General features: G+C 37.6%; 4 protein-coding genes across 5 annotated transcripts; 3 read left to right on the top strand and 1 right to left on the bottom strand.

Annotated features, from left to right (window-relative positions):
- The first annotated feature begins 22,960 nt into the window (after positions 1 to 22,960).
- Positions 22,961 to 26,171, top strand: LOC131148880 (DNA-binding protein LIV4). Of its 2 annotated transcripts, none has more exons than XM_058098831.1 (2): positions 22,961 to 23,333; positions 24,072 to 26,171. In XM_058098831.1, exon 2 carries the CDS (start codon positions 24,126 to 24,128, stop codon positions 26,034 to 26,036), a length of 1,911 nt encoding a protein of 636 aa, XP_057954814.1. In that variant the 5' UTR covers positions 22,961 to 23,333; positions 24,072 to 24,125; the 3' UTR covers positions 26,037 to 26,171. The 2 variants fall into 2 exon arrangements, with proteins under 2 accessions (XP_057954814.1, XP_057954813.1); XM_058098830.1 differs by having other exon boundaries at positions 22,966 to 23,337.
- Positions 26,172 to 28,076: 1,905 nt separating this feature from the next.
- On the top strand, positions 28,077 to 29,730 carry LOC131148881 (phosphatidylinositol N-acetylglucosaminyltransferase subunit A-like). The gene is given in 9 exon segments (XM_058098833.1): positions 28,077 to 28,583; positions 28,585 to 28,617; positions 28,619 to 28,663; positions 28,983 to 29,024; positions 29,026 to 29,090; positions 29,092 to 29,285; positions 29,288 to 29,328; positions 29,331 to 29,374; positions 29,376 to 29,730. Coding segments are annotated over 9 exon segments (753 nt in total). The 5' UTR covers positions 28,077 to 28,541; the 3' UTR covers positions 29,623 to 29,730.
- An 11,054-nt stretch (positions 29,731 to 40,784) lies between these two features.
- Positions 40,785 to 41,829, top strand: LOC131148787 (transcription factor TCP20-like). Its single transcript, XM_058098705.1, has one exon. It carries the CDS (start codon positions 41,019 to 41,021, stop codon positions 41,577 to 41,579), a length of 561 nt encoding a protein of 186 aa, XP_057954688.1. The 5' UTR covers positions 40,785 to 41,018; the 3' UTR covers positions 41,580 to 41,829.
- A 1,484-nt stretch (positions 41,830 to 43,313) lies between these two features.
- Positions 43,314 to 47,384, bottom strand: LOC131149599 (L10-interacting MYB domain-containing protein-like). Its single transcript, XM_058100199.1, has 3 exons — positions 47,351 to 47,384; positions 44,206 to 44,550; positions 43,314 to 44,105 (listed from the first exon to the last, which is right to left on the bottom strand). The coding sequence occupies exons 2-3, from the start codon at positions 44,548 to 44,550 to the stop codon at positions 43,554 to 43,556; spliced, it is 897 nt and encodes a 298-aa protein (XP_057956182.1). The 5' UTR covers positions 47,351 to 47,384; the 3' UTR covers positions 43,314 to 43,553.
- Between the last annotated feature and the right edge of the window lie 24,705 nt (positions 47,385 to 72,089).

Below are 72,089 nucleotides of genomic sequence, written 5' to 3'. Positions count from 1 at the left end.
GAATGATGTAGTTGAAAGAAAGAATAGGTCTATACAAGAAATGACCAGCACTATGCTTAACAAACATAAACTACCTAAGTACTTCTGGGTTAAGGCAATAAACACCGCCTGTTATGTTCTAAATAGAGTTTTGATTAGACCATCTCTAAATAAGACTCCTTATGAATTATGGAATGGCCATAGACCAAACATCTCATATTTCCGTGTCTTTGGTTGCAAATGCTTTGTGCTTAGAGACAATGAACATTTAGGAAAGTTTGATGTGAAATCTAATGAAGGTATTTTTCTAGGATATGTCTTAGATAGTAAAGCCTATAGGGTATATAATAAATGTATTTTAACCATTGTAGAATCCATTCACATAGTATTCTATGAGTCCAATCAATTTGCTTAAAAGACTGATGAGGATGAAATTGAGATAAATAAGGAATTTGAAAATTTGTCTATTGAAAATAATTCAGATAAGAGAAAAAAATTAAGGAAACATCTTCTAAAGATAATCAAGTAGAAAGAGAGGTAAATGAGCTACCTAGAAAATAGAAGTACATAAAGAATCATCTTATAGATCAAATTATAGGAGAACCATCACGTGGAGTAGCTACACGATCCTCACTTAGAAATATGATTAGTCATTTTGCATTCTTATCTCAAGAAGAACTTAAGAATGTGAGTGAAACAATTGAGGATGAATCATGGGTAATATCTATCCAAGAAGAATTAAATCAATTTGAGAGAAATAAAGTGTGGATATTAGTTCCTAGACCCGAGGATCATATAGTTATTGGAACAAAATGGGTATATAAAAACAAGAAAGATGAAAAAGGAATTGTTGTTAGAAATAAAGCAAGACTAGTAGCTCAGGAATATAACCAGGAGGAAGGCATAGATTTTGAGGAAACCTTCGCACCTGTAGCTAGAATGGAAGCCATTCGAATGCTGTTAACTTGTGCTGCTTTTAAGGATTTCAAACTGTATCAAATGAATGTTAAAAGCGCATTTTTAAATGACTACATAAGTGAAGAAGTGTATGTAGAACAACCCCCAGGTTTTGAAAACGATAAGCATCCAAATCATGTTTATAGACTAACTAAAGCCTTGTATGGTTTAAACAAGCTTCTAGAGCTTGGTATGAAAGGCTAAGTGGTTTTCTGTTGGATAATGGATTTATCAGAGGGAAGATAGATACAACACTCTTCATAAAATTTAAGAATGACAACATGCTCCTAGTACAAGTACACGTAGATGATATCATCTTTGGAGCAACAAATGAAGAGTTGTGCAATGAATTTGCAAGTTGTATGCCAAACAAATTTGAGATGAGCATGATGGGAGAACTAAATTTATTCTTAGGATTTCAGATTAAACAAGCAAAACATGAAATTTTTATAAATCAATCGAACTAAATTAGAGACTTGCTCAAAAGGTTCAATATGGAGAATGGTAAAATTCTAGGGACACCTATGAGCTCTTCTTTAAAATTAGAAAAAGACAAGCAAGACATACCAGTAGATGTTAAGCGTTATCATGGGATGATTAGTAGCTTATTATATCTGACTGCCAGCAGGCCTGCCATAATTTTTAGTGTATGTTTGTGCGCAGGATTTTAGGCTGCACCTAAAGAGTCCCATTTATTAGCTGTCAAAAGAATACTTAGATACCTGATTGGAACCATTGAACTTGGATTATGGTATCCTAAGTATACATCCTTTAAGATTGTTAGCTATTCGGATGCTGATTTTGCCGGTAGTAAAGTAAATAGAAAAAGTACGAGCGGCACATGTCATTTCTTAGGACATTCGTTAGTATCTTGGTTTTCAAAGAAACAAAATTTAGTTGCTCTTTCCACAACCGAAGCTGAATACATAGCGGCTGGAAGTTATTGTGCTCAAATGCTATATATGTGTTGACCTTATAGGTCACACTTGGTTGTGATAATGACAAATACTTGTTGTATTTGATGGATATTTAAGGATATGTGTAGGTCTACAATTGGAAAATCAAAATGATGGCACAAGAAGTAGAAGTTGGAGACCCTGAAGACCTTATTTATATTGTATTTAAATTCATTAATCATTATGGGTCTGTAATAGTAAATAGTGTTGACCATATAGGTCACGCCCGATTTTGATAATGACAAATACTTATGTATTTAATGAATATCTAGTTCATGTGTAGGTCTATATTAATAGATACATTGATGGCACATGAAAGCTTAAAGTTTGAAGACCAATTCATGTTTCTCAGTTATAATATATATATTCAGTAGGGAAATTGATCTGTAATAGTAATTAGGATATTTGGTTTGTAATAAGCACACACAACACATGCATAGTTTATTATGTAAGTTCAAACCAAATAGGAACTAAAAGTGATCATAGAAAGACCTTAGGTCGACCGACACCGAACTTTTTTGGTGTATTCAAAATTGGACCCCAAGTGACCTTAAGACACACACCATTGCACCTATGATTGTTAGACACTTAAATAGAGTTTGTATGTTTCGAGACTGGACCAAAATGCACACATTGTGCACTTTTGGTTGACCGGCCTTAACAGTTCATTCTGTCCCGGTCGACCGAAACAGGCCTAGGTCAACAGTTGACCAAGGCCCTGGTCGACCAAACCAGTATAGTTCAAAATCTCCCGGTCGACCGAAACCCCATGTGGTCAACAAATTGACTATCTGGTTGACCGAGCAAAAAATGTACACCAACTACCTGGTAAACCAAGGGTCCTTGGGAAAAATCCCAACCGTCTGGTCGACCAAACCAGCCAGTTCAAAATGGCCCGATCGACCGAACCTCGAAAAAATGGGAAATCGCCCACTTTCGGTTGACCGAGCCTTCAGTTCAAAACCTCCTGGTCGACCGAATTGTATGAACTCTAGTCGACTGAAACTGTTCAGGTTGACTGGACCTCTTGGGTTGCCTTGATTTTTATCGCGATTAAATATTTTTTAAACAGGGTTAAAATATTTAAATGTCATTAAACTTTTCTAATAATTCCTAATAAGTCTCCAACGGTCATAATTCATAGGGTGTATATATAAACCCCTTTATTTGGGAAAATTAGCAAATTGATTAGCAAATATATTCAAAAATTCTCTCTCAAGCAAAATACCCTATACTACTCATATTCTTTCTACAAACACTCTAGCTTACTTTTCTCAAGTTCCAAAAATCCTTTGTAAGTGTGTTGAGTGTTTATACAAAAGGTTTACTCTCATTGTTTGATTGATTGAATCGATTTTCTTACAAGAGCATAACCTAAGTATTCTTAGGAGGCTTTGCTAATAAGCCTACCCTAAGAAGACTTGTGTTGAACTTCTGAGTGTTGCATTCTCGTTGCAACATCTTAGGAAGTTTGTATTTATTTTTAGCTTGCAAAAATATTTTCAAACTTACTCAAATATCTTGTGGTATTCATATTGACATTTTTGTGGAAAGATATTTGTATTTTTTATACTAATCTTTGTGGCAATATTTATTCAAGCTTATATCATTTTCTGAATACAAAGATTGCATATCCTTTGCAAACCAAGCACATACACTATTTGAAGTGATTGACATAATCTGCTATTTGGAATATTTGAATCTGGCACGATATCTTTGTTTGAGCATCTTGATTAAGAACATCTTGAAATACAAAGATTACTTGTTGACACTCTCACGTACGCATTACACTGATAGAAAATATATTTAAGAGTTGGAATATTTAGACCACACTGAGCTTACATATTAAATCATTTGTGGTATATGTGATTGAACGCATTTGGGTACAAATCTGCTTTACGTGAAAGCACTTTCATATTGTACCATTTGATTGTAATATCTGAGTGATTCCAAGCGTGGCCTGAGGGGGCGGTAATCCAGACCGATAAAGATTGGCGTAAAGGTTGAGGTCAGTACTGTGCTAATTGACTTGGTTTGTATAGGTGCCGCTACACCCGTTTAAGTGAGCAAAGTATTGTGGTAATCCTTGTGCTAGTTAGCCAAGGCGGGGACGTAGGCTGTTGGCCGATCCTCGATAACATATCTGCATGTCATCCTCTCTTTACTGCTTTCTGGTGCTTGTGTGATTGATTAAACTGCTTTATTTACTTTCTAGTATACATCTACTTTGCTTGCATTAGATTGACCATAGGGTTGTGAATATACTGGTGTTAGGAGATTGATCTAGGGATTAAATTTTAAAAATACCAATTCACCCCCCCCCCCTCTTAGGATCATGATAAAGCTAAAAAATAGTCCTAGGCTGTAATAATTATATGCATCACCTGCATGATATGATAGATAAGCTTAAAACAAAAAAGACCTAGAATGACCCTAGGACACTCATACATGCACAAATATATATGGTTATATGGAAAGGGTGATCACATAAGTAAATAGAACCGAAATGCACTTAAAATGCATGTTTGGTCGACCATACTTTACAAGTACAAATATGTCAGTCGACCGAATTGGTGACCGGGTCAACTATTTGACCACTGCCCGGTCGACCGAGCCATGCCAAGTTCATTCTATCCGGTCGACCAAACCCTCTCCGAGTTAACCATTTAACCAAATGGTCGACCAAGCCCAAATCTTAAGCCAACCACCTGGTCAACCAAGTTCCCATGTATGTCTGGCCAATGGTCTGGTTGACCAAACTACTTAGTTCAAATTCACTTGGTCGAACGAACCGCAGGGAAAGGAAAAATTGCCTTGGAACCTTGTTAACCGATCGATCGAACTTCTAGTTCAAATCTTACCCGGTTGACTGAACTTGAAACACTCGGTCAACCGAACCTCGCTTTTAGTCGACTAGTGCTCTCAGGCTACCATAATATTTTTACTGAGGTTAAAATATTTAAATAGGGTTAATTTGGTTAAAATGTTTTAAAACAATTATAATAATTCCCTATACGTCCTATACGCCTTTAATCAAGGGGATGTCTATATATACCCCCTAATTTGGAATAATTAGCATTATATTAGCAAACTTGATTAGTGAAAATTCTCTCAATTCCAAAATCTTTCTTACTCACTTCTAAGCTTCCTACACTCACACTTACCTTGCCATATTGCCAAAAATTCGTTTGTAAGTGAAAATTGAGTGTTCTTGTCTTATAGGTTTGCTCTCTCAAATTTGTGATTGATTGAAATTATTTTGTTTGAGAGCAAAACCTCAAGTTCTCTTAGGAGACTTTAACAATAAGTCTTTCCTAAGAAGACTTTGTTTGAGCTTTTGAGTATTGCATAATCATTGCAATATCTTAAGAGGTTCTCATTTGATTTTGGTTGCTTAAATTATTTTTAAATCATTTTCAAATATCTCTTGTATTTTATTTTGAGAAAATTCTTGAAAAAATATTTGCTTATGTTCTAAAGATCTTTGTTGCAATATTCTTTGAATAGTATTATCTTTTATACACAAAGATCAAACCCATTTTTGCAAACAAAATCTATACATCTCGTGAGGCTTATAGTTTGAGAAAAATCATTTGTTAAGTTATCTAAAGTGTGTCTAGTATCTTTGCTTGAGCATTGTGATTGAATATATTGTGTGATACAAAGATCATATTATTTACACTCTCACGCACTGATTGCAACACTTGCATAAATATTTGAGAGTAGACATCTTAGACCACATTGAGCTTACTTCATTATATCATTTGGTGGTGTTTGTGATTGGCCGTATTGGGTACATATTTGCTTTACATGAAAGCATAGCCACTGTACCATTTGATTAAGAGAATACTGTTGTATTTCCAGGCGTGGCCTGAGGGAGCGGTAATCCAGCTCGGTAAGGATTGAGTGTAAAGGTTGAGGTCAGCTTTGTGCTAATTGACCTGGTTTGTTTAGGTGCCGCTCCACCTGTTCAAGTGAGCATTATAGTGGTAATCCTTATGCTTGTTAGCCAAGGTGGGGACGTAGGAAATTTGCTGAACCTCGATAACACTTCTACAGGTCACTTCTCTTTGCTGCTTTTTGGTGCATGCGTAGTTAATTAAATTGCGTTATTTAATTTCTGGTATATAGCATAATTGATTTGCTTTACTTGCACTAGATTGACCTTAGGGTTGTGAATATACTGCTGTCAGAATATTGACTTAGAGCATAAATTTTAAAAATACTAATTCACCTCCCCTCTTGGGATCATGGTAAAGCTAACAATATGAAGCAACAACTTATAGATTTTGGATTACACTATGACGCAGTTCCTATAAAATGGGACAATAAAAGTGCAATAAATATCTCAAAGAATCCTATATTACATTCACAAACTAAACACATAGAAATTAGACATCATTTTCTTCGTGACCATGTGCAAAAAGGAGATGTGACACTTGAATTTGTATGCACAGATGAACAATGTGCAGACATATTCACGAAACCACTTCCGGAGGATAGGTTTATCCAAATTAGACGTGAATTAGGTCTGATGCATAGTTGAGAAGTTGCCTAGAGTTACATTAGACTACATAATTAAGGGGGAGCAACTTACATTAAAATTAACATTCGATTAAAATTCTCATATTTGGCTAAATTCTTTTCTTCTCATTTGGTATTAAAATTAATAAATGGTTATTACATGTTAGATTTTTTTATGGATACATGATACATGTTGATGCTTACATAAATTTTTGGACTTTAATGGACTGATTTGCTTATCCATGTCTATGTAAATTGAAATACTGTGTATGTTCACATTGAAATTTGATTTAACAACACAGATATACCTTAGAAAGGGGGAGAAGTAAGTTGAGTAGCACAGGAAGAGATATAATCTCACAGTACAAGTTTGACACATAAAGAAATTTTTTAAGATGCAATATATTTGTGAACATGATCATGATTTAGAATGCATGGATGTTAAGCTTGATATGGAACCCACGAGGAACCTAAAGTACCTATCACTTGGCTTAATCCATGGAATTAGAAGAATAAAAAGGATGAAGAAGCAAGCTTCAAGTTCAAGATCTTCGTTTGGAATGGTTATTTAGAATTGAATGTATTTACATATGTCTTATGATATAATTCGAAACTCAAATATACCCTAAACAGACCTTAGGAATAATGCATTTCATGAAAGATTCATTTACATTAGTTTTAGGTTAAATGAATTTTAGAGGTAAATTTTAGAGGCCTCATCGACAAACCACTGACGAACTTAGGTTCTCGTTGATGAACAGGTGTTGTACACTCATCGACAAATGCATGCTCTTGTCAACGAATGTCGCTACATAGAACAATGTCTTAGCGCAGACACAGATGTAAATAACTTACTTAAAATGATCCAACGGCCAGGAATTGATCTAATGCCAAGAATACATGCTAAAACACTCCAAAAACCCTAGGAGAACATATTGAGAGATAGAGAGATCAATTTCAACATACTTCGCGAGCTTTGAATCCTTTTGCTAAGAACTTTTGCCTGCACTCCAACGAATCCATATTTGTCTAGGCATTCTCACCATCAAGATCCAAGCGCATACACGCACAACTTCTGCTAATCTAGGGAAAAATCTTTCATTGAGTATTCAATCTATTATTAAACATCATTCGTCTCCATTAGTTGTTTATATAAAAATATTCTTGGGAGTAAGACACCTATTTTCCCATAGTTATTTATTTGAAAAACCTTTTGGGAATAACACTCTAAAGATTGAATCCTTGTGATATTCAAAGTTACATCTTTATACAAAGAGTTTTACATTATTGGTGCAAAAAGTACTTGAAAAACTATTGTCTTTAAATATTTGTAATATTAAAAAAAACATTTCTTTATTCAAAGATTTAATCTTACAAGTTATTTGATAGCAAGAACTTAGATTTGCATATTATTCAAGACTATTTTTAAAGATCTTATGTGTTATTCTTGTATAAAGTAAGTTGAAATCAAACACTAAGATCTCCAAGGTTTTTATTTTTAAGAAATTATTTTTGGGGGATATTGGTTAAAAAATAAATTCGGGAAGCATCACATTACTCATATAACGATCTTATCGTTACATACATATTGAGTTTCATGTTTTATCATATGATTATATGTTAGGAATTCTATTGTACTCACTAATTTGGTTAGAAACATTTTGAGTTTTGCAGAAATTATAATCTTTATATTGTATTCACGGTTTGGGTTGTGAATCGGGGTTAAGGAGGAAGCTACGCCTCTTGTAAGTAGCGGACTATAAGGGAAGCTCCATCCTAGTTAAAAGGAGCAGGGATTAGTAGAATCCTTGAGTTGGTTGCTTAAGACGAGGACGTATGTTGGGTTGGCTGAATCTCGTAAAAATCGTGTTTGCCTTCTCTCTTCCCTTAACTCTTTTAAATTTCCACTTGCATTTAAATTATCTGCTTATTGTGTATGTGTTGTACATTTGGTATGTTTGTGAGTAATTGGGTAAAATTGTATACTTGATAAAGACACACAATAAATTGATTAATTGTGAAACATTGAGTTAGTTGTTAAGTGGCTTGCAAGTTTGTAATTGATCGTTTTAAAAATTAGAACTTGAAGGATTTAATTTTAAAAATACCCAATTCACCCCCCTCTCTTAGGGTAACACAGAATTCACATAGAGGGTGTTTAGACCCATAAGCATCATAAAAAACTAGAAAAATTTCAAAGAAAATAGTCAATTTTAGGGCTTTTAGATAGTTTGGTCAACTGTTTGCAAAGTCTAGTCGACTGTTTTATGTACCCCAACAACTACTTTTTTGAAGTTTCAAGGGACAGCTGGTTGAGCCTACACGCAAGTTGACCATCTCCATGCCTCCTTCTTGGAAAATGCAAATTCAACACAAATTATTGTGTTTCATTTGCAAATTAATCTTATGATTTCCCTCCAGATAGATCCCAAATAACATCTTTCAACAAATATTTCATGATTTCACGAAAAGTAAACAACAAAACATATCATACGATATCATAGATTCTTTCATACAAAAATCAAAATTATACTTGAAAACAACAAAGAAAAAGACAGTGGACTTACCTTATGGTGATATCATAGAAGTATGTTGGTGGGAATACACTCCCAATGCACGTGCCCCAAACAACCCAAAAATTAGAAGAGCATTTAGATGCAAACTCTTCCAAGTTCCAAAGAGAAATGAAATGAACTTTCTTTCCAACCCAAAGACACTCAATTTCTTTGTATTCTCCTCTATAAGTCTCTTCCTTACCTCCACTTGATTGTGCCGCAAAAAAAATCTCCTAAATGGTGTATTTTTAAACCACTTAGAGATGGAAGGAAACAACACTTATAATTTGAACTTCAAAAATTTAAATTTAAATTCAAATTAACAACGATCAACTAATAACTACCAATTGCTCTATTCGTTGCCTGATATGTGAAAACTTTTGGAATATTTGGCATGTCCAATCCATCAACCAATCAAATGCAAATAACTAAAAAATTTTAAAAATCTTTAGGGCGGTCAACCACCCTATGCTACAATCTTTCCTATTTGATTTTTTGTTTAGTGTTATATATATTTAGATTTTGAGATGAATTAATTTTTTAATCTAAATTAAATTTGACTTACTAGTATATTAAACTAGTCAACGGAATATCCAAGGATCCGTTTTAAACAACTGAAGCCCCAAATCATAATTCTACGGAGTATGGACCATAGAGTTTTTTCCCGGATTATCTTTTTTTTTTTAAAATATATTAAATAATACCTCTTTTTGGGAAATATTTCCCAGATGACGCTGACATAATCTCACTATTCGAAGTAGCAAGATTTACTTTTGACTGAAGGGCTCGTGTCGACGCATGACAAATCTTGCTACTTGGAGTAGCGAGATTTTCTTCGGATACTTAATGCTCGGCCACCCACCGTTTGACGCGTGGCAAATCTCGCTACTCCAAGTAGCGAGATTTGCTTCAGACTAACCTCGATCATTCTTCCTCCTTCCTTGCGTGAACAGACAGTACCTTTGCATAGGAGGAGCGCAAGTTACCGTTAAAGGACTCCGGAGCGCAGGTGACCGTTGCGGGCTTCAAACCGTTGCGGGTTTCTAACCATTGAGGGCTATATAAACTCGAGATGGGGTAAGTTACATTTTCAATGTTTGGTTCATGAATTTTTAAATTAATTTTATTTGATCCAAAACCTTTGATAATCGGAGAGTCTGAGTTTAGAGTGCTAAAAGATTTGTGGATAAGCACTTTTCTTAAGGTTAATATTTCTTTTTTTGCATTTGAATTTGATTTTTTTTCCGAGAATATGTTATTTTTTTCATTCAAACTATTGTTTAATATTTAATTTTTTTTTGGGATTGTTTTTTCCATTGTATAATGCATTGAATTTCTTGTTTTTCATCTTTCCTATTGGCAAATATTAAATTGTTTTTCTTGGTTTGCAATGTATTGATTCTCGTATCATAAATTAAAAAAATTTCTACTTTAGGTTTTGTTATTTAAAAAAAAAAAAAAAAAAAGTACCCATGATTCCTCAATTTATGATTTACATTAATTTTTTTTGTTAGTGTTTTACAGTGTGATCATCTTTATTGATGGAATAGCTAAGTAGATTTTTGCCAATTACTTTTGGGCTATGAATATTTGGTTAACATTTTTGAATTATGTTGGATCTCTAGATTGTAGCTTTGGAATGTTTTGATCATGAAATATAATGGAAATAAGATGGTACCTTGATGTTTGTGATTTGTGCAAAAATTGGTAATTATGAACTTTAATTGATGGATGTGTTATGGAAGTAGTTCTACAATTATAGTGCTTTATTTTGGATTGATTTGTATTAGGATATATGATTAGAAGCTATACTGAATTGTTGATATGGAATTTTGAGTGCAACCTGATGAATGTATATGGATTATTGAGATTTTTAAGCTAAAATTTTGCCAAAGTTTCTATAAATTGGACTCCATTGGTTTAAGGGGAGTATATAAAACATTCCTTTGCCATTCTCATGGAAATTTTCAATTTGAGAACTTATTTGAGGAAAATTGCATTTTTCTTTTTAATCTATTGAGCATAATGAAAAGCATTTTGAGTTGGTCATTTAAATACCCTTGTGAATGAATCATGAACATATTGATAATATATATATATATATATATATATATATATATATATATATATATTGTGATAGTTGGTGTGAAATTAGAGCACAGGGCATAATTGCACATGTTTTGTGGAGTTGATCTTGTCCCTTTTCTTTTCTTTTTTTTATAAAAAAAAGTAAATTAAATATTTTGAGACACTGAGATATTAAGGATATTGAAGAGTTAAGCATCTTGATGCTTAAGATTATTTCATATATTTAAAATCTTTGTAGAAATATGAGCATATTTTTAAAAATATAGTGGAAATTATCACTAAGAATGAACACCACATTTATTATGTTTGTGAAAATTGAAGATCCTCCCCGAATTTATGTGTTTTTCACCAATATATCGATATAAATGTACCCCTAGTGTTCACATTTTAAAGCATTTTCCATAACACGATCCCATTCCCATTTCATGAATCGAAATGTTATGCGTCCTAGGTAACATTTTTCCAAAAGATCCCTTCAACTCCTTTGAGGATGGATGTTCGGATCAGCAATGAATTTCCAAAAGGCTACTGAACAAAATTGAACTTCAAATTAAGTGGCAACCCAACCTATAATGAGGCAGAGTATGAGGTACTCATCATAGAGCTAGAAATATCAAAGAAAGAATGGGAAACTTTTCTTTTAATATTCTCTATATTTTTACTTTTTATCCTATGTATCAAGCAACTTGGATATTTTATTTGGATTTGTATATATTTAAATAAAATATATTTAAAAGTTTTATTCAATTTCTTTCAAAACCATACCAGCCCAGACCCAATCCCAAGCCTTAAGTTCCTAGATACTATTTTATATATTCTTGTAAAAAAATTGACAAACAAGTTTTCCTCATCGTAATTTTTTTTTAAATTAACAGAAATATTATTTTACATAAATAGACAACTCTTTAAAATTTCTAATAAAAAAATTCGAAAAAAAAGAAGAAGCAAGCTAGAGTTTTTATTAGTTTATAAAACTAAAAAATGAAAAATAGAAATAGTTTTTGCTTCTTGCATTGGATGTTGCAATGGTCTTGTTTGAGTTGCTCCTTATCATTGCATCTTCACTCTTATGTTGTACGTAGAAATGTTATTGATAGTCATAGTGTGTTTGATAGTAGGGGTAATTAAGCAATCATATAAAGCTTTCTCTCTTCTCATTCTGCATAGGAATAGTATGCCGCACTCCAAGTCATTCCTTTACACACAGATCATAAAAATTTTCATAGCATCTACGTCATTGATTGTTCTAATTTTTTCTAGGCCATTTATCCCAGCCACTGTAACTCTCACTTTTCCATTTATGCAAGAATCCTAAGTATATGTCATATGGGGAAAAGCTACAATTAATCTTTCTTTGGTAAAATTGCTTAAGAGCACCATTTCATAGTTATTTGGATTCTAAGTTGAAGTACCATTTTGAAAAAATCCTAAGTATATGTCATATGGGGAAAATCAATACACATTAATGATTTAACAGTTTATTCATTACACTTTTCAATTAATCTACTTGCTTTCTTGGTGGAAATTGAAGTTAGCTCCAAACTCTAGAGTTTGTTTATTCATAGACTTTTAATTTATCTATTTATTTTCTTGATGGGAAAGTTAGGTCCAAACTCTAAGTTCATTGATTTAGAATTTGTATACGTCTATTTGGTTTATAGTTATTTCGTTAAGCTATAAGTGACACATATCACTTATACATACAATTTTGTCTTGCGTAGGGTTTTTTTATTTCCCGATCGCCGATCTAAATGGCAGGAAGCTCAAGAAGTTCTCCGTTGACGGTATTATTATATATAGAGGGAACATCATAACCGGATTAGATGGTGTTAGGTATAGTAGTCTGCTAGTTCAACCTATTCGAATTGGCTATAGGTGTAAATTAAATAAATTATATACAAAGATATATAAATATTTGCATATTGATCCACATCAATATGCATTGCGGGTGACCGCAAGATACCCTGTGCAAGGGTTAAATAATATAGCATTCTATGAGGCTGTTCCCATATCAGATGATTATGGGCTGCGCATTGTATTGAACGCACACTGCGTCAGTGAAACATATTTAACGGTGCAATTGTATGTCTAGACAATTCCTCAAATGGGTGTAATCACGGTTAGGCAACCAAACGCGCCCGCAGAGCAATTGGATGAAGTCGGTGAAGAACCCGAACAAACACATCACCTCGATGTTGGTGCGGATGTTCGTGCTATGTCTACGGTCAATTTTAACGAATATCCGAGATCGTCATTTGAGCTGTCGGCATACAAAGCACCTATTCCTTACACGTTTACACAGGGAGGTTGCGAAGACGTCCCGAGTGCGGGACCAGCATCGTTGTTTGCCATTGCGAACGATGCATTGGACGAGGGCATGAACATTACGAACGATGTTCATCTTGAAGACGAACACATACACGAGCAGGAAATGGGTGAAGGGTTAAATGATGTCCCCGATGATGTGAACTTACCCTACCATGACATGGACGACGCAACGTTTGATGCCCAATTCATGGGCGAGCTTCCGATGTACGGTCATATTGACCTAGATGCTGCAAATTTAACTGTGGTCGATGAGCTTCCTATACGCGTGACTCGTTGGGAAGAATCCTCTGAGTTGAGTAAGGGGATGCTCTTCGGATCGAAGGATCAGCTGATCGCCGCAGTTCCAATATATCACGCTCGCACCAGCCATGACTTCCACGTCGTGCGATTTACTCCTGAGTTGTGGGTTGCTAGGTGTAAGGACCACGATTGCACGTGGAGATTCTGTGTCATGTATCGGATGATACACCGTTTATTCGAAATCACCCAATATGGTGGTCCGTACACGTGTCTGAATAAACTTCTATCGCAGGACCATAACCAAATCACGTCGTCCCTTATTGCTGGGGAGATAGTGAATATGATCAAGGGACATGCGTTGACGTCGATCGCTACATTGAAGGAGTTCAGAGATCGTCGATTCGGGTATTCAATCTCTTATACGAAGGTTTGGTTGGGCAAATAGAAGGCAATAGCCCAAGTATTCTGTGATTGGGAGAAATCCTATGAAATGTTACTGAAGTGGATGGAAGCGATGCGCGCATACAATCCTGGGACTATAGTCAGGTGGAGGAGCACTCCTGTTCCAAGTAACGAGAACAACGCAACCTTCGTATCTGTATTTTGGTCATTCGCAGCATCTATTCAGGTTTTTTGTCACTGTCCTACCGTTATATGTGTGGACGGGACACACTTGTACGGTAAGTACAAGGGCAAACTCCTTATTGCGACGTGCCCAAATGCAAATAGGAAAATATTTCCCCTTGCATTTGCTATTGTGCAAGAGGAAAGCCTCAACACATGAAATTGGTTTTTGTGTTGTTTGCGTTCCATTACTGATAGGGACGACATTTGCCTCATATCAGATCGGCATCCAGGGATTATCATTGCAGTGCAGAGCAATCCTGATTGGCAACCACCACGTGCGCACCACCGATTCTACCTTCGACATGTGGTGAGCAACTTTAATACGAAAGTGCGGAGTGTCAATCTGAAGCGAATGGCTGAGCGAGCGGGAAGGGAGCATCAGGTGAGAAAATTTGACAAGTGGATGGAGAGGATATTCGATGAGGGTGGAGAGCCAGCCAAGTTGTTCTTCGATCAGATCCCTCCTCATATCTGGACTTAGTGTCACGACGGTGGAAAGAAGTATGGGAACATGACCACTAACCTAGTCGAATGTTTCAACGCCGTCCTAAAAGGCACTCGTAGCCTTCCCATAACGGCCCTTGTGGAACTAACATTTTATCGCGTTGCACATTATTTTAATAGCCGACAAGAGGATGCTCGAACGCAATATCTGGAGTAAATACGTTGACTATGCATATATTGCTAGAGATGGAAAGAAGGAAACTGAAGGCGATTGGACATCGAGTCACGACATTCAACCATTCTACGGGTACTTTTAGCATCACGACCGCGCAGCTGGGACCCTATAAAGGAAACAATGTCCAAACTTTGAGCATCCAGAGGTGCGAATGCTCCTGCGGGAAGTGGCAATCTTTACACTATCCTTGCTCTCACCTTCTCGCAACCTGTGCCGAGACAGGGCTAAATGCAAGTCAGTATGTTAAGCTATATTGGAGCACTGTCGAGCACTATGCTATGCTGTGGAATTTCATCCGATTATGCATGAGGCATATTGGCCAGCTTCCTCGTTGCCGAATTTGCAGGCAAATCCTGCATACGCTCGACATAAAGGTCGGCCTAGGAGCTCACGTATACACAACGAGATGGATGCCCAGGAAGGTAGGAAAAATATCACGTGTAGCATATGTCGTCAAGAAGGACATAACCGCATGAGATGTTTGAGAAGGACACAACCTAGGGATGCAGCTGGACCTTCGCACTGACCTATCACTTATAGGTTGAATGACGTGTCCTACACATATAATTGTCGTAAGAGGGGCGAAAGAATGAGTATAGGTGCTGCCATACTACTTCTATCTCTTTGTTTCGCACACGTTCCATATGCAATATATAAAGAAATTTTCCTACTTGTAGTCCTCGAGTCACGACAAGTTTTCAGCTGCCATGCTACTTCCTCCTTCTAAACAAGACGATTATAAATAAGTCAGCCGCATCCATTTACACGAAGATTCATGAACTTGGGCTTGGGTAAGGAGAGCCTTATTCCTAGGTTCCAAATCTAAGATCCCTAGGCCGCCTTCCTTTTTCGATGAACACATCTCCTTCCATGCTCAATTTGCCTTTGAGCAATTGAGTCACTGTGTTCATCAATGGGGAATAGTGCATCTTGAGATAAAAACTAGGTGGGATATTTTCAGTTGTACACATTTAAGATAAAACCTGAGATTTTCGTTCAGTTCCACTGTACAAAGCAGCCGTGACAGATACTCAATTCTGATGATTTTTATGTTTATGCTTTAAATATGTTGTCTTGTTTGCAGGATTGATCCAGGGCCGTCCGATCCGAGTGTACTGACTATGGGCGATCGTCACCGCTCCAGTCAGGCATGGACCGATTCACATGCTAATGTGTTATATTGTCGAGGGGGCAGTCAGAGCGTACACGAGAGGATAGGCGCGGACCCCCGCATTGTTGATTGGATACGGGATGCGGGCTTTTATGGGATATATCAGATTGGCCATATCTAGTTAGATTGGCATCTTGTGACTGCGTTGGTGGAGCGATGGAGGCCAGAGACACACACGTTCCACTTGCCGCACGAGGAGGCGACTATCACCCTACAGGATGTCGCAGTGTTGTTTGGGCTTCCGATTGATGGGTTGCCCGTCACTGGTCGTACTGCTGGACCAGTACAGGAGCGAGGCGCCAATCAGGGGGGAGCACTTCGCCGCATGTGCGAGAGATTGTTAGGAGTGGTGCCTCTATATGGTGAGCTTGTTGATGCCCGCATTCGCATACGGTTTCTCGAGGGCGAGTTGTTTCGCCAGCTCCCGGCAGATGCTGATGATCACACAGTAGCATGTCATGCACGTGCCCACATGCTGCGATTGATTTGTGGGATGCTATTCTGCGACCTCTCGGGGAGTTATGCACACTTGATGGTCCTTCCACTCCTCGCGGAGCGAGCAAAGATACGCCATTATAGTTAGGGCTCTGCGATGTTAGCGTGGCTGTACCGGGAGATGTGCCGCGCTGCTGACGTTTCCCACTCACAGATCAGAGGAGCACTCTGCTTATTGCAGGTTTGGGTGTGGGAGAGATTCATGTCGTTAGCTCCTACACGCCGCAGTCTCCGGCGTCTTATTCAGAGAGACGAGGACGGACGCTCGATTGACCCAGCTCCACTCGCATGGAGGTTAGTAACTCCACTTACAATCCTTTCCTTGTATAAGTGGTATGAATATTGAGTCGTACTACGTACTAGTCGTTATACCTTCTTAACTTACGTTTTATTTTGTACAAGTGGAGGGATCAATTGTTGGCGCCTAATGTTGCGTAACACACGTTGCCCTGGTACAGATTTGAGCTGGACATGCACTGGAAGCACGAGATAGTCTCGGTTATGTGTATTGACAGTATTTTGCATTCTTTGTAGATATCCCTACCCACCTCTTACATTTATCATATGCTTACGCGCAGTTCATATGGGCGCCATACATTAATGACATTGTAGCCGACCTACCAACTGGCTATGCAATTGGGTCGGACCTCTGGGTTGCCGGAGTGCCACTCATATGTTTTCATATTGTCGAGTGGCATCTCCCAGACCGAGTGATGTGCCAGTTTGACTTTCGACAAGGCATCCTAAACCGCTTCTGTACTTCTAGGGTCGATGTACATGGGGACAACCTACACAAGATTGATGGTTGCGGTCGGGGGAACACAAATTGGGCTACCGAGCACGCGATGTACGTGAGTATGTGGGGACATAGGCGGGAGTACATCGTAGAGGGAGTGCGGGCGAACGACCCAATGGGTCTGGAGGATCCGTATTACACGTGGTACAAGTTGATCACACGTCCCTTCGTAGATAGGACCGCGGCGGTCTACATGAGCCTCGTACACTCACTCAAAGGCATACCTAATTTGTTACCATTTACATTAACAATTCAATGTTGTAACCACTATTTTCATATGCTGCAGGTTGACGTATTACACCAGGTCGACGTACTATCATCAGACCCCGATGTGAGAGATTTAGCGAGAGTTGGTTTGGACATTGTTTACGAGGACGGGCGATGGATCCCTACCCCACGCTGGCCCCCGGGACCACAAAGTGGTTGAGCAGCTCCAATACGAGGTGGTTGAGCAGCTACCTCCAGCCGTCCATCGAGTTCGGCCTTCTCACCGCCCATTGTACATAAGGAGTACGTATTCGGGTCGTCCGCACCGTATGCCCCATTGAGAGCCGCTGATATTACGGGACCCACCAGTAGACCGGCGGATTATCGATCTGACTCTGCAACGACCCCGTCGATGTCGTACCTACTAGATGACCCTCTCGATGCAAAGGAGGTGGACGCACCCAGGTTGCCATCTCGGATTCGTCCAGAGACTACCTACGACATAGCTCCCCGTCCGCTTCACCTAGAGATATATTATCCAGTACCTATAGGTGGAGACAACAGACATGTAGCCCATCGACGTGATCGGACACCAGACGCGGACAAGCAACCAAGTGAGGGCAGACGCAGATGGTAGCCACCCCGACACCGAAGACAACCTCCCTACGGCACCGAGTAGGGGATATGTGTATTTGTTCATTACTTCATTTGAACATAATGTATTTATTCATTACTTCATTTGTACATAATGTATTTATTCATTACTTCATTTGTACATCATGTATTTGTTTAGAATATATCATTTGTACATAATGTATTTGTTCTCAATTTTGAATCTATGGAGCACCCCTATGTAAAGTGCCAAGTAGGTATCATTTAGAATAGTATTTTGATATGTTCAATGTATACGAATCTTGTGAATGTAACATTGTGAACATACTGGTTCCATTAAATTTGAAAAATGTTTTCTTTGCACGGGTGCAATGTGAATCTCGTAAATGTAACGTTGTGAACATACTAGTATCAATTGTATTTGAAGAATGTTTTCTTTGCATAGGTGCGTGGATGGATATGCTCAATTTGTAAACAGGACTCTGCCAAAATTAGTATAGTGTTTTGATAGGTTGAATGTATACAAATATAATGAATGTAACGTTGTGAACATAATGGTTCCATTAAATTTGAAGAATATTTTCTTTGCACAGGTGCGTGGATGTGTATGCTCAATTTGTAAACAGGACTCTGCCGAAATTAGTATACATTTTTTATAGGTTGAATGTATACGAATCTCGTAAATGTAACATTGTGAACATACTGGTATCAATTGTATTTGAAGAATGTTTTCTTTGCACAAGTGTGTGGATGGATATACTCAATTTGTAAACAGGACTCTGTCGAAATTAGTATAGTATTATGATAGGTTGAATGTATACAAATATCATGAATGTAACGTTGTGAAATATAATTTAGTCTCTCTATTTATGCTTTTTATGTTTTATTTCTACTTTTTATTTTCACAGTTTTGAAAGTAACACCAAACGGGTCCTGAGGAAAAAGCAAAGAATTCTATTAGGTGCAATTCAACTTGAATAGGGTGGAAATGTATACTCAGTAAAAGAGGTGTATGATATGATGATTTATCTTTAGAACTACCCAAAAAAAAAATCCTAAAAAGTGCATACCGAGCCATTTGTATTTCTACAACATTTGGTTCGTGGCATCATTGTGTCCTTCCACTTTGTGATGCTTGAGAATTGTGTTACTCAAGATACAAAATTTTCATGAATATAAGAATTTTAATGTTTTGATCACAAACATATTGCTAATAGACTCTTTGGCATGGAGCATTAATCTTTTCTTGATAATAAGATTGATATGGAAAGGAGGGTATTTCTTATTTTTTGAAATATAATTTAAGATTTTTTGTCACTTCATAATTTTTGTTAATTATTACCAAGTTGCGAATCTAGATATGAATGAACAGCTTTAATGAAAAATCTTTATTCTCGAGAATGGAATTCGAACCGAACGAGGGCAAACATTGGAATACTTCGGAATCATTGAATGTACAAACCAAGTGCCAAGCAAAGTCACAATAGAACCAATCATAAAATCAGAAATCTAAAGACAATCCAAAATGTAGAAAGTTAAACTTGAGTAGGAAGGAAATAATATCCTATGATCTGTAAAGGAGGAAGTTCTATGAACTCCTATCGATAATGGAGGCATATATGATGAAGAAATCAAAGTTAAAAAACATAAAATGCATGACAGTGTTGTCCCAACTCTATATGCTAGAACATGTTAATAGCATAGAAGAAGGAAATAATTTACAAATCTCTAAATTTTGTAGGATTCATTTGCTGAAAGGGTTTTAACAGTCGGAAATGTAAAGACAATCCAAGGGGGGAGGAGAAACAAGCCTTCAATTTCCCATCTCAAATTTTTAATTTCAAATTTCAAATTCGAATGCAGCCTTCTTCTGAAGATAGGTGTGCAAGCCTAGTCTTCTTATTCTTCATCTTGTCCGAAATCAGAATCATCAGAGGCCTCATCGCTCTCAGAATCACTGAGAACATACCTGGCCTGCGTGCGGTTACCACCAATCCTGATTGGTAATGTTGTCTGAAGGAGAAGTAGAATCAGAATCCAGCTTCTCTCCGCTACTCGTTGCCTTCTCTTCATTACCACCTACCCTGCTGAACACTGAACTACTCTTCTTGTTAAATGGGGATGCTCTCATCTTCCTTACCTTCTTCTCTAGTAAAATCCCTGGATTCTCTGCAGGCTTCAAAATGTCAGTCAGCAGCTTCTGGCCTACTTGCTGAGGCTGTTACTTATTATCTTGTTCTCTCTTCTTTGATGATGCTTCCGCAGCCGACTTGGCATTTGTTGCTGCTTGTTTTCTTCTACCCCCATTCTTTCCGACTTCTGGGGTAGCAGCTACCACCTCCACCTTAAAATCTTCATCGCTGAAATCATCGTTCTCATCTTCCCCATCAGATATCTCTGTTACAGTTAACGACTTTTTCTGTGCTGCAGCCTTTGATACTTTCTTCCTTGCTGGCACTTGGGGAATTTCATGTTAATTCCCAACATCAAGAGCAATAAGTTTTGAAATGAGCAGAAGACTCGATAAGTATAATTGCAGTAGTCATTGGAGGAGTAATAAAGAAAATGTTAAGATTTGAAGGTGATGGTCAAAATTCAAAATAAATGTCACAGAGATGGTACGATTTGGAGCAAATTGGATAGGGTGATTGCCAATCAGAGATGGATTCTGGAGGATCAAAGGGCTAAGGTTGAATTCCTTTTCCTTGGGATTCTCTCTGCTCACTTGGTGTGCCTCATTTCCCTATTTGAAGAGGGGTGTCTGGGAAGGCAATCTTTAAAATTTTTCAACATGTGGACTCTAAACCATAATTTTCTGAACATTATCAAACAAGGTTGGGATGTGCAGGTCCAGGGCTTTGAGCAATTCAAATTGGTGAGGAGACTTCAGGGCCTGAAAAAACCTCTAAAGGCTCTTAATGCATCCCATTTCTCCCACATTTTGGCTATAGCGGAGAAGGTTGGCAATGATGTGATCGAGCTACAACAGAAACTCCATGACAATCCCTCGGATGGTGACCTGCAACTTCTTCTGAATGAAAAAAAATCAGAAGTTGTTAGACTTGCATTAGGTAATAGATTTTATGTCACTCAAATCGCCAAATGTAGATACTTAAAGGAAAGTGACAAAGGCACTGCTTTCTTCCATGGCCTGATGAGAAGTCGAACGAATATGAATTACATCTCAGCAGTTACAAAATTAAATGGGGACCAGACCAGTTCCCAAGCTCAAGTAGCTGAGGAGTTCTTGAATTTTTACAAGCAATTGCTGGAAAAGGAGAGGGACTGTGAAATGATAGATGGGAAAGAAGAGGGACAGTGAAATGATAGGTGGTCTGGGGTACTGGATCTGAAAGCCTGGAACCTTTCCTTGCTCACAAAAACCCTCTAGAATATCGACTCTAAAAAAGACTCTCTCTGGTCCAAATGGGTCAATCAAATCAACCTGAAAGGTTCAAGTCTTTGGGAGGCCAGGATAAAAAATGATGACTCCCCACTATACAAAAAGCTCATTGGAATTAAGAACCAGATTATGTTAAGATATGCCAACCACCTGGATGCAGTGCTTCAGCTTTTTGAGGAATTGGATCTCGACCATTTTAGCTCTTCCATTTGCTATAACTTCTGGAGAACTAAAGGAACTACGGTTCCTTGGTCCATGGTGGTTTGGAAGAGTGGAAGTACCACTATACATGCTTTCACTCTTTGGCTGGGAATTATAAGGAAACTACCTACTTGTGATAGGCTTATTGGTTTTGAAGGAGACCTGTATTGTTCCTTTTGGTTGGTAAGAGAGTTGGCCTGACCTCTACTGTTTATCTTATATGGAATGCCAGAAATAGGAAAATGTTTGATGGAAAATCCATATCCCCAATAAAGCTGATTGTGACCATTCAGAAACATATATACACAGTGGTATATGACAAATTTGGGCTACACATAGATGGTGGAGTTTAATCTCATTTTGGATCTTATTGTATGAGTTTTGGATTGTAGTAATAGGCCAAAAGGCCCCTAGATTGCTCAGGCTCTCTTAAGAGTGTTGACTTATTGCTTGTAATTTTGATGTGGCTCATTTCCCCCCTATATTTGGGTATGCCTAGTGTTCCATGTAAATACTCATTTTGATCAATACATTTACTCTTCGATAAAAAAAACAGTACGATAAATTGATGAATCATCGACTCTCTTTGTACTAGAGATAGCGGCAATAAATGGAACATGTTAATATTTAAATATTTCCTACTCAATAATAAAATATATAAAAATTTTCCTATTTAATTAAATATAATTAGTGTATATTTATAGTGTATGATTGTTATATTACATTTTTAACTAAATTACAAACTGTAAATTAAGCAAATCTCTCTACTCCTAGTAGTGAGATTTAAACGTCAGACATTTCTCGTAGAGACGCGTGGTAGCTAAATCTCGCTACTCCAAGTAGCGAGATTTGTTTAATGTTAACACGTGGCAAAACTCGTTATTTGAAGTAGTGAGATTACGTCTGAGACATTCTGGAAAATATTTCCTATAAAGAGATATTATTTAATATATTAAAAAAAAAAAAAGAAGATAATCTGGGAAAAAACTCATGGAGCGTAACCCGCGGTACGTGCGTCCCTACTTGTCATCTTTTGATGATCCAACGGCCCTTGTTGAGTTAATGAGTGCCTTGATTGTCCACCACACCATAGATCATGGTCATGAAAAACATGTATGTATATATATCAGCAATGAATTTATCTCGAGGGTGTGATACTCCACCTAAAGCTTACTTATATTCTAAATAAATAATAAGATACCCAGAGCATTAGCTGCCTTAGCGCAATTGGCCCGAGGCCCAGTCCCAGTTCCGGCCCCCCACTCATACCCAAATTAGAACTCAAATTTCAAAGCCCAAGATCCATTATAGCATTATCTGAATTTCTGAAAGAAACCCTAGATTTAGTGAGAGATCTCGTTCACGGCGTTCTCACCTTCACTGAAATTGCCATTTGCCAGGTCTATTTTCGATCCTTCTCGAAACACTTACCTTGAAGAATGTAAAGAACAATACTGGGGGAGGCATTAGGTCATTTAGAGTATCTGGAAGAGACGGTTACGACACAGACCAGCTGTAGGTGAAATTAAATTCTAACTCTGTTCTTCTTCTTTTTATTCTTTCTTCTATTTTTTGTTTTTTTGGGTTTGGTTTAACCCTCCCTCCCCGCTGCCTGTCTGATTTGTTTATTTTTCCTAAAGTGGATTGTCGCCTTGCTGAATTTTGTTTTAGTTTTAGCAGTACACCTCAGCAGTAAAATTTGATGGAACTTTGATTCTGAAAACTGAATGTAGCAGTGACTTTTCACTTATTTTGATTTTTATTAGGCATCTGATTTTAATTTCTATGTGATTTTGTTGTAAACCTATAAATCTGAATTTTTTTTAATGGTTTTGATGCTGTTGTGATTTTATTTTGAATATATTGATAATTTTTATTTTATTATTAGAACGATCTCTGTCGATATTTGATGGGTTTGTTGTACTTGTGTTGCGTGGCTTAGTTAGCTCTCTCATAAATTGTTTTGGTTCTTGGAAGAATGGAAGCTAGATTTGGAAATTGTTACTGCTCTAAGAAGATTTCTCTATGAGCATATGAATTAACTGTAAATAATAATAATAATAATAATAATAATTATTATTATTATTATTATTATCTTCATTCCCATGTGCCAGTCCTCTGGCATCCTATTTTCTTGGTTTGGTGCTGGTGTGTTCATGTCATGTCCTGTCCCATGTTCTGCATCCATGTCAATGCTTCATAGTACTCTGTAGATTTCCCATATAGCTCTAAAATATTGTTTTTTATTTTCAGCTTTGTGCAAGGAGTGACATAATCAGCGAGAAAGTCTCTGGTAGGGCTACTTAAATGGGTGCGGGACTAGAAGGAAAGGATGTTGTGGTGGGGGAGTTGGAGAAGAAGAGCAGAAAGGCCGAGAAAAATAAGGTTGGGGTTTTGGAAGTTATGAGTAACTGCCATGGTGAGAAGAAGAAAAGGAGGAAGAAAAAGATTGAGCGTGCAAGGATGGATGATAGTAATGAGAAGGAGATGAGACATAGGAAGAAGAGAAAATTGGACCTTACAAAGGATGAAACAGAGAATGAGAAGTCTAAGAAGGATAAGAGAAGTAAAGTTGACAAGGATTGCTACTATGGTGATGGAGGAGACCTTAAAGTTAATGAGAGTTTAAATGAAAAGGTTTGCGCCTTAGGAGATGAGAATGAGAGGCTGCAAACAAGTTTTAAGAAGGATATGGAGGATAACCATGCAATGGAAGCAAGAAAAGTTAAGAAAAATAAGCATAAGGAGAGTAGGTGCAGGTACGGATTTGACAGGGTTTCCACTTCAAAAGAATTTACCAGAAGTAATGAAGTTGGAGATGATAAAGGGTTGAAAATCACAAAGAGAAAAGGAATTGCTGAGCTGAACAATTTAGAAGAGGAATGTATGAAGAAGCACAAAAAGAAAAAGCACAAGGAAGGGAAGAGAGACAAAGAGTTCATCAATGTCTCAAAAGGGAAGAGCATTGCAAAAGAAAGAGAGTCTAGAAAAGCGAAGGATCATCGCACCAATGATCTGGGAATTGAATTGGAAGGAAACATGGCTAAGAAATTGGGAAATGGGATCACTAGAACTGAAGATGAAGATTTTGACAGCAATGATGTGAATGCACATTCATTTAGAAATAAAACTGGTGAAGGAGCAGGAGTGGTGTTTCCTATTGCAAAGGAAGATGGCTGCAAAAACAAGGCGAAGAAGGTCAAGTCTGTTCAAAATGGGTTTGCAGGAGTGCTAAGTGCTGAAATAAGCGATGAGACTACAGAACATCGTGAAAATTCTAAATCTAAAAGAAAAGATAAGCGAGTAAGTTTTTCAGGTAATGTGGAGGTTTTTCCTTTGTCAGATGATCAGGAAGAGGGCTTGTTACAGGGTAAGCGGTTCTCCAAAGAAGAAGATGAAATAGTTAAAAAGGCTGTTTTGAAGTATGTAGAGGAACATGACTTGGGTGAAGAAGGTATAAACATGGTTATGCACTGTCGTTCTCATCCTAAACTCAGATCATGTTGGAAGGAAATAGCAGCTTCCTTACCTTGGAGACCTTGGGTGAGCATCTACTACAGAGCCCATATTTTGTTTGAAAGGGATGAGAGTCGTGTTTGGACTGATGAAGAAATTGAAATGATCAAAAAGCACCATGAACAACATGGATCAAATTGGAAAATGTTGGCTGAGGCTCTTGGCAAACACCGATTCCATGTGAAGGATCAATGGCGTAGAATCAAATTGCCCAATGTGAAGAAAGGTCACTGGTCCCAAGAGGAGTACCAGTTATTATTTGATTATGTGAATATGGATTTGCGGATGAAGGCTTTTGAGTTAAAGAAATCTAAGCATGGGATGCTGCGAGATAATATCTGTTGGGGAGCAATAAGTGACAAGTTGGGCACTCGATCCAATGCCACTTGCTGCACCAAATGGTATGGACAATTATCTTCACCAATGGTAGCTGAAGGAAAATGGACTGATGCTGATGACTATCATCTGCTGAATGCACTTGTGATGTTGGATGCTTGTTGCGTTGAGGATGTGGACTGGGATAGCATTCTTGAGCATAGGCCTGGAGATGTATGTCGAAAACGTTGGAGCCAAATGGTCAATCACCTAGGTGAGCATAGGAACAAGTCATTTGCTGAACAAGTAGAAGTTCTCTCAAACCGATATTGCCCAGAATTACTTGAAGTGAGGGAGGCGTATGATAGCAGGCCTACTATTCCTTGATGCAAATATCCTATTTTGTAATTTAAATGCCTGATATGTAATCTCTTGAAAGAGAACTGGTGTTTTGATATATGGATCTAAGCTATTGTTCATTATGTACTCAATTATGGAAAATTTCGTGCTGCTGCTTGAAGGTCATTGCCTGATCTATATTTGCATTGCCAATTTGCCGTAGCCATTGTCTTGTTTTTCTCGTCTCCGCCTTACGTTGCTTTTAAGTCCAAGATATAAATTTGTGTAATGAGGAAGCTCACCATTTTTGTTAGTGAAATATCTATCAAGATGATTACACAAGTGTTCTTTTTATGAACCTTCTAGTTATCAGTAAATACCCCTGTATTAAATAAAAATATTTGCGAGCAAAGCAATCAGATCCGGGACATAAATGTCGCTTCAGAACTTGGACGACTTGATGTAAATTTTGCTTCAGAACTGACTGGATTTTGAGAAATACTATTAGAAGAAGTTGAATTCTATATCATGCTCTTTAATTCAAGCATGTTTTTGAGAAAGCCAAATGAGACATTTGTCACTTTGGCGAAACAGGTACCGTGAGTTTGCATTAACAATCATAGATTATTCATCATATATGTTATCTTTCCAATAATATATGATGTGGGTGGCCTAGTGTAAAAGTAATTTTCTCAAATATTTTGTGTCTGACTTTATATTTATTATTTTATTTTTATTTTTTTGCAATTCCCTCCCTCAATCGAGGAAAAACCTTATCCTTCCATTTGAACACTCCTGTTATATATCTTGCAAAGATTTTGTCTATATTGTATTAATTTGATATTTATTTAAACATTTATTCCGGAATTACAGCTTGATTACTGGAAGATGTCCATGTCATTTGTTCTCTTTGAGGGTGCACTAGTACAGTAGATTTTTCTTTTTGCGACTTGATTATCATACGGCATCAATGGTGTTTTGATTTTATCCTACTCATAGAATGTCCAATAGTATTGTGATTTCATACTAACGGATTCCACAAATATACCTTTCACTAGAACATTGTTTTAAATACATTATATGCAGTTTCTGTTACAGTTCTTTTGATGTATTGCAGGTGGATGTCCATTAGCTAGAGAGGTCCATGTTTTACATTGTTGTTCATCCAAATGAATGAATTCTTTGCTTCTTTTTCATTCTGTTTTTTTTTTTTTTGGTTTTTTAAGAAAGAAATTTATGCATCTCTTTTTGAATATCACTACGCTGTTTAAAGCATTTTCTTGTATGAATTTATTTTTCAGTATATTAAGCTTGACCTGGTTGCTTGTGGAGAGCGGTCCACTGGATCCTCTAGTCCAGCGGTTGGATTTCTGCTTGCATTGTTGAGCATTTTTCTGGCTTGCATTTTATTTATGATTATCATTGGAATCTGTTTCTGTTCATGTGGCTTCTCTCCATTCTTTGTGATTATTTTTGCACCAGGATGAGTACTGTTATGTTGTTTTTGGGAAGATATCTGGGCGATGATACTGTGTTGTCCGTTTCTTTTATTTTTTCCTCATTTTTTTATGTTCGACTTCAGGGCATAATGAGGATATTTTCTCCTTTTTGATTTCTGATGGTCATTCGCCTTCTTAGGACTTCCAGTTCCGAAGCACTCTAAATGATAGGCTGATAGCGAGCTGGGGGAGCTGTTTTCTGATGTTGTTGGAGACTTCTTGTCCTTCCTCTAGGGCGGATAGTTGTTCTTGGTCTTTAGATTCTTTAGGGGTTTATCCTGGTATCCTTATTTTGATTTTTTGATATATGCTAATATTATCCTTTCTGCTCCATAAAATAATTTGGTGAGGCCAAGGCTCCTTAAAAAACCAAGGATTTTAATAGAGTTAACAGTTAACAGAAACAATCTCTGTTTTAGAGTAGGAGACCTTCAAAGGCTCTTTCTCATGATGTGTGTTCTTTATGTCTTGATAGTTTTGAAACAGCTTCTCACCTGTTTTTGCATTGCTTTTTTGCTTGGAATATATGGGAATAAGCTTTTTGGTCTTCTGGATAAAGTTAGGTTTGCCCTCAGTTGGTGGAGGATTTGTTGGTCATTTTATTTTCCAGTTCTGGCTGAAGGAAGGATCCACATGCTTTGTGGAGTTGAGCAGTTTCTGTAGTTCTGTGGGGTTATAGCTTGAACAAATGCTTGAATATTTATGGGAAAATGCTAAGTTCCATTTTTGTTATCAAAGAAGATTCATTATTTTAGCCTGCTTTGATGTGCTGTTGCAGGTTGCTTTAAAGGAGTGCAGTTTTCTGATATTCAATGGGATTGGCTAGCTTTGTTAGTCTTCTTGTTGTTCTCGTCTTATTGTTTTATTTGATTTTATTTTTTTTTCTTCCTTCTGTTTAAGAGGATTTTTTATTCTCCTTTTTGTATACTCTTCCTTATCTAAAGAATTCATCTCCTTTTGTTATCCCAATGAATATTGTTATATTGTTGTCTCATAAACATTTGAACATTTTCTAAATATCTTTCTTGCAGGCATTTTCTAGTCATCCAGCATCATGGATGATCCAAAAAGGCATAGGATTTTGATGGTTTCCAATTTTTTTCTATAGTTATTTTGGTGGCTTGGAGAATTCACTTTTATTGTCTTTCTCAAGGCTTGCTTAAGCTTGGTGACAAGGTTGGAGAATGGCATTCAGTTTGTAGGTTTAACTGGTTGCCTGTGATGTGTATCAATAAGTTATGGTGCACAAATTAATAGTTCTTGTAATTTATGCTCTCTTATAAATAGATTGTGAAATTTCAAGGACCAAATTGGCAGCTGCCTTAAACTTTTGAGGCTGCAAGGTGGACTTTAGCATAATATTTTTCTATTTTTAATTTGTAATTATCTTCTCTTTCCTATCACGTTTGCGAACTAAAATATTATTTGACGTGTGTGCATTTCATTTCGGACTTTTTGTTGGTTTCATGGACTTCTGATGGTATGTTCTATTCAGGCGCTGGTTATGACTCATGCTTATGGCAATTGTTCTGGGGTTGAGATATATGACTGGTGTCATGAAAGTTCGCTGTGTACCGTGGAGGCCATTTCTAATGCAGAGCACGAACACTTCCCACTGTAAGGAATATACTAATTCAGGAGAAAACATCATTGAAGCATGGACATCAAGCCTCTCCGACTCTTTTTCATGAAGCTTTAATGCATCCACTCTCTATGGACTACCAAATTGTGTTCACTGATCATTCACTCTATGGTTTTGCTGATGTGGGACTACACATGAACAAGGTGTTGCAATTTACTTGGCAAATGTTACTCAAGCCATCTTTGTTTCTCATACAAGTGAAAAAAAAATACAGTGCTCTGGTCTGGGCTGCCACCTGATAATGTCTGTCATACCAAATCCTGTTGACACAGTTATGTTCAAGCCTGCCTCTGAGCGCCTCGGTGGTACTGAGATTGTTATAGTTGTGATAAGTAGATCGGTTTATTGAAAAGGTGCAGATTTACTCGATGATGTCATCCCTGCAGTATGCCATTTGTATCCCAATGTAAGTAATTTGGGACAGGAATTTGATTCATGCCCTTTTTCTCTTAAGCGTAGATATTTCTTTTCTTTTGATAAAATTGGATTGTGAATTTGTCATGGTTCATCTTCACCATTCATTGTTGGTTGTTCATTGCTTTTTTGTTTGTTGTTGGCAAATGTTTCATTCATTCAATGAAATAGATAATGCATTTTGAGCTGTGGCGGCATCGCGGGGTGGCGAAATAAAAATTGTAGTTTTATTTTTTGGAAAAAATAGGAATGGAGTCGTCACTAACCTTTTAATGTAGTTAGAATACTCTATTACTACCAAATTAAGGGTAAAATCGGTTTGTGTTACCAAAGTAGGGATCGAGAGTTTGGTTATGCGAGGGAAGGTATGAGCATCCCTTACGTGCCTGTTCTTACGAACGGTACCTAATTGATAAAAATTATCCCACCAATTAAATTTAATAAATCTTTAAAATTACTTCCTCGTGAATTTGTGAAATACACATGCAAAAAAATTAATTACACAAAAATATACATAATATATACATTCCCTCGGAACTGGGATACAAAGAGCTTGAAAAGCTCATACCTTTTTGTTATAATCATAGAGATGAAAATCGAGAAAATAGGTTAAGAAAATACACTCCGAATTTTTTGAAATTTGTAGGGTTTTTCTAAATATGAAAAATAATATTTCGGGAAGTTTTTTTTTGAATTTATTCGGGGATGAAAAATTTGTAAAGATAGATTTCTATCTTCAAAAATATTTTTTATGTTTTTTTGCAAATTTTGAACTTTTATAACATTTTTGATTTTTTTTCCCCAAAATTTGAAATAACAAAAAGACAACTAAAGAAAAACCATGAAAATCAAGTTAAAAATATTTTTGGAGTTTTCTTATGAATTTCCTAAATTGTATTTTTTTTTCGGATTTTTTTGTGGTGTTTTTTATTTTTATTTTTTGATTTTTTTAATGTTTTTATCTATTTTAAAACCCAAATAACTAAATATGAAAATATAGGAAACCGGTTCAAATCACTAAACATATTTACAATCATAAATAATAAACAATAATAAAAAAACTTAAATACTATATAACAATAATCATGATAAAAAAGAAAACCCTAAACATTAAACATACCACATGAACATTGCCTATTTAAATAAATATAACGAAATCCTAAATATTAACATACAACTCAAATATCACCTATTTAATATAATACAACAAAACCCTAAATATTAAACATGCAACTTGAATATTATGCACTTAATAATATGCAGCAATAGAAATTATTGCATTTAAATATTAATAGATAGAATTCTTACCTCCGCAATAAATAAATAAAAAATCCTACAATGAGAACAAACCAATTAATTTTTTCAATAAAATACAACAAAAATTTAAGCAAATATTACAACAAAAATAATCTTACAACAATAACAATAACTATCCTAGATATTAAACCTCTAATATAACGAAGAAAATCCTACAATATTTTAATAAATACAACGACAACAAAAAGAATAAATATGAATGTTAAAACAGTATAAGTCCTGCAACTATAATATTAACATTGTAATGTATATAATAAAAGCCTAAATATGAAAATAAATATAATAATAAATAATGCATTACAAGAAGAAAACCTAAATATTAACATTCATGCATATACAATGAAAACCTAAGCATTAAATATTAGAACAAATCAAAACAAGAAAAGAAAAAAGAAAAGAAAAGAGAAATACACGCGCATGTGTGCGTGTGTGGCATGCATACAAGGAGGCTTACAGTGGGTTGCTGTTGGAGTTGTAGAGACTCGAACAGACGGCGTTGGTGACGGCAAGGCTCGGCTCCTTGAGAGACGGTGAGGTCTGTCGTAGTAAGTAGAGGAGGGTTTGGGACTGGTGTGGTGTTGCTGCTCCGTGCGTGGGCTACTCCGTGCGTGAACGATGGGTTGCCGAAGCCGCTGCCGGAGGTGTGGTTCTGCTGCTCGTGGCCAGAGCTGAGGCTATAAGCTGTCTTCGTGGGACCTGCGGTTGCTGTCTATGGCTATGGAGCTGATTGATCACGGCCTGGGGTGCTGGTGAGGATGAGGACGGATACAAAGCTGCGCCAAAGACGATGGAGGCCGCGACGGCTATGGTAGAGATGATGGAGGTTGCAGTAGCTATGGTAGAAGGAGAGAGAATGAGGTGCGGCGGCGGGGAAGAGCTGCAAGGTCACGGTTATGAGCATAGAGGCTGCGAAAACGGAAATAGGGAAGAATGGGAGAGAATGGGGTGACGGCTGGGTACGTGAAAGAGAGCGAGGGGTGGAGCTGGTCGTGATCGTAGTTAAAGGTGAGACAGTGAGGGGCTGTTCGGCGAGGGTGGAGCATGGAATTGAGAGAGGGAGAGTGGAGAAGAGAGAATGGGGGAGAGAGCTCCTCGTGAGATGTTTGAGACCCAGCGGCCGTTTATCTGCCTCCCTAAGTGTGTGCATGAGATGAGATTTTATAGAAGGAGGGAGCGTAAGGGAAAACCCTCGGAGCTGCCTGTAACGACCCAAAAATTCATATCATCTTTTTTTTTTCATATAAATATATAAAAGCTGTAAAACTATGTTACTCTGATACCCTTGATAAAATCTACTATTTTTCCGATCCCAAAGTCGCACTGAGGAATTCCTGTTCATAAGATTAGATACTTATGTAACGAAAAACATAAAATCATATAACCATAATTACAATACCAAAATTCAGTATTCTCCCAAAACATATATACATACACATCTTCCCAAAAACCTCCACCTAATCTCCTAGAAACTACTAATAAATACATCCTTAAAAAACACTTACCCTTTAGACAGAATAGTACAAATGTCCCTTCTATCTTTGAGCCTAATCTGCTCGTCTAATTGGATCACCTGAAATGTGTTAATTTACTGGAATGAGACAACTCTTAGTAAGACGAAATATGCTATTACCAATGTGTGACAACTGAGTTTACATGAATAATATATTTTTAATCAACTGAAACTGAAATAACATGAAACATAATATATAATAAAACTCACATCTATGTAGCTTAAAATTCAACTGTTACTGAACTTTCCATATAATCATACTTTTAGTATATGTAGGTATATCTGTTGTTTTATGTAAATCTATATATATACATAACTGTGAAAACTTCCTTGGATGACTATATGTCATGATTTAACCACTTATGACAGGGTTGTGTGGCCTGCAGGTGGGACTTAACACTGTTGGCCTACTAGGATAAGTCAACTGAAATCTCTTTGGTCAGATCGGCCGCCTCAACCCAAACTACCAAGGAGTTTGCAGTACCTCCCTAGGCACGATCGACTACTGATAAAATTCACACACGTACTATTTAAGATATGTGGTTGCACTCTGAACTGAAATAGCTACAGTACCGTGTTCTGAAATCTGATCTGATCCATCAGGGTTTGATACTATATATAATACTATTATATATATACACACACATTACTGTTTTACCATGATTTTGTTTCAACTGTAATAACTAAAAAGGTTGATTTGAATAACTATAATATCTGATTTGAATAAACTATAATATTTGAATATCATAGTATTATGTAAATTATGATTCTTTGAAAGTTGTGTAAATTCTGTACTAAATTGATATTTACTCATGCCACACAATTACATAAATAAAATACATATACTTTAACCTGTATTTAAATCCATGTACTGTAACTTGTATATTTTTTATAATAAAAATAATTTATAATATGTAGAATTTTCGTGAAAACACATAATTTCATGTCATAAAACATCCAGAATTCATATCCTAAAATACTTATATTTTACTAGTAAAAATTCCTAAAATTACTAGCACAACATATTTCCCTTACCTAACTAACTGAACTCGTTTACTGATTTCTAACTCACACCTACAATGTTCATGATTCCAAAATCTTGAAATTATACATATATATCTCCCTGTCAATCAACTGAATATCCAGAATAATTATCATACTCACATCTCTCCCGAACACACATACTCATAATTTCCTAAACTATGAACTATTTATCATTTTTACCTGGGTTCCTGAGAAAATACCCACTAGGATCCTTAGCCCGTGCTTGTGGCCGGTGTTCACACCAAAACCTGTATTTCACAAAATCCTAATTCCTCAATGCATGTAGAGACCTAAGGGATTATGGTAATTAAATAATAGGAGAAATAAGAGAAAAAATAATTTTTAAAAGGGATTTAATAGGGTCTCGTCGACGAGTGCAGAGTGCTCGTCGACGAACAGACTTCTTGGGCTTGTCGACATGGATGCGTGTCTCGTCGAAGAAAACTTACTAAGAGGGTTGTTTCTTGGATCTGAAATTCATCGACGAGGGTCAAGTGCTCATCAACGAACCTCCTTCATGAATTCATCGACAAGGTGTCGTGACTCGTTGACAAGGCCACGTGGGCAAGCACTCTATATAAGGCCAAAAATCACTTTTCTGCGAGAGAAATTCATCCATAATCCTTTTCTCTTTCTAACTTCGTCTCCCTCTCCTTCTCTCTAGAATTTCGGCTTCGATATTCGCTGGATCGACGATCTGAAGCCGCCACGTTACTCCTGTGAAGATTCTCTACAAATCTGCTGGAGTAAATCGTTGGTTAGGCCAACTTGAGCACCATCCCAAAATCTGGGTAAGTTGGTTATTTTAATATTTTATAAGATATTTGGTATTTCTGGACTAAGGAAAGATAGTAGATGGAATATACTGAAGTTGTATTTAGGGAAATGTAAATTTCAGGGTGTTGAGTTGGGAACACCGCAGGTGTAGTTTCGGAATATTTTGTGGGCTTCTCAGTAAGTTATGTAAGAGGATAAATTAAGTCAGTCTTTTCATGAAATTATTTATTATTATACAACATTTACTTTTAAGAAAATATGTATGATACAGAATTATGTTTGAGAATACTGCCGTTGAATAGAGAAATTATTTTAATATGTTTTATATGGAAATATGATTTCAGAATTAATTATGAGTTTATAAGGTTATGTATATTTGTTTGGCATGAGTACAATATTTTAATGAAAGTTATGTTATGTAAAATATTATGAGTTTTCCCAGAGAAGTATGTTATGGCAGTTTTCAGGAAAATCCTAAAACAGTACGGGTACTATATTTTAAAGATTATGTTAAATAATGCAAAAATTTATGATTATTATGTTATGAAATATGCCGGCGTAAATGTCGTGGTTTTTACATTATGAATTATACTGACATGAATGCCGTGAATCTTACGTTATGAATTATGTCGACGTAAATGCCGTGATTTTACATTATGAAATATGCCGACACTGATGCTGTGATTAGTATGATATGTAAGAAATCATGAAATATGTTTATGTCAGATATTACTCTGAATTACAAAATATTTATGTTTAAATGTGGAATGTATTATATGTTATCAGAACCCGGATAGCTTAGTTCAGTTTTATGAAGTATGGTATCGTAGCTATATGTTTATGATTATGAATATGTTAGTGCTACCACACATCTTATGTAGAGTGTGGGAGATGACAGTCGATGGCTTTATGAGAGTGTTGTAGTTCCCCTGGTAGACTGGCACAAGTGGAACAAGCTCATCGCACTTACAGACTTATGTTTGACTTAGCATGGTCGGCCAACCTTTGCTAGGTCCTGCCTTCGGGCCGCACAACCCTATCATATAGGGGGTAAGACATGATGACATCTAACTAACTATCTATCCTGGGTAATAAGTTATGTATGATATGATTATATAAGATGATTTTTCAGTATAGAAATTTAGTACGATACACTATGTTATGATATATCATATTTTATGAAATGTGATACAACTGTTATACCAGTTATGAATTATGTACTGTTTATATGTATACCACAAAAAAAAATACTCATGTTGTCACACACTGATATTAATTTGTCTCCCTTATTGAGAGGTGTCTCACCCCAACATTACAAACTTTTCAGGAAATCCAGATAGGAGGGCGAATAGAGCCCCGCAGTAGTAGAAATGGATTGAGCTACCCTGTCTATAAGGTAAGTGGATAAGTTAGGGTCAAATGGATTTTTGGGTTGAGACCCTAGGAGTACTTTTCAGTCTTTTTGGTGGATGACTATATGTATATGTATATTACAGATTTATTATAACTCTGGTATGGTTTCTGGTATTTATGGCGTGTATATAATTTTATATTTTCCGCTGCTTAGGTATAAGAGTTTTATGACAATTATATCCCTGGTACCCATGGGTCCAAGTTGACTATGACTATGATAATTTAGCTGGATATTATGTATATTATTATGTGGGAAAAATATCTAAAAAATAGGCAGGTCGTTACAATTTGGTATTAGAGCCTACGTTGCTAGGTTCTATAGACTTTAGAGTGCAGCGGAAACAATACCAGAGTATAAGAAGGATTTGAGGTTTTGTTCTGCAATTTAGAGACAGGACTTTCGTGGTGGTTTCTATGTTTTTCTTAGGGTGACGATTTTAGGAAAGCCATAGTAAACTATTGTCGGTTTGTGTTTCTAAAGTGTAGTACTGAATCTTGAATTAAGATGGGGATGTCAAGATATAGGAATAACATGATATTTTGGTTAGATACGTAAATTATAAGGATGAGGTCCCTAAGCCATGCTATTGTCTTTTCAGGATGGACATTAGAGGTGGCAGCGCTTATGCAAGTGGTAGTGATGGAACAGGGCCCTCAGGTGCAGGCAGAGGTAACCCAAACGCAGTATTACGCAGTGTAGCTCAGCAATTCATGATTGAGATTGCACGGAGCTCCAGAGAATAGGGAGGCTCATCTGAAGTTCATGGGTGCATGATAGAGAAATTTACCAAGATGAATCCTCTGGAATTTTCAGAAAGAGTTGATCCTGCAATCGCCGAGAATCGGATGCAGGAAATTAAGAAAGTTTTGGTAGTGCTGTAGTGTATAGAGGAGTAGAGGGTTTTATTTTCCACCTATAAACTGATAGGGGAGGCTAAAAGATGGTAGACTGCGATAAAATTATTGGAGGAACAGAGGGCGGTGCCTATAGCTATGACTTGGTGCCCGTTTAAAGATTTATTCTTCGATAGATATTTTCTGGCCACTGTCAGGGAGGCCAAAGTGGAGGAGTTCCTGAATTTGATGTAGGGACAGTAAAAAGTTCAGCAATATGCAGTGAAGTTCATAGAATTATCCCGATTCGCCCCATACATCATACCCGATGAGGCAAAGAAGACGAGGTAGTTTGAAAGAGGTTTGAGGCAAGAAATTTATAAGCAGGTGGTAGTGTTGAAAGTGCAGGACTTTGCCGAATCGGTAAGCAGGGCAGTTTTGGCTAAGGCTAGTGAGCGGATGGGTATAGAGGAGCAGGGACAGAAGAAAAGGTCCACGTCTTCAGGCTATCAGCAAGGGTCTAGTCTGAGCCAGTGGAGGAGAGGTAACTATGGTAGGGAACAGAGGTAGGAGACAAGAGGTCGTGAGACTCAGGGTATGCAGGTTTACCTAGCTTGTCAAATGTGTGTAAAGAGACACTTGGGAGAGTGTCGAACAAGGAGAGGAGTCTCCTATCGTTGCAGTGTACCGGGACATATGGTGCGAGATTTCCTTACACCACCTAGTACCACACCTACTCCTATACCACACCGAGGAGGTTACCAGGTGCCTCGTGGAGGTCAACATAGGAATGTAGCCTCGACGAGGGTTTATGCTTTGACGCTGAGAGACACAGAGGCTGTAGACGACGCCATAACAGGTACCTTTACTGCTTTATTATATCAAGCTATTGTTTTATTTAATACAGGTGCCACCCACTCTTTTATGTCTGCAGGGTATGTTAAATTAGCTGGTATGGAGACACAATTATTAGATGTTGAACTGTCAATAGCAACACCGACAGGGTCAGTGGTGAGATGTCGTAGGGTGCTCAGGGGTTACCCAGTAGAAATTTAAGGGAGAGTATTACCAGATGACCTCATTGTGCTAGATTTGCATAGATTTGATGTAATACTGGGTATGGATTGGCTGGCTACTAGCCATGCTAGTACTGTTTGTCATTTGAAATAGCTGATTTTCAGACCACCAGGGAAGTCAGAATTTAGATTTGTGGGATCGTGGGTGCAATCTCCTCCTCAGTTAGTGTCAACCTTGTAGGAAAGAAGACTACTTCTAGATGGATGTCAGGGGTTTATAGTTTATGTAAAGAAGGTGACCGAAAATGAATTGAAACTTGTCAGTACGCTAGTGGTTAAGAAGTTTTCAGATGTACTCTTAGAAGAATTACCTGGGTTGCCTCCTAACCGCGAGATAGATTTTACTATCGACTTACTTCTTAGGGACGGCGCCAATTTTTAAAGCTTGTTAGCGAATGGCTTTAGAAGAATTGAGAGAATTAAAGGATCAGTTGCAGGACTTATTGAATAAAGGGTTTATCAAATCTAGTGTATTGCCCTGAGGAGTTCCAGTATTATTTGTGAAGAAGAATGATGGGTCTATGAGGATGTGTATAGATTATAGAGAAATAAACAAAGTAACAATCAAGAACAAGTATCCTCTACCTCGTATAGATGACTTATTTGATCAGTTTCAGGGTACACAGGTCTATTCTAAGATCGACCTTAGGTCAGGTTATCACCAGGTGAAAGTTAAAGCTGAAGATATTTCAAAGACAGCTTTCAGGACCAGGTATGTGCATTATGAATTTCTAGTTATGCCATTTGGTCGGACGAATGCTCCTGCTGTGTTCATGGATTTGATGAATAAAATCTTTCACTAGTATTTAGACCAGTTCATTGTAGTTTTCATTGATGACATATTGGTCTATTTGAGGAGTTTTGAGGAGCATGAGACGCACCTAAAACTAGTACTTCAGATGCTCAGGGAAAAGAAATTATATGCCAAGTTTAGCAAATGTGAATTTTGGTTAGAGAAATTTGTGTTTCTGGGGCATGTTATATCAGGGGATGAAATTTCTGTAGATCCTAGCAAGATAAAGGCAGTAGTAAATTGGGTCAGGCCGAGGAACGTATAGGAAATCAGGAGTTTTTTAGGACTAGCAGGTTTGTACCGTCAGTTTGTAGAAGGATTCTCAGCATTATCAGGGCCTTTAACGAGACTAATCAGAAAGAATGCTAGGTTTTAATGAGACGATAGTTGTAAGTAGAGCTTCCAGGAATTGAAGCAGAGGCTCATTACAGCACCAGCATTGACTATTCCATCGGGAGGTGATGGTTATGTGATCTACTGTGACGAGTCTTTGAGGGGGATAAGATGTGTATTAATACAACAGAACAGAGTAATAGCATATGCCTCTAGACAATTAAAAGAATATGAAAAGAATTATCCCACTTATGATCTATAATTGGCTGCAGTAGTCCATGCACTGAAGATTTGGAGGCATTATCTGTATGGCAAAAGATGTGAAATATTTTCAGATCAGAAGAGTTTAAAGTACTTCTTCACACAAAAGGAGTTGAACATACGGTAGAGAAGATGATTAGAGCTCATAAAGGATTACGACTATACTATTAGCTACTATCCAGGTAAAACTAATGTGATGACAGAAGCTTTGAGGTGAAAACCAGATGAAACAACATAGTTAGTAGTAATAGTTCAGCACCCGATTCAGATAGATTTGGAGAGGCTTGACGTGGAATTAGTGGAGAGTGATCACCAGACATTTATTGCCAACCTAGTGGTGCAGCCTACTATATATGAAAAGATTAAAGCAGCCCAGAAAAATGACGTAGAGTTGATGGAGTTGATAGAGAAGGTGTAGGACAGATAGGGAGAGGAGTTTAGTATTTTTGATGATGGAGATATGAGATTTCGTACTAGGCTGTGTGCGCCTGCAGATGTGGATATTAAAAGGACGATCCTTGAGTAGGCTCACAGATTCTTATATACAGTTTATTCGGGTAGCACTAAAATGTATAGGGATCTGCGAGAATATTTCTGGTGGAGCGGTATAAAGAGAAAGATTGTTGAGTTTGTGCAACAGTGTTTGACGTGCCAGCAAGTTAACGCTAAGCACTAGAGGCCGGCGGGCCAGTTATAGCCACTTTACATCTCGGAGTGGAAATACGAAACAAATAAATAATGAGAATAAAAAAAAACAATAATTAAAGACACAATATTTACATGGTTTGACAATTTGCTTATGTCCACGAGAGCAGCAACTAAATTTTTCATTGTCATAATGTCAAGATTACAATTAGGGTTACAAATATTGATTAAATACGAATCCTAAGCGTACAGGAACTTAGAACCTATTTAAATCATTCATGTAGCAATCCCCGAAGGAAAATCCTCAAAAACCCTCAATATTCTCATCTCCTGATTTGAATTTCGTAACGTGTGTCAAACGAAATCGCTGACAATTTAGGGCAAATCGTCAACAGTTTGAAACCGAAAGCAATTCCCTGCATAGGACCTGAAACTGTCGATAGTTATACTCAAACCGTTGATGATTATCCCTCAATGCTAAAATTGTCGAGCAAATCGTCACCGGTTTTCATCTTGTAAACTTCTCTCTTGTTCTTCGTTTCATGATACTTTCCTATTACGTTCCACTCAAAATATGAGTAATAAATCCAACACTTACCATAAATTTAATATAATTATAGATAATATAACCTTTTTTAGTAGAATAAAATAATATAAAAGTAACACATTTAGAATTTATGAATAGTTGAATAAAAATACTATATTTATACGCATATCTACACTCATGCATATATATATATATATATATATATATATATATATATATATATGTGTGTGTGTGTGTGTGTGTAAATATATATTCATTTATATTTATTTGGATGGATTTGTGGTTGGTTTTGGTTAAGTGGGATGGGATGGATTTGGGATGAAAAAAATGCATTTTTCAATTATTGTCCCAAATTCTCCTTAAATTTAGCATTCATCCCAACCGTTGTCATAGATACGTTTAGAAACTTTCAAGACATTCCCCGATTTGAATTCACTCGTTTCCTATTTAAAAGAAAATATATATATGTCGAACCATTGACATTTTTATTATCATAAACTGTATAACGAAAAAAAATATTAGTATTATTAAAATTAAAAAGGATAATGACATTTAAAAAAAAAAAACTTAAATGGTAGGGTGTTTTTACATTTTTACCCTTCTGAAAATGGGGAAAACTCAATCCACAGCCACAGGTGCCGTGGCAACGGAGAGCTGAAATAAAGGCGGCAATTCCTAAAAATTTATAAAAACCAGGTTCTACTCTCTACCAAAAGCCCTCTCCACTTCCGCTCCCAACTCTCAATTCAGATAATACATATAGATATAGAATCCTTCTCTCTCTCTCTCTCTCTCTCTCTCTCTCTCTCTCCAATATAAACCCTAATGTCACCACTCAATTGACAAAACAAGAAAAACCCTTCGACTTCGACTTCGACTTCGACTTCGACTTCGAGTCCGATTTTCTCGCACTCAATCCGAAAACATGGAAGAATCGAAAATCACCGCCTGCGCCACCGGCGCCGCCGCCCCCAGCAGCAGCAGACCGTCCTTTCAACTCACCAGACGACGTTCTTCCTCTAAAGACCGCCACACCAAGGTCAATGGCCGCGCCCGCCGTGTCCGCGTCCCAGCCCTCTGCGCCGCTCGCATCTTCCAGCTCACCCGCGAGCTCGGCCACCGCACCGATGGCGAGACCATCGCCTGGCTTCTCCGCAATGTCAGTCCCTCCGATTTTCCATCCGCCTCCGCAGACGCCGCCGTCGCCGCCTCCGTCACGGTGGCGCCCACCATTACCGCCCCGTCCCCCCCGCCGCTTTCTTCCATTCCTCTCCCGTCTTCATTCTCGAGCCCTTCGACTTCGACGCCTTCGCCTCCTTGCGATGCTCCGCCGATGGCGCCGGCGCCGGTGATTCGCCACCTGTCGGCGGATGAATATGAGGGGCAGTTTAGCGCTCGCGAGCTTGATTTGTTTCCGACGGAAGGTGCGTATTCGAACATGTCGTTCACGTCGTTGTTGTTACAGTCGGTGAATGACGATAATTAGCAAAAACCGCCGACGACGTGCTGTTATGTTATCTTGTCTCAGAAAACATTATTAGGGTTTCTGTAAGATTTTCGTCCACTTTTTTTTTTTTTTTTCCTAAATTAAAATTGTATTCGAAATCATAAATTTTAAATCTTGAATTTAGATTTGTGTAACACAAATCTAAATTCAAGTTCTGCATTCTCAAGTAAAGAATTGTACGATACAAGGAAATGGGTTTTGTTAATGAAGGCAGAAAATCATTTCACAATTCTCCTTTCTTTTGTTCCCTGCTTTTCTTATTTTTAGTCGATTGCTGATATGGGCTTAGAAATTGAAACACGCTCAAAAAATTGCATATTTTCTTTGGCTCTTGATTGGGTATAGTCCTTCGATAGAGGAATTATTTTTGGGTAAGGGAAATTCCGTATGCATATACTTCATCACCTAACCTAAAAATATTTTACCGAAAAATGTTATTATTATTATTATTATTGTTATTACTATTTATAGAAAAACCATTCAATTCAAGAATTATTTGGGATATTGGAAATGGAGTTACAATTATCGAAAGATTTATTTTGAATGGTATGATATTTGTCAATATCATTGTGGGGTGGAAAGTGAAGTGTTATTTGCCTACGAGAACATAGTGTAGATGAGGCTGATGAGAATGTTCATGTATATTTTTTTGGCAGACTCGATGCCACTGTATTCAGGAAATGAATACATTAGAATTACTTGACTTAAAATCCTTTAAATGTAGGCTATTTATTTTTTGAAAATGAATTTGATGGTGGCATTGCATGGATAAGTTGATTTTAATTGACCTAATTCTTCCAAGATGATTTGAACTCAGGGCGGAGTCGAGAGATGCCAGCACAATTTGACGTCTAACCCTTATCAGATAGGTATAATTTAAGGTTTTTAAAATAAAATTACGAGATTCAATGGACTGAAGCGCATGCACTATTCATTGTTTAAATTGGATCAAGACCATTATATTTAGTTGTAGAACGCTACTTGAGAGTAGTCTTATGTTGATTATAGAAGGACATCAGTTGGTCTCTTTATGCTCAAACAGGTAAACATGATGACATTGATTCCTGACTGTGAAGCAATAAAATGTTTTACGAATGAAATCTTGTAATCAATGAACAAAATATTGAAGTCCAGGGCTTTTGACTGTATTTTAATTTTGGAACAAGGTACCGAGCAGGATTTTTGGTTAACAAAGAACTTAGGTGAGATTCTATGAAGGAAATGCAAGTTGGATTGCGACATATTCTGAGAGGGTAACCCAGTTGTAGATGATTTTTTTTCTTTTTTTTTTTTGACAAATCTACCACTCACGGGATGAGATAAAAAATGGATTTAAATATTTTATGGGATCATATGAGGACCATTTTTAAAGCTGCCATAGTTAGTGTCCTCTGAGTTAGCATTCATTTTTCGCATCCACCACAGATTTAGAAAAAAAAAAAAATACACCTTTTATGGCATACAAAACCACCATCAATTTTAAAACTTTCACCTATAAAAGTGAAAGTCAAAAATTAATTTTTTTTAATATATAATAAATAAATATGAAATGCCAGCAGTATTTTTTGGAGTGCCTATTGCTTTCTTATAATTATTATTAAAAAAAAAAAATTTTTTTTTCTTTCTAAACGTTCAAGCTGTCTTTTTTGGGTACAACTACGTCAATTCTGCTGCTCCAAAATAAAAAAGAGAAAGACGAGTCTCAGCATATTCAATGGCAAAAGCTCAAACGAGAAAAATGGCTTTGTCAAGTTAAATTTTAGTATGCATCTACTATGGACAACCTAGCAGCTTCCTACAATATAGGCAACTACACGTACAACAAACCAGCATAACTAAAACTGGTCCCAAAAATGGGAGATCATATCGTGAACCTGTTCCAAATGAATCTAATTAAAAAAAAGAAAAAGAAAAAAGAAAAGGGGTGGCCTCAAGACATCACAGCAGGCAATGTCACTCTAAGCTAGCTAACCAAACCAATTTTCTCTCCTCAGACATTGCCATAAACATCTCCCTCCAATCTACATCTTTGAACATCTTAATTGCCTTTACGTATGTGTTCCCATCCACACCTTCAATAGATTCCAAACACTTGACACAATTGGTAATTGAAAATGTGCTGGACTGGGGAGATGCCTCAAGGTTGCTCAAGGTCGGGGTCCTCGTGTTTGTAACTTCAGCCCATTCCTTCAAAGTTTCACCTGTCTCTGTTGTCCTTGCTTCCCTCTTTCCCTGAACATGGCTTGTTGGAGTGGGAGATCGTTCCCGCCGTCGCCGCACACTTTGCGAGGGATAATCTTTAGCATCGCTGCTCTTACACTGGAAAGCGGATGGGGTAGCATTTGTTGATGCATCTTCCATTTCTAATTTGTCTTCATCATCCATAGAATACAAAGCTAATGGGGATGCATATTTGAATTTTGCTGCAGGGTCACCAAATATGATTCCCAACTCAATGTACATGGGGCATCCTTTCTTGCGGAATCTCTTTGCACCTTTATTTGCCTACATTCAAAATTTACATCTGGATATCTATAACAGAGTTCTTGAAAGAAGCATGCATTTAGTTCATAAAAAAAAAATTCAAAAAATACTACTAGTTCACCTTTATGCATGATTCCCATACATTCTCACTTGCACATATTGTATTCAGCAGAGAGTCGTAACTAACTCCAGGTTCTTTTAACAGTTTACTAAAATCATGAAAACGGGTTCTCAATTGGTTAAACTTGTTTCTGAATTGAGAATTGTTGTACCTCTTCCTAGTTTTCTCAACGAACTCTTGCTCTATGTGTTTCCAACCTTTTCTTGAAAACGTTGTAGTGGATCGATTTCCTTTGTGAACCTCTTTGACCATTAACTGAATAAAAATTTTCTCTTCCAAGGCTGTCCAAGTTGCAGGATCAGGCTCAAAGTCATCTTTATCTCCTCCATTCCGTTTAACAGTCATCTAGGTATGAACATAATTATAATCAAAATTACGCTTTGACACTGTGAAAGTACATCAGAATATTGAATAGTAGCCAGTGCAAGGTATATCAAAACACAGAACAATACATCATTAAGTGTTTTGACATGCAGTGAAGTTGAGCACAGCTCACAAGAGTGCATTAGTAGCTCAATTTAACTTAATGAAGCGGCATACAAAAAATCACAATATTTGCAAATTGTAACCAAGTCTCTTTCTTAAAAACCACCATATGGGTGAAATATGTCATTTTGAGTGATATTTTAGCGTTATTTATTGTTTGGAAATCAAATATTCACAGCCAATCAATTGGGGAAAAAATCACTATGAAATTATGGAACAGCAAAATCAGTGGGCAAGGTAAGGTGGCTGCCACTCAATTTGGGCCATTTCTGATAAAGGGCAGCCCGGTGCACAAAGCTCCCGTGTATGCGGGATCCGGGGAAGGGGCGGACCACAATGGGTCTATAGTACGCAGCCTTACCTTGCATTTTTGCAAGATACAGTTTCCATGCCTTGAACCCGTGATCTCCTGGTCACACAACGACAACCTTACCGTTGCGCATAAGCTCCCCTTCTGATGGACCACCCATTTAGTAAAATAAGGAAAGTGAAACCTACATTTAGCATCTGGCTAGGTCAAGAAATGAGGTCTCTAGTACAACCAATTCAAGATCCCACATACAAACATTTCACAGTTAAAGCCACCTGTCCTATTAGTTTTGTTTTTTGGTGGGGGACCTGGGGGGGGGGGGGGGGGGGGGGGGGTGCGCATTTTCTGTCAACATTGCTCGCCTTTCTCCCAAGCACTTTCATGAAAAGAAAATTCTGAGATTTGATCCATAACACATAAATCTTTTTTTTTCCTGAGACCATGCATAACATGGATTTAACAGACATAAAAACCACAAAGAACCAGCAGTAGATCTATCTTAGGAATGGCTAATATATATATATGAATTTGCTTAAAACTTTAAAATTTCCTGCATTGGTGCATCCTGTTGATGGCTATTCTTTGCGATTGCATAACCATGGAGAGCATTCTCGAAAATCATTCTGGTTATATTTTAGATTCTTCATAGTTCAAATTTTCAAATATTAGGGCTTTTCTTCTTCTTTTTTTTTTTTTTGGCGTGTATCCCATTCTCCATTCTCTGTTTCCCTGTCTTTCATGTTTCGACAGAACTTAAAACATATTATTATGCCAACAGCCATGATACAGGTAGAATCAGACCAAGTTAATTGAGTATAATAACAAATGCTCATTAGGGTGTTATGCTTAAAGATTCTGAAGCATTTATGTAATATTGCTCCATTTTCTCCCATGCACTCTCATGAAAAGAAATCTGAGCCTTCATCCATAACATATGAAGTTTTCTATTTTTTTTTTCAGATACCATGCACAACATGGACTTAACTGACACAAAAACCATCAAAGAACCAGCGGTAGATCTAATCTTAGGAATGTCTATATATATATAGCACCGCATGCAAAGTTCCCTGCGCACTCCAATCAGCTGTGGACAATGCACATGTCAGCCACAACTGATTCTTTGCTTCTCATCTCCTCCACTTCTTATCTAACTGGCAGAAATGTATCCATCTCCCATTAATGCAGACGGCTACCCCCAAATCTAACTTTCCATCATTTCCAGTGATTATCATTTCTGGTGACCAACGAACCATCCATATTTTCTAGCCCATCTACAACCCACCGCAAAATCCACCCTTTCATCATTTCTGACGAACAGTGAGACCCCCTGAACTCCATGTTTTCCGACCAATTTACAACCCAAACATCATTTTGGCGTCGATGAGGAAAAAAAAAAAGACGAATTCCATTGTTTCCGATTGATGAGGGCGGAGTCGCGGAGGTGGAGGCGGAGGCGGAGGCGGTGTTGTGTAAGGAGTGAAAGCAAAGGAGGGTGGCGACATGCATCCGGTGGTGGCGTGATTAAATCAGTTGTGGTTGGACAGTGAGGTACGCTGGTTGAGTTGCATTTTGGGGTCAGAGGTCGGATGAAATCAGTCGTGTTAGAGGGAAGATGGGTTTTGCAGGGGAGAGAAGCAGAAAATCAGTCGCGGCCGAGGTGCATGTTGCCCACAGCCGATTGGAGCATGCAGGAAACTCCTTTGCATGTGGCGCACAGGTGATATCTGTTGTTGTGTGTGCATATATATTTTTGTGGGACTCTGTTTTCATTTTTGAATTTGCTTAAAACTTTAAAAATTCCTGCATTGGTGCATCCCATTGATGGCTATTCTTTGTGATTGCATAATCATGAAGAGAATTCTCAAAGGGCATTCTGGTTATATTTTTAGATTCTTCATAGTTGAAAATTTTGAAATATTAGAGTTATTTTTTCTTTCTTCTTTCTTTTATTGTGTCCCATTTTCCATTCTCTGTTTCCCTGTCTTTCATGTTTGGTCGGAACTTAAAAGACATTGTTATGACAATAGGCATGATACAGGTCAAACCAGACTGAGCTAATTAAGTATAATATTAACAAATTCTCATTAGAAGTGATGAAACCATAAACCAACCTTAGCCACAATTAAAACTTGCTTAAAAAGCAGCACAAGAGAAAATACATGGAGGCGAAAAATTTATGAACACTAGCACAATCCTACATGAACTTTATTAAAACATTTCAGTTTTAAAGTCACCATACGAATTCTAAGCCAAAACAACCACAACCATCTCTAATATTATACAAATCTTTCAGGCTTTATAGCATTCTCAAGGGTATCTAGATCATAAGTGTAAAAAAAAGATACCAACAGGTTCAAGTTTTGAGCAACAACTGAGACCAATTTTCCATAGATGCCTCAAATGTGTGATGTACACAAGCTGAAATACAACAAGAAGGATACATGTTGATGTAGTATTAAGGAAAGAGAGAAGGAAGAATAACGGGAGGTTGTGACAGATGGGAGGAAAACAAACTTTCTAATTCCACTACAAAATATAAACTGTCTGTATAGTACAAATTTCTAATTTTTAGAAAAGGTTCATAAAACAAAATTACAACCCAACCCCTAAGATACACCTTTACAAATGAGCCAACAAACCTCACTTAAACATAAATCTAAGAAATAAATTAAACCTAGTAGTTGTGAACTTAGGACCCAACAAGCTATTGATGCTATTCTTCGGGATCAACCTCCAAATGAGGTCAAATTGATCCAATCAGTGTTTGATGACTTCCCACCTGACATTACATGCTGACCCAATCTAACAAAAGGGCCAGCTGTCAAGAACAGGAAGATACAACCACATATGCCCCATTATGTAGAAATTTTGGAAGTACTTCTACAAGCCGTTTTGTTAGCCTTAGGGGCCAAGGTATCCCAATCCAGTAGGTTTTGATGATAACAACCCATTCGTGACCCTCCTAAACACTCCAGTTTAGTACAGGACAATAAGTCATTACTGGAGCAAGCACAAGAATAAGATGAATTTCAATGAAGCTATGGTCAAAGCTTGTGCAAAGAAGACCCAAGCACAACCAACCGAAGCCATATGAAGTCTTACATGTGTAATGTGTTGTGTGAGAGGTAGAACTTCCTGTAACTCTTGTGTTTATGATATTGGTAAGAATAACTGACAAAGAGTTGAGCAAATACACATGCATACTAGTATAGAACATCAAAATAAGTTTTCACATGCATACCGATTCATACTAGTGCATAAGATGTCAAAATGAGCTTTCAAATGTGTTTTCTTAAATAAGACATCTTATATTCAATTGAAACTTCACAAACTTTTGTCCAAGAATGTGCTAATTCATTAAAAAGCTTACTAGTATGAAATACAGGGTAATCATCGACAAAAAGGGGTGAATCTTCGACGAATTGGGTGGACTCGTCAATGAATTTTTCTAGTAGAAAAATATGTTTTTAAGTTCAGGTGACTTGTCGACGAGAAGGATAATTCGTCGACGACTGAGGGCAATTCATCGACGAATTGATGGCACTCGTCAATGATTAACATCTAGCAATCTGATACACACGAGCTTCAAACGGCTATTTTTTTTGTTTGTCTTACATCATTAAATGCCCAACGGTCAGACAACGACTAGCTCGTCCCCTTGCCCATAAATACCAGCTACTTGCATTTATTAATAGGAGTTGGTGATTAAGTTGGTTGTTGCATTCATTCAAAGCTTTCATATTTGCTCAAAAACTCTCTTGCTCATTTACTCTTGCTACTTATCATTTGCACAAGAGAGTAGTGTGAGGATTTATTTTGTATTATCAGCTTAATGAGGAGTGTCTTCTGTAATCTCTACATTTATTATAAGTATTGATTGATTGTTAGATTGAAAGTTCTTGGTGAACCACATTAAAGGAGGTTCTTGGTGAACTCGTTGTATCAGCTCTTGGTGAGCAATTGGGATTTGTTCCCGAGTTGTAAAGGCTTCTCCATTTTGAAAGGAGATCGAATAGTGGATTTTACAATCCTTGAGTTGATCTCAAGGTGTGCACGTAGGCTGAGTGCCGAACCACGTTAAAATCTCGGTGTCAAGCTATTCTCTCTCTCCTCTAATTTATTTACGTGTGTTATTTACTTTGCAATTAATTGTGATAAAAATCACTTGTATCTTGCCAAGATTTATTGTTTTGTAGAAAAATACATCATCCGCGAAAGTTGTCTATTCACCCTCTTCTAGACACACTCTTGGGCCCACAAGTGGTATCAGAGCTAGTCGCTTGACTTACTTATCATTTGCACAAGAGAGTAGTGTGAGGATTTATTTTGTATTATCAGCCCAATAAGGAGTGTCTTCTGTAATCTCTACATTTATTGTGAGTATTGATTGATTGTTAGATTGAAGGTTCTTGGTGAACCACATTGAAGGAGGTTCTTGGTGAACTCCTTGTATCAATTCTTGGTGAGGAGCTGGGATTTGATCCCGAGTTGTAAAGGCTTCTCCGTCTTGAAAGGAGATCGAATAGTGGATTTTGCAATCCTTGAATTGGTCTCAAGGCGTGGATGTAAGCTGAGTGTCGAACCACGTTAAAATCTTGGTGTCAAGCTCTTCTCTCTCTCCTCTACTTTGTTTACGGGTGTTATTTACTTTGCAATTAATTGTGATAAAAATCACTTGCATTTTGCCAAGCTTTATTGTTTTGTAAAAAAATACATCATCCGCAAAAGTTGTCTATTCACCCCACCTCTAAACACACTCTTGGGCCGACACGTTTCGTTAGTGAATTTTTTAAGGATTTTTGGGAATGTTAGTCCATAATCCAAGATGCTTGTGTCAGGTTCTCTAAGAAATCCTATTCAGGGGTCTAGCGTTTCCTAAAATCCAGTATGTTCACAAAGCACGGGAATGCATAACCGACCTATTTCTTCGGTAACCCTAAAATTCCATGGGAACGACATCCTATTCTGATGCATAGGTTTATCTGAATCCTAGGCGTATGATTTCCTGAACCATTGTTCTAGTTATTGCTCCCACATGCTACAATTAATTCACATTTGAAGTCATAAGCAAGAAAAGTAATTTGTAGATTAATTCACCAAAAGATGCTCAGTTCATCAAAAGCTCCTCAGCCTAACATCCTACCCCTACTTCACTTACATAAAATATTCTCAATGACTGAATTAAACAGAGTCTTAAACAATATCGTAGGGTAGTGATTGATAAACAAAGAAGCGTCGGTGGAACTGGGGATTAGACAAAAGGCCTTCTATAGTATTTTTCAAAGAGAGAGAGAGCATTCTTTAGCATTAGCTTGCGAAGAACTTGTGTTTAACCTTCAAACATAGGTATCGTTCGGTTGATATTTTTCCTAAGTACTCTTCCTGCTTCAGAAAGGGGAAAAAAATTGAACTAATGACAGTTCATGGAAGCAAGAAAATTATTTCCAAGATGCTAACAAAACAACCTATGAAAAAATAGCTTGCTTTCATGATTTACTCCAGGCATCGTACTAATTCTCCAATCACTAACAAGTTCCAATATAAATAAATGAAGCAAACACTGAACTAAAGAACAAAAATTAATTCAAGAAAGTAGCCATAATCAATCGATGGTAAATAGGTGTTGTTCGAGTGTGAGAGAGGATTACCTTGTTCGTGGGTGAGCAGAAACCCTAGCGGGAATCGATCGAGGGTAACAAAGATTGGTTTTGTTTTTGTTTTCGTTTTGCTTTACTCTTCTGTTTTTTGAAAGCGACTCGCTTGCTTTTTCTGTTTCCTTTGTTTTCTCGTTTTTGTTTTCCGATACGTCTGAATTTGGCTAGCCGCTAGTGCTTTCAAATCGACGTCGTTTCAATTACAGCGCTGCGTTTGTCCTGAAAACTCGTTAATTTGATAGTCGATCTTCAAACGACACCGCCATGGCCGTTACGTGTTGACCACCACGGAGCAGAATGATTTTCAACGTGGAAAATAATTTTGTTTTTCATTTCTAGTTTTTCTAAAAAGTATAAAAACATAAATTTATTTTTTCAGTCATTCAATTTTCTATGGAAAATGAAAGAATAAAACAAATCTATTAATAATTTTTCTTTTTTATTCATAGTTTTCAAAATAGTTACAGGAAAACTTTGTTTTCCAATTTTTTAAAAATTATATAAGAATGAAACAATAATTAAATTTTTTTAAAAAAAATATAGTAAATTTGAAAATAAGTGACATTTTTATAAAATTAAAAATTAAAAATTAAAAATAAAACTATTTTTCACAAGTGGGTTGCAATAATTTTTCAATTATTTTTAATTTTTTATACAAATATCTTAAAAATAAAAATAAGAAGATTTTTTTCTAATTCTTTAAAAAGATAAAAATTTTAAAAACCATTTTGCATAATTAAAAAAGCTCTAATTTTTTTAAATAATTTTTTATAATTTTTTTTTTGTAGGATTTGAAAGTCGAGATTTCTTTGATTAAAGATAACGTAAGTTTCAATGTGATTTTTTTTTTATTTTTAAATTTTTACACAATTATAAATAAAAAAAACACATTTTTAAAATCTTTTAAATTTTATACATGAATGATAAAAATCTAAAAATAAAAAAAATATTTTTCAGCTTTTTTAGAGAAATAGATAATTGAAAAAATAAGATAATTATTTTAAAAAAAATAATAATAATAAGTTTACTCTTGCTGATGAATAGGAACAAAAAACCTACAAAAAATAATGATAAATTATGGAGCATTCAAATGTGGAAAATAACTTTATTTTTTATTTTTGATCTTAAAATGTGTGCTAAATAATAAAAGAAACTTTCTTTATATGTGGATGATTAATGAAATTATCACAATGCCCTTTGCTAAATCACTCACTCCCCTTCCATAAGAAATTCTCATAACCACTTAATTACTCAACTTAACTAAGGATAAACTAACTCCATCTTAGATACACTAAATGTCATAATCTTTTCATACATATCCCAATCCCACGATAAGAAAAAGAGGAGGATTGCATTAGGTAGCTGACAACTAGTATAAAACTTGTCTGATATCTATGATATAAATCCATACTGATTAGTACATACTGATTTGTTGTTGTTCACTAATGATAAATTACAGTATGTGTAACAACCTCAAATTCATTAATATAAAATATAACATATTAAATGGAAAAGTCAACCTGAACCCGTGAGTAATGGGGACGCCTGTCAATCACAGCGGAAACCTAAGCAGCAGTAAGTATAAAATTTAAATCATTCATCCATCATGCATAATACCAGAGTTTACTACAACATCATAATACTGTATTTATACACATCCTCCAAAACATCAAAATAACTCTAAGATCAAACACAAAATACTCCTGATCCTCGTACAAAATCTTACCCTCCGAACGGGGTAATATTGCTGACTCAACGGCGGCCACACCCCGCTAGTCACTCAGGGTCTCCTGAAAAATTAATTAATGTTGGGGGTGAGACACATCTCACTAAAGGAAAATAAACTAAATACAGTTGTGTGGTAACATGAACATTTAATGCAATTATACATATACAGTACATTTCATATTTTCGTAAACGTTCATCATATCATACTGAATAATCACATGCTTTCATATTTTCTAATAAGTCATATCGTACATAAAACATCTATTATAACTGATAATACTGGAAACATACCAAGGATGAATAGCTAGCTAATGTCATGTATTACCCCCCATGACGGGTTGTGAGGCCCGAAGGCAGGATCCGACAATGGCTGGCCAACCACTGCCGAGTCAAAAATATGTCTGTAAGTACGATGGGCCCACCTTACCCTGGTCTGGACTGTCAGGTGGACATCTACAACTCTACACTGAAAGCCACATCGACCATTCATCTCCCACCCCCTTGTGGGGTGGTTAGTACAAATCTAAACATAGATATTTGATCTATATAGCTACGGTTTCGAGCTCCTGAAACTGAACTAAACTAACATCCAGGTTCTGATAACATATAATACGTGATATTATAGCATTTTTCATAATTACGGCCTTGTGCTGAACATTTCATAATTACGGCCTTAGGCTGAACATTTCATAATTGCGGCCTTGCGCCAAACATTTCATAAATACGGCCTTGTGTCAAACATTTCGTTGATACAACCTTGCGCCGAAATCATACATAAATACGGTCTTGCATCGAAATCATATATACATACAGCCTTGCGCCAAAATCATACATGCATACGGCTTTGCGCCGAAATCATACATAGATACGTCATTCTGAAAATGATCATTTAATCATATATTTGTCAGAATCATAATGTACTGTATACTTTCATAACTTCTCAAATCATACTGCATTCATATCATCATCATATCATAATATTTTTCCACGTAAAATAATATTCATGCCACACATTTGCTGTATAAAACCATATGTTGCATTTTAAAATCATACTTTCCGGCGTCTCATACATATATATACATTTCAACATATTAGCAATATTTTTCTCAAATGTACATTTCCTTTGTAATCTATAGATATAATACATGCTTTTCAGAAAATAACTTTTCTCATAAATAATAATAATTTGCATGAAAATGACTGCTTTAGTTTATTCCCTTACTTGGCTACTGAGAAAGTCCCTAAAATTTCCTAACCTGACACCCAAAGGATTTCCTGATCAAGACCCTAAAAATGAAAACTCACAGTATTAAACTTCAGTATTTCTATGTGTACATCATTTCCTATAACTACCGTAAGGTCAAATTTGGCTTAAAAAACCTTAACTAAACTTAGGGATGATTTCCAACTTGCTTTCACCAGCGATCTGCTCTGGAAGATTTGGAGAGAACTTCCTCAGGAGCGTCGTGGTGACTTCGGATTGTCTATCTGGCGTAAATCTGGCCCAAAATCGATGAGAGAGAGAGAGGGCCGAATGGAGGAGAGAGAGAGAAAAAAGTTTGCTTAGTTGTGAAGTAAAGAAAATCCGGATTTTGATATTTATAGAAAAGGGGATTCGTCGACGAGACGCGTCATTTGTCGACGAATCCTTTAATAATTTCGTCGACGAAATTCAGTCCTCGTCGACAAAATTCAGTCGGCTTATAATCTCGCTTGGTATTTCCTCGTCGACGAAATTCAGTTTTCGTCAACGAATTCTCTTATGACCTCGTCGACGAATCCTCTCTTCGTCGATGAGTCCTTTGATAATTCCCTTTTCCTCTTTATTATTTAAATTCCATTTTATTTGGGTTGTGACAATATGCCCTCTCAATATATGTATAATTCACAAGCTGAAATTATCTATAATTGTTAATAAAAACTTGTGTCATTCAAACAATTCTCCAAAATTACTAATGGTTTGTTTAATTTATGCAAACCACTTTTTATTTTCTATCTTTAATCTTTTCAAAAAATTATAAAAATGCAGCATATTTTTTTAGTTTTCCAAAATTTGTATTATAAAAAGTAGAGAATAAAGGATTTGTTTATTCACAAAAAATAATTTTATTTTTGGTTTCTATATTTTCAAATAATTACAAAATCACACACTATTTTATAATTTTTCAAAACTTATACAAGAACTAAAGTATTCAAAAAATTATAAAAATATTTTAAATTAGAAAATAATGTGGCATTTTTATAATTATTTAATGTTGACACTGAGTTTAGATGACTCATTTTGGTTGCCAACATTTTGGTGTGATTTAAGAAAACCAAAATAAGTAAAATGAACCAAATCATTGATTCATTTACTTATCTTGTCATTTATAAATAGTCGCCACTTTATTTTAATTTTTGAAAAGGTAAAATAAAATAAAATATTTTTAAAAAAGAGAATCTGTTTGGACTATCATTGTGAATAGGGAATGTAGACTTTTAAACACTCTTTAAAGAAAATTTAAAAATCTAACTAAGACCTATTTTAAGAATGATTACTACACTTACCTTATGTGAGTATGTGTGTATCCCGTTTTGAAGTTCAAATTTTGAAAATAAAATAAAATAAAAGGTTGAAAATTGGTGAGAAAACACCCTTGCAGTATTTACTGGTCAATTGCTTGCAAGGGCGGTTGACCGTTTACTGCAATTTTTCCTTTTTATTTAATTTTTAAAAATCAAACTTTTGACCTCTAACCCCTTTTGAAAAGGGTTTCATAGAATTTATGCAAAAGCATTTGCCCTATAGAAAACTCTACTAGTTTGGGTACCTTTTTAAAGACTTCAAATAATGCACACAATAAAGAAAGCAAAAAAGAAGGAAAGGAAAAACCTAGTTTTTAAAGTTATGACTGAATTTACATAAGTAGATTACTAGCATATCCTCCATTGGAGGTATCAAGCCACTTGTAGTTCACAAAAACATTTTCAAAAAGAATTTTTAGAAAACATTTTGATGATTTTTAGAAAAAACACTTGAATCCCTTAAAATCATTTAAAATTTGTGTTGAAAAAATATTTATTTTTAATAAGAAGACTAATTTTTAAAATGAAAACTCTATAAACAAATATCAAAATCAAGTTAATTTAAAAAAAAAAAAAAAACTCGTTTATCTACCTTTAAGCCACTTCATAGGTGATTTCTTTGGAAAATATTATTTTACTTGTTAAAACTTGAAAAAGTGTAGATTTTTAGTGGGAGAACCTATTGTGATAAACGAATTGCACATCGAAATAAATTGATCTCACAATGCAACACTCAACAATGAAATATACAGAATGACAATCGTGTAGATTATATATAATGAAAGCAATAAAACAATAACACAAAGAATTACATGGTTCACTATGTCTACATCCACGGGAGCAAACGATAGTGTTTTTCACTATCTTCTTGTCCAAAGACATGAACATTACAGAGCTACAACATATACAACGTATATGTAACCCTCTCAGAAGTTTCCCCTCGAAATCCAACGTCCCAAAATTCAAAATTCAAAAATCAATGTTGGTAACCTGAACCAAATCGTTGACAGTTTTAGACATACCATCAACGATTTAATACCAAAAGCAAACAGTTGCAGAAACAGACTTAGAGTCGTCGACTATTTCACTAAATCTAGGTCAAACAGTCAACAGTTTCCTCCTACAAACTTCACTTGCTGTTTTCTTTCATGTTTTCTTATTGTACATGCATTTCACTCAATATATGAGTCACATATCACAACAATCTCAACCTTGGTGAATATACGTCCCTTAGGAGAAAATCGAAAACATAAATCCGCTACTCCACCTAAGACAAAAATCCATATAGGTTGGGAGCGCCTCTTGTCTAGCAACTGGAGACAAAAACCAAGTCCAAGAAACGCTTGAACTTGTCCATGGCAGCTTTGACTTCTGCCAAAAATCCTGACTCAATTGTAGGTATAGCAACCTGAGACTACACCTTGGATTTTTAGCAAGGTCTTCCCACAACAGTAAACACATATCCTGTCGTAAACCTCCTATCATCAAAGCCCCCTGTATAGTCTGCATTCACAAATCTCACAACTGACAGACCACTCTATTGCCTACCGAAACACCCCATTGCACCAGTATAGGGTACCTTGAACATATCCCGAACATCGCCGTCCATCCTTGGGTGCCGAGCGGTAGACAATTTACATAGATTCTCTACAAAACCACCCTAAGACAAGCACAATATCCCTGAAGTTCTGTCTACAAAGCTACCATAAGATAACCCCAATCTCCTTGCAACTCTGTCCTTGCGAATCTTCAAACCAAGACTCTTCCTTGTCATACCCAAAACTTTCATGTCAAAACATTTTCTCAACAGAGTTCCCAACTAATTAGCCTCAGTCAAAGCCTTCCTAGCAAATAACATATTATCCTGATGGTATCCCGAGTTATAACTCCCTGCATTATGATAATATCATCTCTGCCCCGAGTCTGTAACTCTACTTGCATCACATGCTTATTGCTATTGTAGTTGTATGACATATGTTTCTCTTCCTTTACCTGAGTACGTTATACCATGGCCTTTTCACCAAAAACCATGTCTCCACTGATCACCATCTTGTTTGCCATTGGATCACCCAACTTGAACCCACCTTTCTTATACCCCATAAAGATTTACCATTCTAGACATTACACCATGCTTAGATCTCACCTCACTAGAAATGTGCATGACTAAACATCCAAACACTCTCACACTGGAGTGGTCTACCGCATAACCTGTCCAAACCTCTCCTAGAACTCTCCTATCTAGTGATACACTTGGCGATTGGTTTAATGAGAAATGCATCATACTCACTTACTTCACCAAGAAGGTCCTTGCAAGCCCTGCATACAACCTGCCATGCTGCTCACAAAACTCCTTGAACAAAGCCAGCATACTCAGTCCCAATGTCTGACCTAAGGATCTATTTCTTGGTCTGGTTTTCTACCTCAACCACAAGTTAAATCTGGAAAACATTTCTGACTACTGCCGCATGAGATACACCAAGACCTTTCATGATAAACTCACGAAATAGATATATCCACCCTGTGATGCTATCCTCACCGGTCCTCACACATATGAATAAATATGGTCACCCATGCACCTTAACCGCATATGCCACAAACTAGTGTTATCTGTCTCAGTATCTACAACTGCAGCTCTACCTACAACTGTGGTACCCCATAGTACATGGATATTTCCTACTAACTTCTGTCTCTTCATCACCATTAAGTCACCTTCACATACCTTCATTATCCCACTTCCAAACTTGAAAATATACCTGTTACAATCTAAAGTTCCCAATGAAATCACATTCTTCCGTAGATCTGGTACATGCCTTACATCACATAAAGTTCTCACAACACTATCATATATTTTAATTCTGACATTTCCTATTCCAATAATTTTGCATGAAGCATCATTTACCATTAGAACATAATCAAAATTATCTGATATGTAGGTGCTGAACCAATTTCTATTTGGTGTCATGTGATCAGAACATCCAGTATCTAAGATTCAATAATTCGTGAGGCATTTTAAACCCAATTAAACATACAGCATATCACCATAATTGCTCTCTGAGTCTCCTTCCACTACATTTTAAGATTTTGACGAACGCTCTTGATTTTTAGCATTCCCCTTCTTCCACTCCGAACACTCTGATTTTATGTGCCCAATTTTCCCGCACTTAAAACATCTTATGTTATTCTTCTTCCTAGACTGCAACCGAGATCTGCTTCAGGACTTGCTTCTCTCACGTTCCTGGTTACTCTTCACCATATGAAATTTTATCACTAACCATCTTTCTTTGATAAAAACCTAGCAATGAGCTTGTTACCTTTTCCAAATTTAGGGCTTCTTTGCCCCATGTTAGAGTAGTAACCAAATTCTCATACGTGTGAAATGCCGATAGGGAATTCAATAGAATCAGCACCTTGTATTCCTCCTTGAACTTCACATCAACCTGCATCAAATCACTTACAATATGATTGAATGCGTTGATGTGTTTGTTCAAATTTGTATCATCCATCATCTTAAGCCAATACAATCTTTACTTAAGAAATAACTTGTTCGATAAAGACTTAGACATAGAGCGGCTCTCTAGTTTCTGCCAAACTGCTACTAGAGAATCCTCATCCATGACGTGATACAACATGTCATAAGCCAAACAAAGTCAAATAGTTGACACTTCCTTTGCTTCTAATTCATTCCAACTTGTTTCATCCATGCTTTTCGGTTGAACTCCGTATAAAGCCTTCACCATACCTTATTGCACTAATAGATCCTTCACCCTTCTCTACCATAAACCGAAGTTTCCCATTCCATCGGACTTGACAACATCGAACTTTGCAGAAGAAGTTCCAAAGATCATTACAATAATGCTCTGATACCAATTTGTTGTGAAAAACGAATTGCATAGTGGAATAAATCAATCTCACAATGTAGCACTCAATGATTAAATATACAAAACGACAATCACACATATTATAATGAAAGCAATAAAAAAATGGCATGAAATTTTATGTGGTTCGGCAATGCCTACATTCACGGGAGCAAACAACATTGTTTTTCACTATCTTCTTGTCCAATGACATTAACATTACAAAGTTACAACATATACAACGTATATATAACCCTTTCGGAATTTTTCCCCCGAAACCCAACCTATCCAATGTCTCAAAATTGAACATTCAAAAATTAGCGCTAGTAACCCAAGCCAAACTGTCGACGGTTTCAGATATACCGTCGATGATTTAATACCAAGAGCAAATAGTTGCAGAAACAGACTCAGAACCGTCGACTGTTTCACTGAATTTGGGTCAAATCATCGACGGTTACATGGAAACCATCAACAGTTTCCTCTTGCAAACTTCACCTATTGTTCCCTTCCATGTTTTCTCATTGTACACGCATTTCACTCAATATATGAGCCACATATCACAACAGAACCAAAAACTTGCCTTGAAATTTGACTAGAAAAGTGTTGAGAATTCCACTTTTGAGTTTGTCCCACATTTAAAAAATTGAATGGATGATGAGTGCTTATATACATGGTTGGACCCAAAACCCAATAGGCTTAAACTTTTGGGTCAAGTTGGTGCTCACCCATGTGAATTAAGCCCACCCAAGGACTCCTTCGATGCACAAAAAATTGGTATCAAAGTTGATGGTTCGTAAATATGGGTGAGCAACATCGTAAAAGTCAATACATGAAGCTAATTCTCCTAACGTGCTAACAATTAAGGACCAAGTGTGTGACCGAGACCAATAAGGATCATTTTGGCCTGAATATGGATCCAAATAGGGTCAAGATGTGGGAAGTAGGATTGGTTTGGAGGCACGTGAAATGCAATCCGAGGCACATAATATAATGACTCGACCCTTTATATGGACCAGCACAGTTAACCCAAATACAAAATACCTGTACCTGTTCATGATACATAAACAACCCGCCCTAAAAAAGGACAAACAGGGTGTAAACCATACATAATTTCAATGTAAATGTTGCGGAAAAACATAAACATTCAATAGGATTCCTGCTAGACTTATACCAGAGCTTACTATTACATCCTCAAGTACATAAATTTAGACATAAAATACAACCTGTTATTACAACCCTCTAAAAAGGAACTTCATCTAAGTTTAATACATGATTTGAACGCTTACGTAAGCTAAACCAAAAACAATCCCCCAAGTCCCTATAGCTATGAGGACCGACGACCTGATGGACTTGAAAACAAAGGTTGTATAATGGGGTGAGACACTTCTCGGTAAGGAAGAAGGTGTTACAACAATGAGTGACTGCATATATGCATATTTTCGTAGAAACTCATACGTATGGAACATTTCTTTATAATACTGTAACATATAGGATTTTTCTACACATTCAAGTATTCAAATCATGCATATGAATATTAGAACAACTACCAGCTTGGTATGACAATTTGCCTATTTACCCCCGTGGCACGGGTTGTGCACTGATACCTCTAACAATGTCCTGTTCGTACAAACAATGTCGAGCATCTTCTATAGTCCGACCGCCCCTGGTTTATTTTTACCAGCAGTTTACTAACTCCATGCAGGTCGACTATCTTAAGTACCCACAATAATCCCTCATGTGTGGTTGCACTGTACTGCCAGCATCGGAACCGTACATATAATAGTTTAGAGTATTTTTCAACCCTATCACTGAAGTTTTCTTCAACTTCTTTTGGTAGTAAGTTGTGGTTCCAGTATCATATATACAATTTATGACAAAATATAGTAACCTGTGTAATTCCAATATTATCACAAATTCAGATAATCACATCGGGTATAAACCGGCACATATCCTCTTAGTTTACCCTTTTCACATATACAGCTCGGTGTATAACTGGCCCCTGTTTTCTACATTTTCAGTATAGTAAAGTGGAATTCCAGTTCCCATATCTCATATACATAGTATAGAAAATTCATACATTTCCATTTCAACATATATCACACGAGTTTAATCCAAAAATCTGCTAAATGATAAAGAGTTCAGTAAACAACATTTAAATAAAAAAGTAAAGTATTCAAGTATCTCCTACTACATAATAATACCAATAAAGAAGTTTTGAAACATTTGGAAACCATACGCCAAAATCCATATTTTTACCAAAAATCGAAAAATCGTAAAACCGACATTTCTACTTGGTAGAATTTAGCAAATAAACAATTAAATCATACATATAAGCATAACCTAACTTTTTAGCGGTTTAGTTTTCCAAAAATGTTGTTGTAATCAAATTCCCCTTACCTTAAACTTGACACGAAACTACGTACGAAGTCGATAACCCGGGATCCTCAAAACCTAAAAACCATAGAACATAATCTTACTATAATTTTGACTACTATCCAAATATTCAATCGAAATTGAAATCAGATCCTTACCTCGATTTTTGGGAAAACCCAAAAATCCTCAAAACAACGATCCGATTCGCTAAAGTTGTAGAACTTCCTCCTCTGATCCCTACAGGAACTTCCATTTTTAGAAATGGACGTAGAACGATGAAGAATCTTAGAGAGAGAGAGAGAGAGAGTGAGAGAGGAATTTCGTTGGTTTAGGGAGGGAGAGAGAGCACTTTGGGAGAAACTTAGCTTCTAAGCAACCAAAATGGATATTTATAGGGCCTTTGACCGAGTCAAAATTGTCGACGAGGCAGCGTCTTCGACGACGAATCCGCCACACAGCTCGTCGACGAAGCCATGAGCCCAATTCCGGATATTTCTTTGACCCGCTTAGTATTTGCTCATCGATGAGGCTCTAAATTTTGTTGACGAGGCTCTAAAGGACTTCATCGATGAATGTGACTCCTTCGTCGACGAACCCAGCTTATTACGGGTTTGGGTCTCTATAGTCTCCCCTCCTTATAAGAATTTCGTCCTCGAAATTTACTAACCATTGCTAAACATAATCTTCAAAAGAGTCGACAGTTACCTACAAAGCGACTTCGGCCCATATTCATTATATACCCTCACATATGGCTAAGTAATACCGTGGTTACACAAAAGATACTTCGGAAGATTACATACATGAACAAAGCTCTCCCGAAGATCATACCATTTAATATATACCATCTATACTACTATACATCCTTATGTACTATCAAATAACTGCGGGTATCTCTGGCATATTTCAAACTCTAATTCCTATGAAACTTCTTCCATTGTATGGTTACGCCATAATACCTTCACGAGAGGTATTTCATTAGTTCGTAACTGTTGAACCTTTCGATCCAATACCTACACTGGTACTTCCTCATTCGATAAAGCATCACTGATCTCTATAGGTTCGTAACTCAGTACATATGATGGATCTGGTACATACTTCCTAAGTACAGACACGTGAAATACATCATGGACTCTGGATAGTGCTGGAGGTAAAGCCACTTGATAAGCAACTGAACCTATCCTTTCAAGGATCTCAAAAGGCCCGATATACCGAGGACTTAACTTCCCCTTCTTCCCGAACCTCATCACCCCTTTCATCGGAGCGATTCTCAGGAATACCATATCTCCTACCTCAAATTCCAACTCTCGTCGATAAGTATCAGCATAACTCTTCTGTCGACTCTAAGCTGTCTTGATTCTTTCCCTGATTAATTCGACCTTTGCAGAGGTCTGCTGAACAAGTTTTGTCACCTACCTGATCCTAGTACAACGGAGATCGACACCAACGACCATATAAGCCTCATAAGGTGCCATCTCTATGCTCGTCTGGTAACTGTTGTTATATGCAAATTCAACAAGCGGTAGATATCGTATCCAACTATCACCGAAATCCAGTACATAAGCCCGCAACATATCCTCTAACGTTTGAATAGTTCTCTCCGACTATCCATCTGTCTGCGGGTGGAAATACGTAATGAACATCAGTCGCGATCCCAAGGCATCTTGTAAACTCTTCTAGAAATGAGATGTAAAACACGGATCCCGATCTGAAACAATGGAAATGGGGACACCATGGAGTCGTACCACCTCCTGTACATAAAGTTATGCTAGCCTATTCAGAGAGTAGCTGACTTTGATTGGAATGAAATGTGCAGTCTTCATCAGTCGATCCATTATAACCCATATGACATTCTGCCCATGCACCACCACAGGTAAAAACCCATCACAAAATCCATCGAGACGTGTTCCCACTTCCACTCAGGGATGTCGAGTGGCTGAAGTGGTCCTGCCGGCCTCTGATGTTCTACTTTGATCTGCTAACATGTCAAGCACTGCTCTACAAAACAAGCGATCTCTCTTTTCATGTTAGACCACCAGAAAGATTCCCTCAAATCCCAGTACATTTTTGTACTATCAGGATGTATAGTGTAGAGTGAACGGTGTGCCTCCTCCAGAATGACCGGTTTAATCACAGCATCATTCGGTACACAAACCCTACCGTGAAATCTCAATATCTCATCGCGAGAGACATTGAAATCCGGCTTCAACCCCTTCTGAATTCCTTCCATAACCTCAACCAGCTCAGGATCCTCCTTCTGCGCCACACGGATCCTCTCCTGCAAAGTTGGCTGTACCACCAAGCTAGCAAGAACAACCTAATGGTTTCTTTCACTACCTCCAAACTCAACCTCTCAAGGTCCATACAAATCAAATGCTGAAACTCCACTGCTGAGATTGACGCATCAACAGAATTCCGACTCAGAGCATCAGCTACCACATTAGCCTTTCTTGGGTGATAGCTAATAGTATAGTCATAGTCTTTAATCAGCTCAAGACATCTACGCTGTCTCATGTTAAGCTCCTTCTGGGTGATAAAGTATTTAAGACTTTTATGGTCGGTAAAAATTTCACACCTTTCACCGTATAGGTAGTGTCTCTGAATTTTTAGTGCAAACACTACCGCTGCTAATTCCAAATCATGCATCGAGTAGTTCTTTTCGTATTCTTTGAGTTGATGAGAAGAGTAAGCAACTACCTTGCCTTTCTGTATTAGAACACAACTAAGACCCTTTTTCGAAGCATCACTATAAATAACAAAGCCACCAACACTAGATGGAAGAGTCAAAACTAGAGCAGTGACTAGCCGCCGTTTCAGCTCCTAGAAACTCAGCTCACACTCATCCGTCCAATCATACCTCATGTTAATCCGTGTGAGTTTTGTCAAAGGATCTACTAAACTAGAGAACCCTTCTACAAACCAATGGTAGTAACCTGTAAAACCTAGAAAACTTCTGACCTCCTGAACATTCTTCAGTCTCGCCCAGCCCACTACTGCCTTAATCTTACATGGGCCATCAGTACACCTTCTTTAGACACTACGTGCCCCAGAAATGCAATCTGTTCTAGCCAAAACTCGCACTTCTTTAGCTTAGCATATAACCTCTTATCCTTAAGCATTTGCAATACCAGTCTTAAATGAACTTCATGCTCTATAGCACTCCTAGAATACACTAGGATATCATCAATAAATACCACAACGAACTGGTCTAGATATTCATGAAAGACCCTGTTCATCAAATCCATAAATACTGCAGGTGCATTAGTCAAACCAAAAGGCATAACCATAAAGTCAAAATGGCTATACCGGGTTCGAAATGCAGTTTTCAGGACGTCCTCCGCTTTCACCTTCAGTTGGCGATACCTAGATCGTAGGTCAATTTTGAAAAAGATCTGCGTGCCCTGGAGCTGATCAAATAAATCATCAATCTTGGGTAGTGGATACTTGTTCTTTATCGTCACCTTATTTAGTTCTCGGTAGTCGATGCATATCTTCATCGACCCATCCTTCTTCTTCACAAATAACACTGGTGCTCCCCAAGGATAAACATTGGGTCGAATGTACCCTTTGTCTAGCAGCTCCTGGAGTTGTTCTTTCAACTCTCTCAATTCAGACGGAGCCATACAATATATTTCGATATAGGCGCCGTACCTAGAGCTAACTCAATAGCAAATTCCACCACACGATCTGGAGGTAAACTTGGCAATTCCTCTAGAAATACATCAGGGAACTCACGCACTACAGCAATCATCTCTAGTTTATTTGTAAGAACCCAAACCGTGATAATGGGGTTTATATATGTAAAGAGAGGGACATTTTTGTAAAAGAGCAGGTTCGTCGATGAAGCCAGATTTTGCCAATGAAGCATTTTTTTTTCTCGTCAACGAAATTTAGAGCCTCGTCGACGAGAAAAAGCTGAGGGGTCAGGAAAATTTAAATATCATGGTTCGTCGACGAAATCGATGCCTCGTTGACGAAATCCCTAAAGACCTCATCGATGAGGACACCACTTCATCGACGAAATCCTCCGGGTCAAAGGCTTATAAAAGATCTTTTTGGGGTTGCTTCTTGGCTAAGTTTGGAAAATTCTCTCTCTCTCTCTCTCTCTCTCTCTCTCTCTCTCTCTCTCTCTCTCTCTCTCTCTCTCTCTCTCTCTCTCTCTTTCTTCAATTCCTTCACCGTTTGTCTCCGGATTCACAAATCCAAAGTTACTGTGAGGATCAGTGAAGGATTCTCTATGTTTCTAGTGGATCGGAATCTCGTTTGGAGTGATTTTGGGTTTCAGGCCAAAATCGAGGTAGGGCTCGATTTTCATTTCTGATTCAGTATATGTATAGTAGTACGAATTGTAAGTATGTTTTGTACTATGGTTTGTAGGTTTTGGAGTCTCGGTTTGTAGTTTTGAGGATTGTAAAGTTCGTAGTTGGAATTCGGGTTAAGGTAAGGGGATTCTGTTTATATTAGTTCATTTTTTAAATCAGGATTGGTAAGCCTGTAGGTTATGATCGTATGTATGTTTTGATTACTTATTTGGGAAAATCTATCGGGTAAAAACATGGGATTTTTGAGTTACAGTTTTTGGGAAAATTGGGGATTTCGGGTATCATCTCTACTTTGTTTGGAAAACTGTTGGTTGCATTAAAACTGTATTATTGAGGTGACCGTAATCCATATTTGCATAAACTGTATACTTGAATTTGTAAACGATATGATTTGCCGTAAACCAAATAAGTATGGTATGTTTGTATGTATGTATTTTGTTCCAGATATTTGTGAAACAGTTATGTGGTGGCTAATTACCATACGTTGAAATGTATAGGTACGTGAGTTCCAAAATGATTTCAAGAATTTGTAAAACAGCCATGTATCGGTTAACTACCGTGGGTGAGAGTGGCCGGCTCTATATCTGGGGTGTGAAATATCACCAGTATATTTCTGCTGGTCACCGAAGGGTGTGTTCTACACCGTATGTAGCAATGGATTCACAGTGGGCCTAGGTCGTCGCAGCGTAGTTGTACATGTGGCAATGTAATCGGGGTGAGACTAGGTGACCTTGTGTAGTTGCGTATGTAGTAATGAATTCACTATTGGGCCTGAGTCGTAGATCTTCGTAGTTGCATGTGTAGTAATGTAATTGCTGTGAGACTAGCTGACCTTGTGTAGTTGCGTATGAGGCAATGGATTCACCATTAGGCCTTGATCGTCGTAGCGTAGTTGTGTATGTAGCAATGTAATCGCTATGAGATGAGGTGACCTGGTGTAGTTGCGAACTAGTGTGACAACACTGACTGTATGTATGTATGCATGTATATATGTTGGGTATCGTATGAACTGGAATGGTTTTCTGAAAATACTGAAACTGTATGTAATTGTATGAAACTATACGAATTGTTTCAAACTGTATCGTATGTATAGTGTTATAAAGTATGTAAAATGACACTAGTATGCCACACACTGATTTAAATTGTTTTCTTCCTTACTGAGAGGTGTCTCACCCCGAATGTACGTACAATATTTTTAGGGCCTTCAGGTAGCAGTAAGTAGCATCCTAGCGTTTGAAAGCAAGGGGTGTTGTAGCTACTGCTAGTACTTTTTAGGTACGAGTTTTGGTATCCAGGTTGTCAGTATAGTTTTGTGGACACCTGGAGTATGTGTTGTAATTATGGGAATGTATATCCTAGTTGTGTAGACTCTGATATGATACTGTTATTGTATAAAAGGCCGTATTCTGCTGCGTATTATGGATGAGTATAGATGATTGTGTGTATGTATGTGGGCATCCATTTACCCCACGGGGTCGGACCCCTTTATGTATTGTATCATGTATGTTTAAATTGATACAGAGACAGGTTAGGTTACTTAAATTCACTTGTGGGTCCCATTTACGGGTTTGGGGCGTGACAGCTTGGTATTAGAGCGAACTAGGTTGTTAGATCTTGCAGACTTGGTTAGGAGTATAGATGTGTACATACCCAGAGTATAGGATGTAGGAAATGGGTAGTGTTGGTTGAGGGTTGTTCTGTTGCTAGATTGGGATTTGTCAACGAAATTCCGTGTTTTTCCTAGGATGATGATTCCAGTAAAGGCAGGGCAGACCATTGACGACTTTCGTGTCGGTGTGATGGGATAGACTTAGACCTATGAGAGTAATAGTTGACATGATTAGGTCTATGATTGTGTTAACTGTGTATGATATAGGAATTCTAACCAATTCCTAATCTGTTTTCAGTATGGAGCCCAAGGATAATAGCTTGGAGAGTGGCTCCGAGGAGACGGCGAGTGATGAGTCTCCTTTAGTGTCTCGTGGTTTGGTGAGGCAGGTGATCTGAAAGATTAGGTGGAGTGTTAGGAGACGTGAGAGCTCTCCTACTGAGGCCGGGTGTACCATCGAGAGGTTCACATGCATGCACCCTCCGAAATTTACAGGAGGACCTGATCCAATAGTAGCAGAGGACGGGGTTGAGAAGACCGAGAGGATTTTGGAAGTCCTCCACTGCACTGAGAAGCAGAAGGTTTTGTACGCTACCTTCTAGTTGACTAGGGAAGCAGGGCGATGGTGGACAGCAGTGAGCCTGCTGGAGAGGTAGAGGGCTGATCCATCTAGTATGACGTGGGGCTGTTTCAAGGAGGTTTTTTTCGAGAGATACTTTCCGGTCTCCACTCGGGATGCCAATGCCGATAAGTTTTCGGGCCTAACGCAGGGAACTTTGACGGTGTAGAGGTATGCTTCTAGATATATCGAGTTATCTCAATTTGCATCGTACTTGGTTCCGAATGAGCACGAGAAAGCTCGAGAGGGGTTTGAGGAAAGAAATTTTCCATCTTGTAGGGATGCTGCAGATCTGTGAGTTCTCTGTCCTGGTGGATAAAGCCACCATACTTGAGACTGACCTTCAAGGAGATGAGATAGTGCAAGTTCAGGGGAAAAGACCAGTATCTTCTGGTCCTTAGAGTGGTCCTCAACAGAGTAAGTGGAAGAAGAAGAAGAATTACAGCTCTGGTTATCGGCAGAACACCGAGCGGCTGAGTTCTCAAGGGGATTCATCCTCCGTACCGTGCACCAAGTGCCATAAATGGCATGATGATGAGTGTCAGCCATTTTGGGGTGTTTGCTACAACTGTGGCAAGTCGGGCCACATGGCGAAGAGTTGCCAGGAGCCGAGGAAGGATATGCCTGCACAGAGTCAGAACCATGGGAGTAATCAGATGCCTCGAGGGAACTACCAGACAACCAGGGCTCCGGCGAGAGTATATTCACTTACTCTAGCAGATGCGGAACACGCTGGGAATGTGGTGACAGGTACCATGTTATTGCTTTCGAATAGAGCTGTTGTTTTGTTTGATTCGGGGGCAACCCATTCGTTCATATCTGCTAGTTATGTGAAATTATGTTGGGTGGAAACCTATGTGATGAATGAGATGTTGTCTGTGATTACGCCGACTGGGATTGTAATGACTTGTAGTAAGATGTTAAGAAACTACCCAGTTGTAATTCAAGAGAGACTGCTACTAGCAAATCTTGTAGTATACGACATGTCGGGCTTCGACGTCATACTAGGAATGGATTGGTTATTCTCCAGTTATGCAGTAATTGATTGTCATAGGAAGGTAGTAGTGTTTAGACCTCCTGGGAAGCAAGAGTTTGAGTTCGTGGGATTGTGTGTGCGTTTGACGCCACAGATTTTATCGGCATTACAAGCGAGGAGGTTACTCTTGGATGGTTGTTAGGGGTACCTAGCTTGTGTGAAGGAACCGCCGTGGGATAAGTTGAGACTTGAGGATATTCGGGTGGTCGACTAGTTTCCAGATGTGTTTCTTGAAGAACTACTTGGTTTACCTCTGGATCGTGAGGTGGAGTTTGCGATAAAGTTGCTGCCTAGCAAGGCACCAATCTCTAAAGCTCCGTACCGGATTGCTCTAGAAGAACTTCGAGAGTCGAAGGAGCAGTTGCAAGAATTACTGGACCAGGGTTTTATTCGATCGAGTGTTTCGCCCTGGGGAGCTTTAATATTATTTGTGAAGAAGAAGGATGGGTCGATGCGTGTGTGTATTGACTACCGTGAGATCAACAAAGTGACGGTGAAGAGCTGTTACCCTTTGCCTCGTATAGATGATCTTTTTGACCAACTGTAGGGAACACAGGTCTTTTCGAAGATCGATCTATGGTCAGGGTATCATCAGGTGAATGTTAGATCTGAGGATGTAGTGAAGACCGCTTTTCAAACCAGGTACGACCACTATGAATTCTTGGTTATGCCGTTTGAGCTGACCAATGCACCGACAGTGTTCATGGATTTGATGAACAGGGTTTTCCATGAGTACCTAGATCGATTCGTAGTGGTATTCATTGACGACATTCTGGTATACTCGAGGAGAACGGAAGAGCATGTGGAACATTTGAGGTTAGTGTTACAGATTTTGCAGGAGAAGAAGTTGTATGCTAAGCTGAAGAAATGTGAGTTCTGGTTGAATCAGGTTGCGTTCTTAGGCCATGTGGTGTCTGAGGGCGGTATCTTTGTTGATCCTAGCAAAATCGAAGCTATGGTCGACTGGGTTAGACCGAAGAATGTGCAGGAGGTTCGGAGTTTTCTGGGACTGGCGGGTTACTATCATCGGTTCGTGGAGGGATTCTTTAAATTGTTTGGACCTCTGACACGGTTGATTAAGAAAGGAGTGAATTTTGACTAGACTAGTGATTGCGAGCAGTGTTTTCTCGAGTTGAAGCACCAACTGGTTACTGCTCCAGTATTGACCATCCTTCGGGAGATGGGGATTTTGTGATTTATAGCCACGTGTCCCTAAAGGGTTTGGGATGTGTGCTTATGCAACAGGGTAAGGTGGTAGCTTATGCTTCTCGGCAACTTAAGGAGTATGAGAAGAATTACCCTATGCATGATCTGGCATTGGCTGCTGTAGTATATGCTTTAAAGATCTGGCGACACTACTTGTATGGTGTTCAGTGTGTGATTTTCACTGACCACAAAAGCCTCAGGTACTTTTTCACACAAAAGGAGCTAAATATGAGGTAGAGGTGGTGGCTAGAGTTGATCAAGGACTATGATTGCACAATCATTTATCACCCGGGAAAGGCTAATGTAGTAGCAGATGCGTTGAGTCGGAAGTTAGAACATGGAATAGTATCTGCAGTTGTAGCTCAGCATCACATCAGATGAGATTTGGAAAGCCTTGGCGTGGAGTTGGTATCTGGTGATCATTAGGCTTTCATTGCTAGCTTGGTGATCTAACTGATTTTGTTTGAGCGTATTAAAGCTGCGCAAGCTAGTGATGATGAGTTAGCTGAGATTGTAGAGAAGGTACAACAGGGTTTGGCTGCAGATTTTAACATCTTTGATAGTGGTGTGTTGAGATTTGAGACCAGAATGTGTGTTCCAAAGAACGAGGAGATCAGAAGGATGATTCTGGAGGAAGTGCACCATTCTCTGTACACGGTACATTCGGGTGGTATGAAGATGTATCGGGATTTGCGCGAGTCCTTCTAGTGGAGTGGTATGAAGAGAGATATTGCCCGGTTTGTGGAGCAGTGTCTGACATGTCAGTAGGTGAAAGCTAAACATCAGAGGCCAGCAGGGCTGTTGCAGCCTTTACCTATACCGGTGTGGAAATGGGAACACATTTCCATGGACTTTGTTACCGGATTACCGACAGCACTTCACGGGCAGAATGCTATTTGAGTAATTGTGGGCAGGTTGACAAAATTTGCTCACGTTGTACCGATGAAGGTTAGCTACCCTTTGAATAGGCTAGCTGATATGTACGTGCATGAGATTATGTGAATGCACGAAGTACCAGTGTCCATTGTTTCAGATCGGGATCCGAGGTTTACTTCTTGATTTTGGAAGAGCTTGCAGGAAGCATTGGGGATGAAGCTTACTTTCAGTACAACGTTCCACCCCTATACTAATGGACAGTCGGAGAGAACAATACAGATCTTGGAGGATATGTTACAGGCTTATGTATTGGACTTCGGTGGTAGTTGGATTCGGTTTTTGCCACTAGTGGAGTTTGCCTATAACAATAGCTTCTAGGCTAGTATGGGGATGGCACCGTTCGAGGCTTTGTATGGTCGGAAGTGTCGATCTCCATTGTATTGGGATGAGGTTGGTGAACGTCAGGTTTTAGGACCTGAACTCATGCAGCAGGCATCTGAGAAAGTAGGTTTGATCTGAGAGAGGATTAGATCAGCTCAGAGTCGGCAGAAGAGTTATGCGGATGTTCGCCGCCGTGAGTTGGAGTTTGAGGTAGGGGTAAGGTATTCCTTAGAATCGCTCTGATGAAAGGAGTGATGAGATTCGGAAGGAAGGGCAAGTTAAGCCTGAGGTATATCGGACCATTCGAGGTACTTGAGCGAGTGGATCCGGTAGCCTATAGAGTTGCACTACCCCCAGCACTCTCAAGGGTCCACGATGTATTTCACGTATCCATGTTGAGGAGGTACGTGTTGGATCCGTCGCATGTTATTAGTTACGAGTCTTTGAGATTTGAGGATACTTTAGCGTATAAGGAGATACCTGTTCAGGTTTTGGACTATAAAGTTCAGAAGCTTCGTACCAAAGAGATACCGTTAGTAAAAGTATTGTGGCGGAACCACGAGGTTGAGGAATTTTCTTGGGAACTAGAGACGAAAATACGCCGGAAGTATCCGCAATTGTTTTGAATAATATTTGGATAGCAGGGTGGTATGAGTATGTATGTATGTATGTAAACCTCTGTTATCATATTGTATGTAGTGGTTAGTCTCTGGGAGAGTCTTGTTGTATTGTGACCTCCTGAGACTGTGTATGTATGTGATCACGGTATTCCTCCGCCATAAGTGAGGGCATGTATGTATGTATTGTAATGGGGCTGCGTATAAATGGCCGCCGTATTCTTTAGAGCATATATGTATGTATTATAACG

The sequence above is a fragment of the Malania oleifera genome, chromosome 2 (assembly GCF_029873635.1).
Source record: "Malania oleifera isolate guangnan ecotype guangnan chromosome 2, ASM2987363v1, whole genome shotgun sequence".
In the NCBI taxonomy this organism is placed as follows: domain Eukaryota; kingdom Viridiplantae; phylum Streptophyta; class Magnoliopsida; order Santalales; family Ximeniaceae; genus Malania; species Malania oleifera.
The sequence above is the reverse complement of the archived record's forward strand: the minus strand, read 5'-3'. Positions and strand labels throughout refer to the sequence as shown.

Coding starts and splice junctions, on each gene's coding strand:
- LOC131148880 (XM_058098831.1), top strand. CDS start 24,126: ATGGGTGCGGGACTAGAAGGAAAGGATGTTGTGGTGGGGGAGTTGGAG.
- LOC131148787 (XM_058098705.1), top strand. CDS start 41,019: ATGGAAGAATCGAAAATCACCGCCTGCGCCACCGGCGCCGCCGCCCCC.
- LOC131149599 (XM_058100199.1), bottom strand. CDS start 44,550: ATGACTGTTAAACGGAATGGAGGAGATAAAGATGACTTTGAGCCTGAT. Junction 44,106..44,205: donor TATGGGAATCATGCATAAAG/GTGAACTAGTAG, acceptor TTTTGAATGTAG/GCAAATAAAGGTGCAAAGAG.